Genomic DNA, 69,272 nt, shown 5'->3' with positions numbered 1-69,272 from the left:
GGATGGAAACAGATGAATGGATGAATGGATGGATAGACAGAGAGACAGATGGAGAGATGGATGGATAGAGAGATGGATGGTTGGATGCGTGTATGGGTAGATAAATGGATAGAGACAAATGAATGGATGAATGGATTAATGGACAGACGGATGGACAGATGGCTGGATGGATGGAGAAATGAATGTGTGGATGGATGGATGGATGAATGGATGGATGGGTAGACAGATGGATGGAGACAGATGAATGGATGGATGGACAGACAGAAAGATGGATGGACCAATGGACAAGTGGCTGGATGGATAGATGGATGAGTGGAAGGATGAAAGGATGATTGAATGCATGGATGGATGGATAGATGGATGAGTTGATGGAAGGATGGATGCATGGATGCATGGATGGATGGATGAACAGATAAGTGGATGGACAGATGGGTGGATGAGTGGATGGATGGGTGGCTGGATAGATGAATGGGTGGATGGATGGATGGGTGGATGGATGGATGGATGGACAGACGGACAGATGGATGAATTGATAGATGAACGAGTGGGTGGATAAACAGATGGATGAATGGATGGGTGCATGGACGAATGGTCGGATGAATTGATTAGTGGTTGCATAGATGAGCCAAATGAAACAGAAGGAGCACATGGACACCTACGTATCAATCTACTCTGCATCAGGAACCTTGGGACTAGAAGAAAATAATCAGTAAGTGTTTGGGGTTTGCATCTCCTTCTCTTTCCCAAGAAAAGGAAAATATTGTAAGTGGAATCAGCCAGTAGATACCTGCTGTGCACAGTCTGTATGCCACCTGCTCTTCAGTGGATGGGGAAGATGATAGGAGAAAGGGGAGAAGATAATGAAAGAGCAGAGCAGGGAAAGGGGACAGGAAAGAGAAGGCAAGGCCCAAGTCTGCACGGATAGGGTGGTGAGGTTGGGGATGCCTGCGAGTAAGCCTAGCAGTCCAGCAAAAAGGAGGGCAGGGCTGAGAAAGCTCACCCTTCCCACTGCCACCTGCAGATTCATCAGCTTTGTCCTTATTGGTGGTTTTGCTGAGAATTAAATCTTGAGATGCCCAACCTGGAATGAGCCATTTCTTCTTTCTCTGGAATAGCCTCTACCAGCCAAAGGCTTGGAGTAGACAGGGGTCCCCAGGGGGAGAGGATCACCAACCATATTGGAACTTCTCCCAGTTTGGCCTCAGCCCCTTGAACCTGGGAGCCATGAATATTCTCCCCAAAGGCGGGTCAAATGCCCCACTCACAGTGACCCTGGAGTTCATTCATTTAGTGAATATTTACTGGGCCCCTTTAGTGTGGGCTGTTGTGTCCAGTACTAGGATACGGCCAGTACTGAAATTTGCTCTGGTGGAGCTGACAGGTCATAGGCATGGGGCTTGGGAGAGAGATAATAAGTAAACACACAGGAGAACAACAGCTAAGCTAAATGCTAGGAAGAAAATAAAAGCAGTTCTATGGTAAGATGGCTGGAGGACAGCCCATCACGGGGGGCAGGAGGGCAGGTGGAGGAGGGGCATATAAGCCCAGAGCTGAACCTGTCCAAGCAGGAAGTTTGCAACTGTTTTGCCCAGGGCAGACAGGGCCCACCCAGGATCCTCGCTCCCTTGGGTCCTCCAATCTGTCAGTAGTCACTGCTAAGAGTCCAGACTAGCACTGGGGAGGTAGATGGGAAGAAGCACCTGAAGGGCAAGCAGGGGCCAGAGAGTGTGATCCTCAGAATCAGCCTAGTTCAGAGAGGTAAACAGATATGGGCACCAAGCAGAAGGTGAAGGGGAAGTTCTGGAGGCCTTCCTGGAGAAGGGGATGCCTGAGCTGTGTATTGAAAAGGAAGAGTCTGCCAGTCAGACAAGCTGGGAAAGGGCATCCCAGGCAGAAGCACAGGGCAACTCAAGGTGGTTTGAGGAACATGGAACATAAGTCCCAGAGGGAGGAAGAAACAGAGAGAGGCCGGGCTGGAGAACCAGATCACCAAGGATATGGACGTGCTTTGCTCAGAAGAATGGACTTCATCCAAGGGGCAATGAAGCACATTAAGGGTTTTAGTTAAGATGTGATTTGTATACGTTTTAGGAAAACCCCTCTTGGCTGTTACATGGAGAATGAACAATGGTGGGCCAGGGGAAGGAGAGGAACAGAGGACAAGTTCCTGATGAGAACAAGGAACAGGCATAAGAAATACTCTGGAGGGAGGTAAATAAGACCTACAGACCCCTGAATGGGGCACCGAGAGGGGGGAAGGAGTCAAGGAGAATCGTCTCCAGGGAGTTCCTGCTGTTTTGCTTGCCCACTGGCCAGGATTTCCCTTGGGAAGCAGCCCCCCCCCCACCAAAACTGGTCCATGGCAACATCCCTAATCGTAAGGTGGGAATATGATACAACCTGACCAATCAGAACAGGCTCCTCCTTGGGCAGCCACTGATGCAGGGGTGAGCATGTGACCCAAGCCATACCAATGGACCTCAAGTCTGGGGCTTCTGCCAGGATAGTTGAGCTGTCCACCTTTGCCGCCACCCAAGAAGAGCCTGCTGACAGCAGGGCCAAGAGATGGGCACAGCCGAAACAAATGGGACCCTGGACCCAGCTGTACCTGAAGCCCCTAGACTTTCAGTACATGCGCCAGTGGATCCTTTTCCTTAGGCCATTATGAGCTAAGATTCTGCTACTGGTAACCAAAATCATTCTGACCAAAGGAGAGCAGGACTCAGGCCCGGACCTTAAGGAGAACCCATGGTATCTGTTAGGACCAGAAGTAACACCTTTGCTCACCTAGAACTCAGAACTGTAGAATGCTAGGTCCGTGTCTAAAGGGCTGTACAGACATTCAGAGGGGGGCAGAGAAAGATGGCTCCAGAGAGGAGGTAACATCTGGCCAGGCCCGGAATCTGATGTTGACAGTTGAACAGACGTCCGAGGCAGGAAAGAGCACAGCAGGAGAATAGAAGAGGTTCGAATCCCAGAGGAATCCGGCACCCAAGAAGCACAGGGTTGGTGCAAGGTGGGCTGGGAGACTTGGACCTCAGGAGAGGCCATCCCGGCCTGGGCACACACCTGCCTGCCCTAGCCTCACCTGGTCATGGGGAGCCAACACCCAAGCTCCGCAGCTCCACAGAAGCAGCCGCCCTGGGAAGGCAGCTTAGCCACCCAGCGCCCGCTGGCTGACTTTATGTTTAATTGTTGGAGGAACTGCCAGACTGCTTCTCAAAGCTGCTGAAACATTTTCTATTCCCATCGGCAGCCTGTTAGGCTGACTTCTCCACAGCCTGACCAGTGCTTGTTACTCTCTGACTTTCTGATGCAGTTCTTTTCAGTGGTCCACAGTTGGAGGTTGCTCTCTAAGTCCGGCTGGCCCTCCACTCCCGCAGCCTCACCCCAGCAGACTCGGCCTCCCAGACCCGGAAAAACAAATATAGCAAAGTATTAACAACTGGTTATTTAGATGGAAGTTAACAGATATTCCTTATGCTACGTCTGTTCATCTTCAACTGTCAACATCAGATTCAAGGCCTGGCCAGATGTCATCTCCTCTCTGGAGCCATCTTTCTCCTTCAGTGTTTTAATGTTGGACATACAAAAAAAAAATTCTAAATGTCACTTTTGCCTTTGTGTTACTGCCCAAGACCTGAATGTCCCAGGTTCTCCACTCTAGTGAAAGGTCTCATTACAGCCCAGTTCTGCGGGCCAGAAACTCCAGGTCTCTGGACCCTGCCCGGACCCTTGTTCCCCATTGCAAATCCACTCAAACCACATTGATCTTACTCCAAACAGCACTGAATCCAGCCGCTTCCTGCCGGGCCTGCCGTACGCCTCTCCTGGATGACCCGGGCCGCCTCCAGCTCCTGGCTCCCCAGGAGCCCATTCCCCACAAGGCAGCTTGAGGAGTCTTTCCAAGATGCACCTCCGATGGCCTCCCGTGGCTCTCAGGATGAAGAAGGAAGGGCTCACTGTGGGCTGTGCCCCCAGCCTGTGCATCCCAGCACCCCTGCCACCTCCTCGTTCCTCAAGTGAGCCTTGGTCTCTGCAATCCCGGGCTTCTTCCAAGCCCTTCCTTCCACTTGCACGCCTTCCTTCTCTGTCCCTCCTCATCTCTTCCCCCTCAGCTCGAGCATCTACTCCTTAAGGGGAGCCATTCTTGACCTCTTCCCTTCTTCCCCTCCCCAGTCCAGATCAGCTTCCAAAGAACCGTTCCTGCCCTCAGAGCATACATGTGCACTCGACTGTGTCCTTGCTGGTGACCTTGAGAGCTGCCGTGGCCTCTCTATGGCTGTGTCACGATCTGAAGTGAGGCTACCCTAACCCAGCGTCAGGTGGTTGCGGATGGCGTGGGCTTCCTCCTCATCCCTGCTGAGACATGCATTAACGCACGGAACAGGACATGTTTGCTGTTCCCAGTATTCATGATGTGGGCCTCAGTGTGGTCGTTTGATTGGTGTCCCCTGAACCTATGGACTCCACAAGGCAGGACAACCAGGGATTCTCTGCTCATCCCAGCCTGAGCACTGGAGAGACACATCGTACATACCTAAAGAACATTAAAGAAGTGAATTGGATCAACACAGGGCTGTGTAATAGTGGCCTGTCTGGATGGAGGAGAAAGGGCATTTGTCTTTGCCCCTGTGGCTGATGGCCTATAAATGGAGCCCCTACTGAGTCTCAGAGCTGTCAGCTCATGGTCTTGGACCTTTGGCTATTCCTGCTTTAGGAAAAGGAAGATGTCACTTTAGCACCACCCCAACAGCTCGTTTGTAAATGGGTCATGGCAGAGTTCGTGGGATGGACTGTGGTGGACAAGGAGACACACCCCCCCCCCAGAGCCCCTGTAGGAGGTGCTAGTGCCCCGGCTGCTGGGGGTGCAGCCAGCACTCAGCCTCCAGCTGCCAGTCTTCTACGACTGCCTCAGCCACAGAGAGCCACCTTGCCAGGGCCACATGCTGCCACACGGTGTCTGATAGAGGCTGAGAGAGAAAGGCCTCCCACATATTCCACTGCCACGTGCAGTTTCCCTCTATTCGAGAAGCCAATGAGGCGCTCTCACAACGAAGACAGGAAGCCCTGCCGCTGCGGGCTATGCAGGAACGTGTGTCCGTGCTGGTTCGGGCAGCGCCACCCCTCCCCTGCCCGCTGGCATGCAGGACAGTCAGGTGGATGCAGGAAAGCGCTGGTTAACACGCCGAGGCTTCGTGCAGTCTATATGGAGAAGGGTCCTCCCGAGGTGCCCCCTTGTCATTGTGTGGTCCTAGGCAGCGACTCCGTCTCCCTAGACTTCCACCTGGCAGGAGAATGCCAGTGACGTGTCACTCTGCTTATGACCAGGGAGGTGAGGGGACAGGAAAGAAAAACTAGGCCTTCCATGGGGAGTGACACAGATGGGCTCCTCACCTGCAGAGAGCTGGGCAGCTGTGTTTTCCCATCTCTGCCCAGCTACACTGCCCTGGTCCTTGTCAGCCATCACCGGCCCAAGTCATGGGTCTGCATTCTCAGCAGGCAATGGGCGGCCCTCCCTCACTCTACTTGCAAACACATCTGACCCCTGTGACCACCTCCACCTCACCCCAACATTGGCCAAGCTGCCATCTTGCATGGCTTGGACTACTGGCTTCTAAGACCCCAGGATATGGCTGCTTCCCCATCCACACTCCCCTCAGAAGCAGAGTGATCCATAAACACGTAAATCAGATGAGTCACTCTCCTTCTTCAAACCCTTCAAGGACTTCTACTAGCACCAGAGTAAAACTCAAACTCCCTATGAGCCTGTAAGACCCTGCTGCCTCTGTCTCCCAGCTAGCTTGTCCCACTCTCCACCTCACTCACTGTACTCCAGCCTTCTTGCAGTTCCACTAAAATACTAATTCGTTCCTGCCTCAGGGCCTTTGCGCATACTGTTGCCGCTGCCTGGGGTACTTTCTTCACAGCAATTCTTGCTGGATTTTCCTCATGCTTCAGAGCTTAGCTCTATTGTCTCCTCCTGAGAAAGGCCTTCCTGAAGCCACCTTATCCTTAGTGATAGGCCTCTTCTCCACTTCTTATCACATCACCCTGTTACTTTTCAGGAGTTCTCACAACTGGAGGCAATCATTGTATCATTTTCACGTACTTTACTTACTTATGTCCTGACCCCCTCTCCTGCCCCAAGGACAGACCTCTGCCGGTCTTGGTTCCTCTATCCTGGTGAGGGAACAATTCTTGGCACATGACAGGAATTCAATGAATATTTGATGGGTGAATGAATGAATGAATGAATGGATGGAAGCGGCTGGCCTTGGCTAGGACAGGCAGGCTGGGAGGAGCCCGTGGCCCTGGCTTGCGGAGGCAGCTCTTCAGATGAAGGCAGAGATGATGCACTTCTGTTGCCTTCCATCCCATGTTTTCGCCATATGGCTTGCTGCACACTGGGCTGAATTGCAGATGCTCTAACTTGGAGCTTTCTTGCTTTTGTGTGTTAATAACATAAAGACGGAACATAGCTTACCACACATTTTGTGTTTGCTAACTATCTATATGTATATAAAACAGACTTCGGTGTTACTAGCCAACCCACTTGTGAAGTGGAAGGAAAACAGAGCAATTAGAGAGGGAGGGAGGAGGCGGGTGCTGTCTGAGACCGTGGCCAAGTCTCTAGGATTACGTGTGCCTCCCGCGGAGGGCGGGCTCTATCCAGGAGGTCATGGGCGGGGCGGGGTTGGGCACAGAGATCTTATGGCCCCATGGTCCCCAGGACAGAGTCCAACTCCTCATGAAGCATTGCACAGAGGGTGCTCCCTGCGCTCTGCTCCTGGCCCTGAGGCTTCCTCAGCCTCAGTGCTCCCCTTTCCCGCCGCTCACTCAGCCCCAAACACACCTGACAACCATCACTTCCAGGATGTACCGCTCTATCTCTAGCCTCTGAACCCTCTCCTCTGCACACCCCCACCTCTGACCACTGCCCCCTCACCCCTCCTGGCTTCATTCACAAATCTTTCACTCAGATGTTTGATACTGAGTGCCTCCCAGGTGCCTTTGTGAAGGAAGAAGGGGCCCAAACAAGTAAACAAATGTACAACTATAAAATGTCTCAAGTGCGATGAAGAATAAAAACATAGGGCTTAATTAAAAGACAGAATTAAGCATTTATGCCACCATAGGAGCTGCATTTCAGGGCAACCAAATAGCCCTATTTGATCTGAAAAATTTTGTTACAGAAGACTCCAGTGAGTAGACTCTGAACAGCAGTGCATCGCGGTGGGGGTAGGGCAGGGGCCCTGGGGCCCAGGGAGGAGCAGTATTCCATCAGGGACACTGTTTGGAATGGCAAGGTTATGGGAATGATATAAGCAGATGACTTTTAGTCCATTTCCCTTTTTTTAAGTTCTTTACAGACAGTGCATCCCCCCTATTGCCTGCATCAGCGTGGAGTGCTCCCACATACCATCCCCCTGGGTATGCATGCCTCTGATTGGGAAGAAATGAAGGAAATAGAAAATCACCATTTTGCAAACCCTAATCAAATAACTGATTCAGGAAACAATTATGAATGGATGAAACTATGAGGTGAGGGCTGATGGGGAAATGGTACTATGGAAGGAGAAGGCTGTCACCACCTGACCCCACTGATTAATCTCAGCCACACAAGAGCAGACGGCCAGGCACATGGGCCTCTGGAGGGTCGATGCATGGAACACACAGCATCGCACACAGAATCACCTGCGGACATGAACTTCATCAGCTACAAGAGCTGGGAAACAGGGGAGAGAGCAACGAGTCCAACAACCCCATGGAGAAGCAAAAGGGACACATGCAGAAAGCGAAGAGATTCTGCAGGAAACTGAGCTGCCTTCTGCAGCAAATGTGGAACAGAAGAGGCTACTCCAGAGTGAAGAGCAAAGGACACAGTAGGCAGGGGCGATGTGTTGGGTCTCTTTAGATCGTCAATTAATGCTAATGGTTAAAAGACACTTTCAAGACAACTGGAAAATGTGATTGCAGATTATTAAATGCTACCAAGAACTGTACACTCTTTTAGGTGTCTTACTGGCATTGTGGTTATGGAAGAATATGGTCATACTTTTAGAGATGCATACTCAGGCATGTAAAAGTGAAATGACAATGTTTGGAATCCACCTTAAAATCTTTTAGCAAAGAAAAAAAAAAAAGCCACAAGGTCCCTGAAGCAAATATGACAAAATCTTTATTATTAAATCTGTAGGTTAAGTATATGAGGTGTACCATCATTTCTCTACTGTATGTTTGATGTTTATAGCTAAAAAAACAAAAACAAATCAGGATGCCGAGAGAAAGCAGTGAGCCCTGAGAGACAGAGAACCTGACGCAGGCAGGTGGCTGGCAAGGCCTCCTCTTGCTGAATCCTGAGTTGGCCCCTGAGAAGCGGGAGGGAGCAGGGAGCCAGCGAACAGGTGCAAACCCACCACAGAAGCCGAGCCCACGGCGTGTCAGAGAAAGGCCAGAGCCCAGGGAGAGGGGGTACACGCGCAGGATCCCAGGCCCAGAGGGCTACAGCAGAAGCTGAGTTGGGCAGGGCCTGGCACGTGCACCATGTGACTATCTGCAATCAGTGCGAAGCTGTCAAATGGTTTCCAGAAGGGGCAAGTTCGATTGGATTCATGCAAGTCTTCTAGGGAAAAGAGAGGATTCTGGCTGTTTGGTGACAAAGGCATTCTGGTGGGAAAGAGTGACAGTGGGAACGCAGTTCAGGACGGGATACACCTGTGCAGACAGCAGACGGGGCTCCCTCCAGGATGGGACAGAGAAGGGACAAGAGACAGATGGGAAATATTTGGGGGGCAGAGAGTCACTGGGGCTTGCTGATGCATACAGTGCAGAGGATGAGAGAGAGAGAGGGAGAAAACAACAATGAATACCAGGTTTGCGCCCTGACCAACTGAGTGAATGGTGGCCCAGGTGGAGAAGCCGGTGGGACAGGGTGGGGAACCCAGAGTCCACCTTTGGGCGTCTTATGCCAACAGGCCCGAGAGACGGGGCAAGTGGAGATATCAAGTGGACAGAAAGTAGAAAGAAAAGACTGCTCAAGGGAGGGGGCATGTGGAAAAATCACTCCCTCGCTTAAATAGAGGGGAGGGGGGAGCAACAAGGAGAGTATAGTGGTGTCCTCAGGAACAGGAAGTGGGCCACCTTGCCCAACACTCCTGACAGGGCCGGGAAGTGAACCCTGAAAAATGCCCTTGGGAGTTGGTGAGATGGGGGGCATTGGTGCCTTTGGCAAAGGCAGTGTCAGTGACTCCACTTCCTGGCCCTCTCCTCTCCCTGAGCTGGACGAGGACCCCTGCTGCCAGGTGTTTCCTCCCCCTGCATTTCTCTCGCTGTTTGGTGATGAAGGACGGGCTTCTCTTCTCTTCCACTGGATCTGAGCATCTTGAGGACAAGATGCTTGGTTCAATCTTCATACCCCTAGAACAGAATTCATCCCTGTAACCATTTACCAGACAATGAGCACCAACTGTATGCACACACCTCGTGGGCCCAGCAGAATGGCACTATCACCAATTCCTCTCATCTGACATCTTGAAGGATGTGAAAACAGGGAACTGGGTCAAATGTCCCACTGGACACTGAGTTCACTGATCCCCCGCCACTGATCCAAGTTAACCTAGGAGGGGACTCTTTATGAGATCCAGGAAACAGGCCCTGAAATGACAGCCGTCCAGAACCCCTAGTCCATGTGCCCTGAGCCCACCCAAGTACTCCGCCTCAGCAAACCTCAGTTCAGCCTCACCTGCACCCTCTTTTTTTTTTTTAAAGATTTTTTTTATTTATTTGAGAGAGAGCATGAGCAGGGGGAGAGGAAGAGGGAGAAGCAGACTCTGCACTAAACAGGAGCCCAATGTGGGGCTCGATTCCAGGACCCCGAGAACGTGATCTGAGCTCAAGGCAGATGCTTAACTGACTGAGCCACCCAGGCGCACCACACACCCTCTTTATCACCCTCTGGGCCAGAGGTAAGGTGAGGTGCCTTCCCAAAGATCACACTGAGATGGAACCAGCAGCTGAGACCCATGCCTCCCAGTGCTCCAAGGCCTCCTTCTGCAGGACGTGGGCCACAGGCCCTCATGACAGAGGGGCTGTCCCTCCTCCAGCCTGCCTATACTTCTCCCCTTATTCGTCCCCTTTCTTACTCTGACCATAGTGTGACATATTAATTTTAAATAATAGCACATCCACATCATACAGTGAGTGAGTCATTCCCTTTTCAATTCTCTATCATGTGTTCTGCTTCATCAAGGAGAAAGGCTCATTTTGAAGCTCAGGGGCTGACACTCAGCTTCTGTCTACTGTTTTTTCATCTCCTTTCCTAAACATTGTGGTAAAATACATGCAACATAAAATGTACCATCTTAACTATTTTTAAGAGTTCATTTCAGTGGCATTATGCACAGTCACACTTTATATACCCTTTACTACTATCCATCCTCAGAACTTTTTCATCTTGCAAAACTGAAACTCTGTACCCACTAAAAACTCCCCGTTCCCCCCTCCCAGCCCTGGCAACCATCCTTCTACTTTCTGTCTCTATGAATCCGACTGCCCTAGTTCCTCACAGAAGTGGAATCACACCGTCATCTCTGGTTTTAAATAGAAAGAGATCAGGCCTGGAGGCCATGGCCTGCCTCTTGTCTGTAGTTATAAAACCCTTTATTGCTTCCTTTCACTTTGGGGCTGGTGATGTTGGTTTTCCACTTAGGGTAGGGATAGTTGGTTTTCTTTTCAAACAAACAGATTTAAGGAAATAAAACATGTAGTGAAAGGTTGAATGTGGAGAGGCAATGCACAGAGGAGAAGAGAGGCTGGGAGGTGGAGAAGCCCCAGCCTCAAGCCTGAGGCTCCTTGTGTGGAGCCCTCTGTGACCTCCATACCAGCCGCACCTGGGCCTCCGCACAAGAATGTGCCCCACGCCGCGTCCCCGGCCTCCTCAGCTTCCCGTCACCATCTGGGAAACACTTTCTGTGCCTCTCACCTTTGCCCCTATCTGTTCACCCACTTATTTATTCAGCAAAACTTGCTGTCCAGACTCTGTACTGGCTCTGGGGAATGCTCGGGCCTCGAGGCCTGGCTTAGTCCCAGTCCACCCCTCCTTAGTGCCTTCTTCTTTCCTTCTTGTTTATGTCATGCTGACCCCCCCCTCACCCGAGACCCTCCCTCATCTAAGACCCCACTAGTCAGCTCTGAATTCCTTGGGGGGGGCTCCCAAGGTCAGACAAATACAGTGGCCAGGTTGATACTAAAGGTGTAGACATAGGGCGAAGCTGTCTCCCCACCCCCCCAGAGGTCAGCTGCTTGCTATTGCCCTGAGCAGATGTAGGCCCAGTTTGCCAAGTCATCCTACTGCTTGGCGAGTTGGGAGCCCTCCTGTGTACAGGAATTCAATTTCTTTGCTAATATCCTATGGGCCACCACATCACTTTGTGATCTCTATTCACTCATGTTTGGAGTGAGTCCTGCTCAGGTAATGTCTACTTGCCCTCAGACGGTGTGAGGTGTTCTTGGGAGCTCCCGGAGGGCAGGGTCAAGGCAGCGCACCCCAGGCCCACCAGCGCTTGGTGGGGGGCAGACACCAGGGGCCCCCCCGAGGCTGCCAGGCTGATTAAGAAGTGGATTCTTATGTGGTTGATGTAAGCAAGTAACTGACAGACGTTGCCAGGGAAGTCAGGATTCCTGGGGAATTGAGACAAAGAGCCAGGCCTGGCACCCTCAGAGCCATGGGTCAGCCAGCCATGCCTGTGTGGATTTACGACCTTACAGAGAAGGGCTGGTGGGTCTAGGCGTGCACTGGGAGGCTCTCTGGTGGGCACAAATGGACAGAGTGGGACAGCCCATCACCCTTTCACGCACGCATAACAAGACTCTCCTAGTTGCCAATGACAGGGGACCCAACCTCAACAGGCTAAATACATGAAAATAGTTGGCTCCAGCATCTGGAAAGTTCTTAGTAGCCTGGTCTTAGGCTAGACTGGACCCAGGAGCTCGATGAGTCAGAAGACTGCCTCCCCTTACCTCTGGCTCTGTTCCCCTCAACTCCCAGGACGCCCTCTCTAAGGAAGGTCACCCGGAGTCACAAGAAGGCCTCCTGGTTCCAGACCACCGGAAGTGGTTCGGGTCAGCTTAGCAACTCCAGGAAATATTTATTGGTCCAGCTTAGGTCATGTGCCCACCCCTGAACCAATCACGTGGTCAGGAATGTGGTTCTCTGATTGGCCAAGCCTCCCCCCATCAAAGTGCAGAGCGTAGTGCCTGGAGGAAAATATCCCCCAAGGGAGACGCGGAGATGGGGAGGTTTAGTGAAAGCTGGGAGTACAGTGGTCAGACACAGAACAAAGAACACTTGTGTCTTAGCTCATGCTGAAGGAGAACAGGGGCTTGTTGCTGCATAACCGACCCCCGCACCCCCAACGTGATCAGACACTTCAAATGAGTGTCCTTAGGATCCCTGAGCTTAGCACAGAATCCATAAATGTCGGCTGCCACCATTGCTCTATCGTATACTGTTTAAAGGTCAATTCTAATTTTCACTGGGATTTCTAAACTGATCACAGCCTTCTGTCTGAAGAAGTATGACTGCACTTGCTACCCAGAGTAGGAGAGGATTATGGGACCACCCATTAGTTTGCCAGTCCCCCCTTGGAGTCCATAGCAGTGTGAGCTTGTCCTGAACCACAATTTGGGGGGCATGCACTGGGGCCCTGGACTTGGGCTGACCTGGCAAGCCTGTGCAGACAGATTTCCACGGCTGAGAGAGGACAGGAGCCAAGCCCCCAGGGCCTTCCCACACTCGGGTTCCCTGGCACTGGGTCCTGCCTTGCCCCTATCTCACAGCTCACACTGGTACAGCCAGTTTGACCCCTTTTCTTCTGGGATTCCTGCGTGTAGCCTCACGAGATGCCCCTCCACCAACTCCTTTGGCTCAGCCAAGCAGCCACAAGTGCTCAGCTCTGCCTGATAGCAAGGCCCCGGCCAGCTCGGCTTCCGGTCACAGCCCACACCTTCCCTGATCAACACCCGCCAGCACGCCTTACCTTTCTACAGGTGCCTTTAAGGAATTGCTAAACGTTCTGTACCAGGGGCCCAAGTACACACAATGGGCCAACACTGTCAGCAGGCAGTTTCCTGGGCCACTGAAGACCTCTTTGTACCTCAGTTTCCTCATCTGTAAAATGAGGGGGCCCCAGGTTAAGGAACCTTATCTGAGAAGGACTTCCTGGAAGGACTTACTTCTTCTTGGTCCTTCTATTCTGGCTGCTGTTCTTACCATGTATGAAACTACGCAAATGCCCCCAAATTTCTTTACAAATAATAATGACTGTTAATACAGGCTGAATACTTACTATGTGCTAGATACTGTTGCAAATGCATTATGGGGATTAATACATTTACTCCTCACAGCAACCCTGGAGGTTAGGATAATTAGAATCACTCCCATTTTACAGATGAGGAAACTGAGGTACAAAGAGGTTAAGGAACTTTCCCGAAGTTTCATTGCAGAGAGAAGGTGATACCCTCCCTACCCAGCAGCTGGTTTTCTAGTTCAATCTACAGTCTTCCTCAAGGCTGAGCCAATGCTTGGACACTCTGACCCTGATGCAGGCAGGCATATAATGAAATGAAACCAAACAGCCAAAGATGAGCTACCCCAGACAAGGGGCCATCAGTAACTTCCAGAGACTCCAAGCCTTGCTGCAGCCTTTTTCCACAGACATATCTTTTCTGTTGCCTCTGCCAAACCCATTCAATCCGTCTGGCCTAGATGATGCTTCCACCACACAGCCTTCTTGACATCCAAGAGTAGTTTGGATGCCCTCTCCTGCCACCACTCTTTGTGAAGTTCTAGCCCCCAAAGGTTTGCCATCCCAGCCCTTAGCACTCTGTACCACAATTGTCAATCTACCTCGCTGCCTCCCTTCCAAACTAGAAGTTCCCAAGTGGATTACTAAAGTCTTACTTTGCTTTAAATGGTTTTTTTTTTTTAAAAAAAACAATTCTTATATATTTTTTGAAATATAACATATACTCAGTAGAGTGCATAAATCATAAGTGTAGAGCTCAATGAATGTTTATGTACACAACCATGTACTCGGATCAAGATATAAAACAGGTAGTGCTCAGAAGTTCCCTTGGTCTCCTCCCAGGTATTAACCCCACCCTAGAAGTAACTGCTGTTCTGATCACGGTCACTATAGTTCTGCCTTTTCTGAAACTTCAGATAAATGGCATGACACAGTAATACTTTTCTGTGTCTGGCTTCTTGTGCTACCCATTATGTCTGTGAAATTTATTCATTTTTTGCATGTTTCAATGGTTTGTCCTTTGTATTGTTGTGCAGTATTCCATTGAATGAATATACCAAATTTCTGTATCCACTGTACTGTTGATGAACGTGCCAGCTAGGATACAGAACATATGGAACTCTCATTCTTTGTTGTTTGGAGTATAAGTTGCTATTACCACTAAGGAAAACTCTTCTTGTCTTATCATTGATAACAATGATATATATTGATATCTGTATATTGACATATATATTCTCTATCATTGTCATATATATCTCATTGATTGAGCGCTTAGTATGTGCCAAGCACTGTACTAAGTCTAAATTACCTCACTTAATCCTCACAATCACCCTAAAAATAGATAGTTGCCATCTTTGAAATAGGACCATCGTAGTATCAACATGATAGGATTATCGTGAAGCTCAACTAATACTCTGAAGGACTTAGCCCAGAGCTGCCATTTTGGAAACACTGTTTATGGTACCTCTTATTGTTATTACTAAAGGCCACAGGGCTGGGAGTTCAGGAACCTGGGTTCCACGCCTCCCTAAGACAACCTGAGCGAGTCATCTCAGCATGCTTGACCTCAGAGCCCCTGAAAGGCCGCATCTGCTAGCAGAGCCCTCTGGGGATGGCACAAGGCCCACTCTTCACTAAGGCCCAGGCTCTCACTTCAGGGAGACCGTTATGTTGGTGGGCAGGGGACAAGACTGAGACTGCGCGTCACGGAAAGTCCTGGGAGTGTTTGGGAGCCCTCTACTACATGCTGCTTCTGCAAGTTTGGTGGAGAAGGCACTTCCAAGTGACACTTGTTCCATATCTGTCTCACTAGCCTGTAAGGTCCACAGGGGCTTGGTCCGCGTATGTTTTTCAAGGATTCACTCACAAATACGAACAAGTGCCTCCTTTCCCCCAGGCACTATGCCAAGAACTGGGGGATAGAGCAGTGACCAAGACAGACAAGGTAGGGAGACGGACACCAAACAAGGAAATGAAGGAGCAAGAGTCTTCTTGTGGCAAGTTCTGTGGAGGAAACACAGCAGGGCAATGAGGTGGAGACAAAGTCCTGGGGAGTAGGGTGCTCCAGATTGAGTGGTCACTGAAGACCTTGAAGTTCTAGGGAAGGAAGAGCAGCCCAAGGGGGTCCTCGCAGGGCACAAGCTCCAAGGCCCTGAGGTGAGAAAGGACAGAGACAGTGGTGACGAGCTGAGAGTGGAGGGGGTGGAGGGTAGATCTGAGAGGATATAAAGGCCAGTTCCTGTGGAGCCCTGTACGCCGGGACAGGCAGTGCGAATTTGACCCTGAGTCTGACGTGAGTCACTCTGAAGGCTTTCAGCTAGAGGGGGGTGCCTGGAATCCCAAGGTCCAAACCGGCTCAGTCTTCTGATGCCCCGGAAGAGTTTGTGGGGGAGGGGCACACAGGAAAGGGGGTGGGCTGTTCCTTGATGAATGAATGCACGCTTGGATGGATGGACGGACGCACGTCCAGAAACAACCACCGTTCCACCAGCGCTCCAGACCCAGGCGGCTGCCAGTGGCACTGGCTGTAGGCCAGCGACCAGGCGCTGTGACCTTGGGCACATCCCCGCCCCGACTCACAGCCCGGAACCCTGCGTCTCAGGGGCGGGGAGGACGTGCAAGGAGGGACAGGGCGCGCGCGCGGCAGACCGACGGACGGCGGGTCCTCCCGCTCGCTCCTGCGCGACCCCTGCCAGACCCCGGCCCCGGCCCGAACCCTCGCCGCCTGCCGTGTTTACATTCCACCCGCGCGGGCCACGCGGCCTTTTACCGCTCCAGCGCCGCTCGGCTCCGCCCACAGAGCCCTCGGCCCGCCCCTCCGCTGAGCTCGCGCCAGACCTCCCCCGCGTCCTGCCCGCCCGGCGCGGCCCCGCCCTCCACCGCGCGCGCCAGCCGGCCTCCCGCGTCCCGCTCCGCGCGGCGCCGCAGCTCGCGCCGCGCAGGCCCCGCCACGGCCCCGGCCCCGCCCCTCCAGCGCGCAGGCCCTGTCACTTAGCCCCGCCCCGCGCAGGCCCCGCCCCGCGCAGGCCCCACCCCTCCGGCGGTCTCGAGCGGCTCGGCTGGCCGGCGCGGCGGCGGGGCGGTCCTGGAGGCTGTGGCTGGGCGGGCCCCGGCCCAAGGGCTGCCGCTGAGGGGTTCGGAGCCGGCCGGGGCGGGGCGGAGGGTGGCGGGAGGGTGCGAGGGCGGGCCGGGGGCCGGTTCCGCGCGCAGGGATTTTTAAATGTCCCGCTCTTAGCCGGGCGCAGGAGCAGCCGGCTCGGCCGCCAGCGCGGTGTAGGGGGCAGGCGCGGATCCCGCCACCGCCGCGCGCTCGGCCCGCCGCTGCCTCCCGCCTCCCGCCTCCCGGCTTCCCGCTCGCCTCTGCCTCCTGCCTCCTGCCTCCTGCCTCCGGCCTCGGCTCGTGCCGCCTGCCTGCCGCGGAGACGGCTTCGGGTAAGGGCCCTGTCGCGAGCTGCGGGACTGCGCGGCGGCGAGGACTCCCACAGCGCCCGGGTCGGGCCGGGCCGGGGTGGGGGTGGGGCGAGGCCGGGTCGCCGGGTCCCTGAGGCGTCAGCGCGGGGTGCCCCGGTAGGGTGGCTCAGAGACGGACGGGGGGGGGGAGGGAAGTGTTGAGGGGGAGACTGAGGCAGCCCGGGCCGCAAGGGAGGAGATGGGCCGGCAGGGATTTCGGGGGCCGTGCGGGCCCCCCCCAACCCCGGGTTCGGACCCGGCATCGCAGACTGTTGGCGGCGCCGCGGGTGACAGGCCACCCGGGCCCATCGGCCATTTTCCTGACCGGCCCGGGAGGCTCCCGCCGCCGCCGCCGCAGCCGCCGCCCGCGCGGGAGGGGGAGGGGTGTCCGGGGCAGGCTGGCCGCCCATGCCCCCCCCCCCCCGCTGCCGGTCGTCTTCACCCCACTGCCCGGTTTGTGTCCCTAAGGCCTGAAACTTGATCCCACGCCCCAAGCCATGCCGAGGGAGAGGAGGGAGAGGTGAGTGGCCCTGGCGCTGTGGGGACGGGAAGGGTATTCAGTGGTGGGGGAGGGGTGAACCCAGATTTAGGGAGAACTCACCCTGACCTCTGTGCCACCCTGCCTTTGCAGGGATGCAAAGGAACGGGACACCATGAAGGAGGAAAGTGGCACAGATGTCTCTGTTCGCTCCAGGAAAAGGAAGGCAAATGTGGCTGTTGTGAGTACAAAGGAGACAGGTGGGGGAGGAGACCCCCCCCCAAATCTTACCTGGGAACCAGACTGGGCTCTGCCACATGTTTATTGATAGGGGGTTAATGGGAGTGCATTTGGCAGAAATGGTGCCCACAACCTAACCAACTTTTTCTTTCTCTCTCTCTGTTTTTGTCTTTGGACTATTTGGTGTGTTTCCTTGGCGGGTGGGGGCTGCTTTATATTAGTTTTTGCAGGATCCAGATGAAGAAATTGCAACACTTGACAGGACTGTGAGAAGCCAGTGCAGCAGTCAGGTGGGTACACTTGCTGATTGGGCCTAGGTGGAGGGCCTCCTGCTCTTTGTGGGTTAGATTCTCTATCCCCTTTGCCTCCTGCTGAAGGCTTTTTCTCTACCTATGGCCACAGTACATATGGCTGAGCTCTATGCTCATCAGCGGCACTGACCTCTGCCAGCCTTGGGACTCCAGGAAGGTCCTGGGTTCCTCGCCAGCACCTTTGAGATTACAAATATGCGCCGATGTCAAAGAACCAGAATGGACATCAAATAACTCGGTCCTCTCCTTTTGCCCTTGAGGAAACCCAGACTCAGAGGAAGAAAGTAACCCAGAGTCCTGTGCAAGCCAGGGGTGGAGTCCATCCTAGAGCCCTGTCTCTAGGCTGGTGAACTGGGGGGAGGGCTCCTGACACTCTGGGTAGCTGTGATGATGGGAGTTTGTGTGTGTTCATAAGGAACCATGAATTCTCCCCGTCCACACTTCTATTTTTCCATCATGTCATGGTGCTTAGGGACTTCCCACCCCCTTTGGGTCAGGTTTCTAACTTTTCCCCCCTCTAGGGGTTCTCAGTCCATCCAGCAATTACCTACAGTGACTACTGCTGTCTGGGGCTTGACCTGGCCTCAGCCGGGTATTTGTAGAATATTCTGTGTGATGATATGTGTGTCTCAACACAGTTTTTTTAATTGACGAGTCCATTTCTCCTGTCTCTTTGGAATAGTTACCACCAAATTTCCTGCATGCTCATGATATCATTACAACATCAGAAGTTCCTAGCAGAAAAAACTTGTGTTATCTCTCTACCTCCAGAAATGACTGGAAACTGTAGTTATGGCTCCAGTAGGGGAAGCAGCCTATCTCCAAACTAGCGTGTCAGGTCTTCTGACCCTATCACAGAGAAAAGCTGAGTGGGAATAGTATTTGAGCTGAGGGCAGTGGTCCCAACTAGGTTAGCAATGGGCAGCACATCACTTTGTTGGGCGGTGAGCAACAGCCATAGCAGTTGGTTCTGGAAGAGTGAAGGGCTTTAAAGCAGTAGGTTTGTAGTAACAGTTGTCACTGTACATAAGACCCTAGTAATTAGCATTTCTGGGGAGGTCCATTGAATATTGAACAAGGGGGTTGATAATTTCCTTCTCGTTAGATGAGGAAATACTTCACTTTAGGGAAGGAAATAAGAATTCTTTCTTTTCTTTTCCTTTTCTTTAAAAAACAAGAAACAAACTTTAAGTAGGGTGATTTTTGTGGGGCACGATTAAATGGATCTCTACTTTGTGAAACTCAAGATTGTTTATTTTGCCAACTGTTTTTGAATTGAAATTTCCAAGTGAGAAAGAAATAAAGGCTTCCATATTGACTTGTTAGAGTTTTAGAGTAGTTTCTGTTCTCCAGGAGGATTGGAGCAGTGCTAGGGTGACTAAAATGGGGCTGTGGTCCTATCCCTAAACTGTGGACAGTTGATCACACTGGTATATGAATAAGCATATAATTTCCAACTAGAAGGAATTTTCATAGTGATTCAGAGATTAATGACAATAGGTTTCTGCACATTTTTTAGAGCAGATAGCTTGAAAATTGTCCATCTATTAATGGAGGATTCGTTGTCTTGTTATTTCTCTGTGTAGATTCCTGAACCTAGAATTTTGGGGTAACACAATCTTTTTGCCTATTAATTACACAGAATTTTTCTCAGGAGTTGTAGTTCAGCCCAGTACATTAGCCTTGAGCCACTTGTGGGCATTGTCCTAATTCCTTATAACTGCTTCATCAGGACCACAGAGAACCTTTGATTCTTACCTTAGGCCTTTCTTAAGGACAAGACTACGCTTTTATCTAAAATCCATTCAACATAATCTGTTTTGTTGTTTAACTTTTTGCATGAGACCCACCTTTTTTATTGAAATGAATCCTGGGCCTTCTATTAGTTACTTCTCAGCACCTGGTTTTGCATAGGTAGTTCTATTGTTAATTCATAAGGAGTCAGGGGTGGTTAGAAATAGTCAAAATTGGTCTCTTGCTCTTATCCCTTTCCTTCCTAAAGTCAGATGGATCTGGCCTCCTTTAAAACCCAGTATCTGCTCAAGAGAAAGGGCATAGACTTCATATTGTGCTTCACCCACTGGGTCCTAAAACTTTCCAAACCACATGTCTGCTTGTGGGTTGTCCGGTTTGTCTGTGAACTGCGGGTTGGAAACTGCTGCCATTTTCTCCCCAAAGGCTGCTCTCAGCTCTCTTCAGCCATCTGGCTGCGGAGGGTGGCACGCAGCTTCTGCCTTCACAGCTGAATTCATTCCTGAATGAAGAAACAACTTGAAGCAGTTATGTGACCCTTTTTGCGTCAAGGAAATGCTACCAGCACATGATACTAGAGCTGGAAGGGGAGGTTGCCCTTCTGGAACAGCTGTTGGCAGGAGTTGTCATGGTTAATTTGCATGCCCAATTCTTCGCACCCCGGGTAGAGAAGAGCTTTATCCTGCTTTGCTCTTCTCAGCACACTAACCGTGCTCTGCCTGCCTCTGAAAGTGGCCGGTGTGCCCTGAGAGCCATTCTCCAGGCAGCACCTGGAGCCCAGGTCCCCACGCTCATTTCTAGTCCCCTTGTCCCTTTTCTTCTCTCGTCAACCTTAATGAGCTGTCTGCCTTAAAAAAAAGTGCCAAGAATCTCAGACTTCGCAGGGCTTCCATGCTGATGGGATTGTTACCTGCCACATTGTCAACAAAATCACTCTTATAATTCAAAAAAATCCATCATAGGCTTCTTTTCAGAGTAGAACGATGAACAGAGCAGCTTGAAAAAGAAAATTTTCTAAATGGCAAAATGACCTTAGTAGTTTCCAAATATTGAAAATTGAATAAAATTAAGTATCTGAAATCTTTAAAAGAAAAGCATATTTGGGCTTGGGTTTTTAATGATATTTAATGACATTTAATGATATTTGGGCTTGGGTTTTTAAATCACTTATCAGTTATTTGAGTCAATCTGTGCAAGACTTTGGGGACGGGATTCAAAGGTCTTCAGGGGTATCTGGCTTCTATCTCCACAGACTTCTTAGTATATCCTGTGACCATTCCTGGATTTGGTTTTAACTAGGCAGATATTCTTTTTGTTTTGTTTTGAGTTAAGGAAAACAAAAGGTCCCAATTATGTAATGTATTAGGCTCGTCTTGCAACCAAAAGATGTCACATTTGATGGGTTTTTGTTTTAAGATGGGGAAACTTTAAATATAGATGGTAATCAATTTACCATCTATATGTAATGTAGAAAAATGTAATCAATTTACATTTTGATCTTTTACACTTGTGAATGTGGAGTGCCCATGTAAATACTTTTATTGGAAATCCTTTCACTCTTAAGAAATTTTAGATTAGTTGTACTTGTTAAAAAAACAAATCTTTCAGTTGTGACCAAGTAATCCCACAGCATACCTTAGACTAAGTTATGCCCAGTATCTTACTGAGCTGCAAATGGATTTGTATCGTTGGTGCTGTTGTCGTCTTTTGTAATATAAGAGTGCTTTGCCTTTTGTCTTAACCCCTCCTGGGTCCATCTTACTGCTCAGGTATGTGTTTGAGGGTGACAACGTGGAGGACAAAATGCTACTGACTTTGTAGTTGTCTTAGATATTTATCGCATAGACTCCTAAACCAGTGACATGTGAAATGGAAGCTTGGAGTCATTACTGTGGCTTTTACTTACACGTTCCATCTTCATCTGAATTTAGTCCGGAATATGTATTTGGGCCTAGAGATTGCTGTCTAGGGTGAAGACCTTTTCTGTTTTACTGGCTGTTCTACAAATTAATGAATGTAAAAATAGCTGGTTCATATCAAACATTTAAAAATGTGTTTTTTCTTTTACAGCCTTGGGACGGTAATTCTGTGTGTGAAAACCCCTGCTCCTTGATTCCCACACCGGACAAAGAAGAGGATGAGCCAGCATACCCAAGTTCCGCGTGTGGACCGCAGAGTTTCATGCCCTCCAGAGCCTCACCACTGCCTATACTGAAGTAAGTTGCTTGCCGTGTGCCTTCCAGATCTTTTACTCCTTGTGCCCAATCTCACCAAGTTAGTGTGGACGCATACTGACACCTACCTTTTGTCTTTCACTTGGTTTTGTTTCTTGTAGCTGGGCAAATAGAGATGAGGTCTGGAAAATTATGCTAAACAAGGAAAAGACATACTTAAGGGATAAGCACTTTATGCAGCGGCACCCTCTCCTGCAGCCTAAGATGCGAGCAATTCTTCTGGATTGGTTAATGGAGGTGAGCTTGAGTCTTCCAGCTGGCTGGAAGGAAGCATTTACCACTTCTAGAATCATCTCTGCTATTATGATTTCCTCCTGTGTTTGATCCCATTGACACATTCTGTGTCTCTGAAGCTGTGGTATATATATATTGCTGTTTTGCTTGCATTCTTCCTTAGAAGAATTTCTGAAGTCTCTTTACCTCTTAGCCATTTTTAAGTTGGCCTCTAATTTTTTTCTTCAAAGTTTAGATAATTACAAATTTTCCACATAACTGTAAATATTGATATTTGGTCTTTGTTAATTAAATTGCTTTTAAATCTATCCAGTAGAATGCAGATAACAGCTATTTGATAAGCCATTATCATAAGTTTTCAAAATATATGAACAGGCTTGTCTTCAACAGTCAGAAAGCTTACATTGTTCCTTTTTAACTCCTTGGAATCCATTTCTCCTTCCCCACAGAATATCGTTCTAACAAAATATATTGTTCAAATCTTTTATTGGTCACACCGTCAGACTTCTCTGCAACAATTGATCAAAAGAACAAGTATTACAAATGGTGATGGGTAATTGTTAAACATAAAAAGCGATATTGTATGGGCAGTGCACCTCCCTCTGAGAGGAAGGGTGGGTGACTTTGTGATGCCTCGATGAAGGGGCCCTTCCTGGACACATGGAAGCCTTGGGTGATGAGAAGTAGGCTTTCTTTGTGGTGTCGAAGGAATCTCAGGTAGATCCATTTTATGAAAAAAGGACCTGGGGAAGCCAAGTGTCTAAATATTCCCTAAAAACAAACTCTGCTGTGTACTCTTTGGAAAGCCTATATTCCAGGGGTATGCGCCCCCCTGTTATGCCCATCCTGGAATCAGATCCCCTGCTGCCACCTCACCATGTATGTGTCTTCGTCAGGCAAGTCATTGAACTTAGAATCTTGGTTTTTCTCATCTGCAGTATTTTCTAACAGTATTTTCCTTGCAGAGTTGGTATGGATTAGAAAGAGTAGGCAGGAAAAGATAGCTGTTTTTACCATTATTAATTTGCTTTTCTTTATTGGTCTCTGAACATGTTAACATTTTCTGTACTGAGTTCTTTGGCAGGCCTACCTGCTTAAAACTACAGGCCTTGCAGTTGCCCACTGCAGGCCCACTGTGGCCCATAGCCCTTCTGGGCCCTTTGAGACATTTTATAATTCCTCGAAACATTAGATGTGTAGTATACTTTACTCCCCCAGGCTTCAGCTCATAAGATGTGACAGAGAAGTTCTATTTTGTATAATGCAGGTGATGCCATATACTTTAAGGAAGGCTTCTCTCTGAAAGTAAATCAAAAAAGTCATGTAATACCATTAAAAGGATAGAAAAGAATGGTAACCTTTTTGTCTTCGGTGGAACAAAACTGCAGGCTTGTCTGCAGCAATGCTGTTTCTCAGCCCCGAGCCTAGCCAGGAAGTCTGCGTGCGTGTGGGAAAGGTGGTGCTCAGGCTGTGTGCCCAATTGTGGCTGGGTGACATAGGTCTGAGAGTTTGTTCCTGCGGGGACAGAAGCTCTAGTTTCACTTCTGATCAGATCATAATTATATTACTTTATAAAAACTGACTTCAAATATACCTCAACCTGAACTTTAGAAATACTCTTTATTTATTTATTTATTTTTTTAAAGATTTTATTTATTTATTCATGAGAGACGGAGAGAGAGAGAGAAGCAGAGGGAGAAGCAGGCTCCCCGCTGAGCAGGGAGCCTGATGCGGGACTCGATCCCAGGACCCTGGGATCATGACCTGAGCCGAAAGCAGACGCTTAACCATCTGAGCCACCCAGGCGCCCTGAACTTTAGAAATACTCTTTAGTGATTGATGGAATTTTCTCTCAATGTTCTGTTTGTTGTTTCTCCGGTGCCTTTTCTACTTTTTAGCCCCATGAATTGCACTGACACATGGGAAGGCCTGTGTAGGAATGGCAGTTTTATATGCATAATCGGACATTAGACGGTGGTGACGAGTTGAAGTCTACTATTTCCTTCGTCCTCTTTGGCTCCCCCATGCACATCATTTTACCCGCTCTCTCAGCATTCCTGTGAGGTGGGCAGGGGAGGCATGGTCCTAATTTTAGTTTGAGATTATCATTCACAGTTTTTCCATGAAAATGCTGCTTTAGCAGCCTATGCCCATTTGCCCTTACTATTATATAGATCACGGAACACTTAGTCCTTCTGAGTTCCAGCTTTGCTCTGTGTCTGTGCTTAGGGATAAGCCAGGTAACCATCCTTTCAGAAAAGCAAAGTTCTCTCTCTTGATTTGGTTATATTGTCCTTCACCAAGACTCATGGCAAGTTGTTTTTTTGTTGTTCTTTTTTCCTCAAGTAACTGTTCTAAAACTTACTAAATATTTTTTCAGGTGTGCGAAGTCTATAAACTTCACAGAGAGACATTTTACTTGGCACAGGATTTCTTTGATCGGTATATGGCAACACAACAAAATATTGTTAAAACACTTTTACAGCTTATTGGGATTTCATCTTTATTTATTGCTGCCAAACTTGAGGTAAATTATTTTTAAATATTTCTTATGTAGCACATGCTGTTTCTTGAGATCCCCTGAGATTACTGGAATAGGCCAACTGTTTGTCTACATTTTTCTAATTTGAGGTCATCTAAAGTAAAGATACATGCAGAAAGGGCTAGAAATCAAGAAGTGAGAGAAGTAGAGAGTATATAAAATGCTTAGGTTAATGTAGTTACTTTACGCCAAAAAATTGAACTTTGACCCAAGAGGATTAGAATTTTGATGTGATGAGAAGGGTGGATAGGCCCAACTTTCAAACATGTTGCTAAAGGTATTAAAAAGGTGAAAATTTCAAAAATGTCCCCACTGAGTAAAAGCTGTATTTATGTCTTTATTTATTGGTAACGATGGGTGTTTGGTTTCTTTCACAATGAATGCATTTTGACCAGTGGAGTAGCTCCTGTATTTATTCTATGATGTTCCCTCTCTTTCCATGCTAGCATACTAAAAGCAGTAATCTTGGATGTACATTGTAAGTTAAAACTATTAGAGAAATTTGCTAGTCATTTCTTCCTTTTATTTCCTTTTAGGAAATCTATCCTCCAAAGCTACACCAGTTTGCTTATGTTACAGATGGGGCTTGTTCAGGAGAGGAAATTCTTAGCATGGAATTAATCATTATGAAGGTAGGTTACAAGTTAATTTTTCAGTCCTTTTTTTTAAATGCATACATAATATCTTTTCCACATTCAGTGTGAGTGCATCTGACTAGGTGTTCTCCAGCTGGACACATTGTGGCATGGAATGTGGCTGCATTTTGAACTCCTTTAGAGGCCCAAAGGGAGCAGAAATGTGTTTTGTTTTGGTTTTTTTTCTCAGCCATTGGTTTGACCCTTCTCTCTGTTTTCCCTTAGGCCCTTAAGTGGCACTTAAGTCCCCTGACCATTGTGTCCTGGCTGAATGTATATATGCAGGTTGCATATCTAAATGACTTATATGAAGTGCTCCTGCCACAGTATCCCCAGCAAATCTTCATACAGATCGCAGAGGTGAGTGGCTCTGTTACCTCTGGGAGGGTCTACCTACCCCACCGGGAAACCGAGGAACTCTAGAAGGGATAGATGTTGGCCGCCTGCTTTAGTGTTCTTTTCTCCTCCACAGCTTTTAGATCTTTGTGTCCTGGATGTTGGCTGCTTAGAATTTCCCTATGGTGTACTTGCTGCTTCTGCCTTGTATCATTTCTCTTCATCTGAATTGATGCAAAAGGTTTCAGGTACGTTGGCTTTCCAGTCCATTCACAAGGTGTATTAAACTTACAAACCGATGGAGCCTAAAATTTATTTTCATTGCAGGGTATCAATGGTGTGATATAGAGAAGTGTGTCAAGTGGATGGTTCCATTTGCCATGGTTATAAGGGAGACAGGGAGCTCAAAACTTAAGCACTTCAGGGGAGTTCCTGCTGAAGATGCGCACAACATCCAGACCCACATAAACAGCTTGGATTTGCTGGTGAGTCGTGTTCCTCATTTCCCAGATAAATTCCTAAAACTGCCTGAGTAGCCTCTTCACTCCTCTTTAGGCAGTCTCCCAATATCCTAGAAAGACTCCAATTCTTTTAATTCCTTTGAAAAAGAAAAATTGTGCTCAATAGATGCGATGTCTAAATAGCACGTAGACCAGCGGCTTCAGATTGTTCTTTGCTGTTTCGTTGCCCTCACCTCCACAGAAAGGAGCACACAGGCCGCGAAGCCCAAAAGATGCATTCTTCCATTTTAACATTTCTCGCTTTTATTCTTACCAGGACAAAGCCCAAGCAAAGAAAGCCATATTGTCTGAACAAAATAGGATTTCTCCTCTCCCCACCGGGGTCCTCACTCCCCCACAGAGCAGTAAGAAGCAGAGCAGTGAGCAGGGGACCGCGTGACCACACCAGCATCCTCCACCAAAGACAGTTGTGCAGAAGTGCCCGCTCCAAGTTCCCTGCTGCATACTGGGGCGGAGGTGCGCATTAGCTTTTACAGATATTTCAATGGAAGAGCATGTCTCTTCTGCAACCGAAGTGTTTCTGTGGATGGCATTGGACAGGGACAAGTGTTTTTTATTGAATGCTTAGATTTTTTGAAATAAGTGGGTCAAGTACACCAGCCACCTCCAGAACACCAATGAGTGCTCCAGATGCTGCTAAGGAGGGTGATACTTGACTTGATTGACTGTTCACACACAGAACAAAGGCTTGAAGTTGCGGAGTGCCACGTTGCTGTGGGCTCCCCTCGGGTGTGCTGGGTTGTGTCGTATTGAGGGGAACAGGTGGTTGTGAGCATTGTGATGTGGAGCCCACAACCAGCTGTGCTGGGGGCCTGCCCTTTTACACTATCAGTTGACAATGTACAATGCCTTTTATGAACTGTTATTTTGTACGTGCTGCTATGTCTATCCGTTTTTTTAATAAAGGTAACACTGTCTTTGAGACAGCTCATTTTATGAGCTACGTGTGATCATTTAAGTTAGAAGTCATCTTTGAGTGTGGCTGTATCGAGTTCTCTTTCTTTAACTTCATACTTCTTAAAGCTCACACCTTTCAGGCAAATATATTTGAAAGAAGTGAGCTTTAGGTACAGCCACCAATGCCTCCCAAGGGCTACGTGAGGTGGGAATGAGGCTTCGATTTGGCATTTCTCCCCCTTTCTCCCAGGCCCGCACAGTGGCTGCGCAGGTGGGGCTTGCCGGCAGGCGGTGACAGTACTGGGGAGCGCGTGTCTGCATCCAAGAGGATTCTTAGGTATGATGTCCGCCCCACGACAGGCCAGAGGTCATAAAGCATCTGTAATAAGTGTTACTCAACACCCTTTTTGTCCTTACCCAAATCTTAACCTAAAGAACTTTTGTTGGGAGAACTTGTTAACATAATGTAGTAGCCTAAAACCAAACTTGTAAGAAGAAAATGTAAAATAAAATGATAGTTAGCTCAAGGCCAGATGTCAGTGCACGGTCTGAACCTTGACCACTGATGGAGTCACCAAATGCCTTGCCCATGGAGGGAGTACCTGTCCACTTGGAGGCCTAATGTGTACATTTCACTATGCATTTTGTTAAGCATTCTCATCATGGTGGTCTTGTGTGTTGCACTTCCTTACAACGCTTTGGTTTATGTTATGGGTTCAGAAAAAGGGAGGGTGAATGAGCAAACAAACCCACTTATTTTCAACTTGGTATTTTATCTCATTTTGCAAAACCCTGTCTGAATAGAAAAACAGCCATTTTAAAATCTGTATCATATTTATAAGAAATCGGAGAGAGACCCTACTCCACATTGTGATGCTATAGTTCTGGCAAGTTTTAATATGGTGTTCCAAATAAATGCATTATAAATCTACGTGTCCTGGTATTTAGTCAGATGGTACTCTGAGCTAATTATTTCCTCATCTCAGGCAGAGATGCTCCCACCTTAAAAAGCAATGAATTTTTAATGGTGACCATTCGTAAGTGGCTTGTTGGAAAAATCCTATAAGTGGTTAATTTACATTTGGCATTTTCTATGCAAAAACATGGCACTGAAAACATTTCTATATTCAAAGCTTTGGATAAGTTTTAAGGCTTGACAGGGGAGGTGACACTGGTCTGAACACATGTTCGAGGCAGGTACTAACTACTTCATGGACCGTCTGGCCCACACATTGTCACAGAGTGCTACTGGGGCTGCTGAAATGAGAATGCCTTATAAGCAAATTTGAGTGCTGCATTTCTGGACATCAGGTTTTTGGTTTCGTTTTTATTAAATGGCAGTGTTGCCATGGGTAGCTCTGAATCATCTGTGCTAATAAAGGTTGCGTCCTGAGTGGATAAGTGAAATCCACAGGAATCAATATTTTCTGTGGCTCTGCCAGAAACCCTAAGAGCCACTAGTAAGTAACATCAAGTTTCCCTGCTTTAAGGAGCTCCTCCTTTTGCTAGTAGTCAGCACAAACTTTGGTCCCTCACTGATTGGCTCTGCATACCCATTTGCCAAATCATTTTTGTTCTGCCATTCAGCTAAAACCGGCTGAGGCTGGGGGATGCCAAACAGACATGGGGGTGAAAATGGCAGCTCTGGTCAACCTGGATGAGCAAATGCTCTGAGGCAGAGGTGGTGAGCAGGGGGACCCAGAGAAGGAGGTGACGTGGCCTCTTAGTCTGACTTCCTTGTGTTAGAGGAGAAACTAAGAGTAACTTATTGACCAACCATGAGGGCTGATTGGATTGTGGTAGAGCAAACCACATCCTCATGTCACGCCCCAGCTCACAGTTCAGTCACCAGACCTCCCCAGAGTTGCTCTGGTTGTCCCTGTCCTCTGTGTCGTAGAAAGAAAACACTGGTCTTCAGGTAATGGGTGTGGAAGTCCTTCCAACGCCATCTTCCCTGTGTGGACCTCGGACAACTCATTGCTGCGTGGATTTCACACCGAGTGGATAAATGATGCTAAGGTTCACGTGGACTCTAAGTTCCTAAGGGCTGATAAGTAAAGCCGTTGAGCCCTTGAAGATTTGGAGCACAGACAGTGCAAGATAGACTCAGACACAAACGAGATTGGAGTTTATTTGGGCAAAATTAGGCTCTAGCTCAGAGCAGGGTTGGCAAGAGAAATCAAATCTGATAATGTCTAGTCATATTTACCCAACCGTGCATTTTCCTACCGCATGTTCAACATTTTGAAATTCAAATCACATTTATACCTTGGACATTGTTAGAAGACTATTTTTATCCCTGCTGTAATCATCTAATTTGCTGATTACAGGTCTCAAATTGCCACAGAGAACTCAATTTTTGAAAGAATTGTCCTGTTTGATCAAATATGTTATTCAAGCAATGCAACCATTTGTTCCACAAGGTTACCTGCCAGGCAGAGCTAACCAGGAGTAATAGCATTAGAAGCCTGTACTTAAAACCAAGCATTAGCTAATCTGCCTGCGACAATAGAGTCTTAAATATAATTTGCTGCAGATACTTCAGTTCCTGCACTGACAGACAATTGCATTTTGTATTCAATGAGCATAGATTTTTTTCCTACCTCATCCCAACTCCAGATTTAGCTCCCAAAGACTCTAATGTGCTCGGAGTCACAGGCTTACCAAGTACTATTTCCCAGGAGGTTCAGACGGGAGGGCAACGCTGTCCTGCATGGAATAAGGACTCCCTCTGCACCCCCCCACCCCACCTATCCTTTCAATCATTTTTCCCGACCAATGTCATTTCCAAAAATTGTGTGGCAGCTGACTGCAGTGATTTCTGGTCTGATGCTGGCTTCCCCGGTGTGGTGCGCGGGGTGCTCTCTGTCGTGAGCCCCTGAGCCCTGCTGTGCACCACCAGGACTTGAGACCAAAGCATGTGGGATGCGATCCTAGAGCTCAGGTGAGCGGGTCTGGAACCCCGGGAGTGTGGGGGCCTGGGAAGGGCCTGGAGCAGAGCTGCCACGCCTATTTGAGAGGGCCCGCCCCCCCCAGCTGATGAAGAGCGGTCAGGGTCACGAGTCAGCGGAGGAAGCAGGAGATAATGCAGCGGAGGTGACAGAGGCCACGTCACAATGGGCTTTTACGAGTCAGGCTCGTATGTCCCAATGTCCCTGGCAGCAGGGAGCTGGTGTTTGTGAAGGGGACAATGATGGGCTCAGAGCTACACCTGGAGGCAGAAGTTGAAGAAATAAGCCCTGAGTTCTGCCTCTCAGGGTCCCGGGAAAAGGACTGTGCGCTCCATGCATCAGTGATTTCTAAATGGCCCTGCCTCAGTGACTGCCCCCCATCTCCTTTCAGGCCACAGCGACTTCTACGCCTGCACCCCTGCCTGTCAGCCCATCCACAGTCAGCTAGACCCTCACCTCCTGCCGGAGAGCACCCCTGTCTGTCCCACACCGATGTCCCCAGTACCTCCTGTCTGAAGGGAGCCTCCACCAGCACATCTCCTCACCCCAACATGCGCACTTTGCCATCTTCTAGGGAAACTGCTTACTTCACTTCCCGTTGTTAATACTCTTAGGAAAAATGGGCACTGGCGATACACAATACTCATAGGAAAGCCACTCAATTCACAAGTCATCAGCGAGATCAGTTCACACGCATCCGACAGGCAAACATGTTCAAGTGCGGAAAGGAATATGATGACTTACCCAGAGACCCATCCCCAGTTTCACATTTTTTTAAAGGAATACAACATTAAAGATGCCACTGAAGGGCCCCCTGGTCTCCCTCCCCCCATCCCATCGTCTTTCTTTCCTGCTCAGAGTTAACAATCACCCTGAGGTCAGTGTGGATGATTCCCACACATATGTTTAGACTTTTATCATTTACATTTGGCTCCATAAGCAATAGACTTACAGAAACACTACTCTGGGTGTCCTAAAAATCCACACCAGTGGCATCGAACCTTACCTATAATAATACCACTTCCTATTCTCTTTCAACCTTATTTTCAAGATTTACCCACATGGACGCGTGGAGGGTTGGATTTATTTATTTTTAACTGTGATAGAGTCTTCTCTTGTGTGACTATCCCACAACGTATACAGTCCCTCCCAGGCTGGCCCATGAGCAGGTCAGCAATGCCATCACCATCACCGACGACGCTGCAATGAGCATCTTGCACACACGTGGCACATGTGTGGGGGTTCCTCCAGGACACATTCCCAGACCTGGAGCCGCCGTGTCAAAGGGCGTGTGCCCCTGCAACTTTACTAGATGTGGTCAGCTAATTCCCCAAATTATGCTGATCGATCCTCCCAGCCAGGGACTGTGAGCGAGCCTATCTTCCCACGGCTGCTCCAGCACTTGCTACAGCCATCTTTTCTTCCCGTGAAAATTGCTATTATTTAACTTCCTTGGTTTTTCTCTGATTATGGAAGCGGAACACGTGTGATATGATAAATTAGACTTCTGCGGACATGTACAACAGAGAAAGTGAAAATCCCGCAGAGGTGCCATCCTTACCAGTTTTGGTGTTAAAATAGTGTACGTGGCTCCAGAACCTTTTCTATGCATACATGAACATACGAATACACAAAACATTTGCTGGTTTTTGTACAGGGCTATTTCATCCAATTATCTCTCTTAAGTCATTTAAAACGGACATACCCATGCAAACTCACCCCCTCTCATTTTTCTTTTTCAGTGATTGCTTGCCAATTGATTTCGTTGCTTAGCACATCATTTCAGGGCCTGGCACATGATAGGCGCTTATTAAATATTCACTCCCTGAATGAAGAGGGAAATGGATTGATTCTTACATGTGTAGTCACTTTCATTAAATTTCGTACTCTTCCATGCCCAGAAGAATACACGCTATCTTCCACTTGCAAAAGACCACATTCCAACTGAAAAGCAAGACCTGAACAGAAATGAATCAGACTTCTGCTGTTCTAGCGTTTCTTCTGGGCAAAGGAGCCACACACCATTGAATTCCAGTTCCTGGAGGGATCATAAGGGTGGAATGACATACAAAAGCTCCAGTGCATCATCAGACAGAGAGCTAGACAGACAAATCCATTCCCCCAGTCTTCCAGAAAGTTCTCTGTGCCCCTCTTGCTAAGCACCTCCCCAAGTTATACCTTGTTGTAGACAAACAACGAGCAATCTGTCGTCGTGAGAGATGATGACTTGGTCTGAAGCGCCCCCCCCCCCAAACTTCTCTGTCCTCCATCACTCCCTGACTCTGCGCGGGGTCCCTGTGGCTCTCAGGGTAGAAACAGAGGCTGCCCATCTGGGCTGTGGGGCTGGTGCTGCCATGCGGGGCTCTGTTGTGTTTGAGCCGACATGTGAAACTTGGGAGAGCTCATATAGGCTTGTGGCTCCCAGCCCCTGGCAGCCTGGCCAGCAGGGCCCACAGCGTGCAGAACACCAGAGTCCCCACCGCCCCTGCCCCTGGCCCGGGAATCCCTGCCATTGATCCTCACCAACACACTGCCAACCTCCCGGGGAAGACAAATAGCTGGGGCCCCTAACTCTATCAAAAGCAAGAAAACAGTACAGATGAAGAACGCAGAAAGGTCCAAGGAAAGTGGCAGAGAGAGCAGGCTATTTGAGCATGTTTAACCCAGGACAAACATCTCGGTGTCCAAAGACATGTTCTTTACCTGTCTATCTCCCACGGGCGATGGGAATTCAGACTCCTGGATTTTCGGGAGAGTCTCGGCTCTCACCCCGAGGTCTGTGGGGCTTTCAGCTCATCACTGACCTACTTGGGGATTCAGACTCCTCATCTGCCCAGTGGGCAGGAGAGCACAGCGTGTTCTCTCGGTGTAAGCCCAGGCTCTCAGGGGTTAAGAGTGGCTTTCTGTTTCTCTTCAAATGCTGGTCTTCCAGGTGGTGATGAAAGCCTGGGTTGGGGTGTTTTTAGGTTTGCAGTACACTTCAGGGAACTTCCCTGCTTCCTGTCATGCAAAGGAGGTTTCGTTTCTCTCGACATCAAGGGTGGGTGGGGGGCCAGGGCGACAGTGCACAGGGCAGAGAGCAGGCCGGCAAGCAGGTGGGCTGGAAGCTGGCCAGGGGCTGAGGGCCGCCCCACCTCCCCCGGGGTCCGCCAGGCAGTCTGCTGACCCTCAGGGTGACCTTTGACACTCAGCCCATCTAGGACTGGTCAAGGCCGGAGGTGGGGCAAGTGTGATTCCAGGGCTGCTTCCAAAAAATGCCCCCACCCCCACCTGCGAGGGAACTGGCCCTGCAGGATGGCCCTCGACAGGGTCCCGGGTGGGAGGGAGCTCGGGCCTGGCTTTGTTCTTTCTTGAATGGAACTTGTGCTGTACTGCTAGAAAATGCTCTGTCTACTTCTGCCCTGGGAGGGAGAGAACGGAGGCATCAGAAGACAAATTGCAGCAGAAAAAGATGAGTTTCTAGATCCTGAGAGTGATTTTCTGCACCGTTCATTTTAGCGACGTCCAGGGCAGTGGAAGGAGAGGGCTCGTCTGTGGACGAGATAGATGCAGATGCCAATAAAGAATTCATGGGAGCACAAAAGGCGGGCTGGGCGGGTTTTATTAATTATATTTCTTTTATCCTCGTAACAATGGCATGTCAGTAATCTACACTGAATGTGCCCAATTGATGCTAATGATTTCATCCTTTTGTTTCTGTGTTAAAAAAAATAAAAGGGCTGTCTTCCCCAGCGAAGTCAGCCCCAGAGTGAGCCTGGAGCCCAGCAGGGCCTGGGGAGCCCTCCTCTGGGCCCCTCGCCCTGTCCTTTTGGTACCCGGGCAATGCCAAGGGCACCAGCAGTGGCTGTTTGCCATGTTCCCAGGCCCTGCCGCGCTCCTTCTGCTTTGCCATAATCCGGCGCACGGGTACTCTCTCTGACGTGGGTGGCAGGGCAGTGTGTGTGGGAGTGTGTGTCTGGAGCAGTGTTTCAGAGCCAAGGACCCCTCTTGGTGCACCTGAAATCACATTCCTCACCCAAGGGTTCTTTCTGAAGAAAGAAAAAATACAGGTTATGGATTGCTTTCTCCCCACAATCCCTGTCTATTGGTATTGGGTTTCATGATTTGGCATAAGTTGGGGAAAGGAGTGTGTGTTGGAGCACAGCGATGACTGAAAGGGCCACAGAGCATTTCCCTCCCCACCCCCCACCCCCGGTCTATCATCACCCTCCCTCACTGGAGCCCAGGAGGAGCGGTCAGGAATGGCACCGAAGTTTCCAAACGGAGATATGCTGAACCTCAGGGTCCTCTCCTTCTCCTTGGTGCCACCCCATCATGGGCTGCCGCACATCTGGCCCAGGGCGGGCCCAGGGAAAGCATCCAGGCCAGAAACAATGTTTCTTATTACAAATTAACCAGATGAATGTGCCCACCTGATGCTTAGGCTGCTGTTGGAGACTAACTTGACTAGCACAGGATGTGTGGGGCGGTGCACAATCTGTGAGCAGCCAGGAGCTAAAATAAGAGCCCCATGCTAGGACTCTCAGCGGCAACAGCCCACAAAAGGCTTCCAGAACAGGGTTTGGATGACCCTCCTGCCCCCCTTTGCACATTGATGCCCCTCTGACACCCCTTCCCACCATAGCCCTGGTTTGTGGGAAGGTCCTAGAGGGGAGCCCAATGTGGCCAGCTCCACCTGCTGCTTCAGCTTGGACAGGAAAGTTCTGGAATTTCCATGCAGGGGGATCATGGTGTCCTGTGGCTGACGATGGGGGCCGTGGGCATATCCAAGGATGCATGTGCCGCCACAGGCTCATGGAGGTCGTTTGGGAGGAACAGGCAACAGCTGAGGAGGTCAGAGCTCCTCCCGGTCGCACGCTGGCATTGCCTGCCTCCTCCTCCCCCTGGCTTCCTCCCCTCCGGACAGGCAGTGGGGGCCCGTGTGCTCAGTTGGCGCTCCAGGCCCCTCCGGGCAGCCCTGGTGGCACCAGTGCCGAGAAGAGTGACCATCGCTGTGGGGGTTGACGATGGCCTGGTGGCGGGCCCCACATGCTCGCTCACCTTGAACAGCTGCTGGACCCTGGCACGCGCTGTCGCTATGAGTCTCAGCACTGCCACCCCAGCTTGGGGAGAAAGTCTCAGCGTGACAGCCTGCAAAGTAATCCTACTTTAGAATTTCATCTACAAATCTGGGTTCCTCCAGACAAGCTCAAACCTGCACAGATGGCCCCTCACACCAAAAAGTAAAAATAACAAAGCTTGCGATTCCGGGCCTCCCTTTTTCTCTGGGCAGATGTGCCGCCGCACATTTCAGGAGGCGCACAGCCTGTGGCCCGGCAGCAAGCCCTCTCCTCCTGTGTATTCTCACTCACCCCTTCTGGTGTGCTGGGGGTGGGGAGCGGCCATGGCCCCTCAGGGGGTGTTCCTGGAAGCATTTCTGGGGTGCCTGAGCCTTTGGAGTGGCACAAAGGGGTACGGGGCAAGGGAGTTAGAGTGAAAGCCCATCCTTCACTCCACTGCCCAACGCTGGCCATACCGCCATCCACGAGATGGTCCAGGGAAGAACTGAAGGGTTGGAGCAAGGCCTCAGGTAAAGTCATCAGTAAAAGTGGGGACAAGGGGCTGTTGTGCATGCCAAGGGCAGGGGCAGGGTGGAAGAGAGGAAGCTCTGGGAGTTCCTGATTTTCTGAACCCCTCCATAACCCCAACTAGGCACAGGGGTTTTGATGACTCATTAATTCTCTCCCCCAGTGTTTGCCAAGAGCCTCTGTGGCTGACCCTGAGGTACAGTTATGGACAAGACAGACTCAGGGAGCGCTGGCCCAGAGAATATTCAGTCGAGGGCGTCTGTGGACTCGGAGGCTACGGATTCACTGGTCAGGAAGGACAGCACAGGAGACTGAGAGAAACCGGAGGAGGCAGGAGCCCCCTGCCAGAGACACTCTCCAGATTACTAGCTCAGATCCATGTCTGATAAGCCATGTGGCCCGGAGCCCCCAAGTCTCAGCCTTCTCATCCAGAAATGAGATGGCCAGATGACATAAGATGTTTAGCTGCAAGTGAAACACAATTCAAACAGGAGAAACAAGGAATTCATGGATACTTTTGTCTGGATAGCCCAGGGGCACACATAGCTTCAGGAATGGCTGGATCTGGGTATTTGTATGCTATCGCCAGGAATCTTTCTCTCTCCCTTGCTCAGCTCTGTTTTGTCCTCAGTTGACCTCCTCCTCCAGGTGGCACCTGCCAGTATCTCCAGGCTGATATTCCTACCAGCAAGCACCTCCTTCCCAGAACCTCTAGCCAGAGTGCTGAGGATGACACTCATTGGTCCAGTATGGGCCACATGACCATGCATTCTCTAATCACTGCGGCCAGAGGGATGCAGTGCCCTGACTGGCCTAGCAGGGCCAGGCCCTGGGACAGGGCTGGAGTCAGCCCTATCTGAACTAGCTGGCTCCATAGGAGAAGCAAAGGGATGCTGTTCTGAGAAAGCAGCAAATACAGAAACAAACAACAGAAACCCTCTGAAACAATGGTTGACAGCAAAGATCTGAAGCTGCTGCAAAAATCCCATTTCCAACAACAGGATCCTTCTTGCTGCAGGTGTGTGGCCACTGCCTGTGCCAGGCCCAGGATGCAGGGAAGGTTCTGGACACCCTTGTGAGGAAGCCTGCCCCAACACCTGGCCTCAGGGGTGGCAGCCACACACCATTGAAGTCTGCCCGCCCCCCAAACCCCCCAATTTTCCCTTCTGGCTTTTCCTAGGTCTCCCTGTGTTTTGGTTTCCTCTTCCTTAAACCAGCACCTGTGATTCCTCCAGGCTGACCAGGAGGAAAAAGACAGAGATCAGGAGGGTCCTCACTAGCCAAAGCCCCACGCTGGGCCTCTCCTGCACAAAGCCTGTTTGCTACCCAGAAAACCACTGGGTTAGACTTTCCCTCTTTAGTAGAATAAAGGTGCCCCATCCAGCATCACTGCAGTTCAGGGAGGCTCAGAACAGGTGTGGCCAAACATGCTAGGCTGCTGGTCTTCCCATGGGGGTGGAGCAGAGGAAGCGGCATTATCAGAGGGAGACAAGCTGAGGCTGGTCACTAGGTAGGTGAGCAGGAAGGAGGCAACTAGGAGGGTTCAGCTTCTGGGGCACCACACAGGCCTGTGTCACTGTCTTGACCTGTCAGTGAATGCATCAGGACAAGTCACTGTTGGAAGGTGCCTGTGAGGAACCTACCATAAAATAGATCTTGAGGAAAGAACTGGGGTCCGGGGTTGGGCTGGGATTCCGACAGCAGGAAAACACAGTTCCCAGCCAGAGTATGGGTGTGCACCAACATGCATAGCACTGTTACCAAGGATTTATTTAGTCACTTAAGTCTCCTACCACCCCATTTTAGAGAAGAGGAAATTGAGGCAGGATGGTTCAGCCTCTTGCCCAAGGTCAAATGGAAGGAGGTAGCGGGCGGTTTCAGGTGTCTACACTACATAGGAAGCCCGGAATTGGTTAATCCCATTAACCAGTTTATATGAACCCCAAAAGCCAACCCAGGGTCGGGCCCAAGTATCCTCTCAGGGACTGCGGGCCCTAAGGAGCCCGAGGCGCGCGTGCTCTTTCCAGAGCGCCAAGTACCGCCCATGGAGCCAGGTAGATCCGCCCTGGGGCTGGGACGCGCTCTTCGATGAATCCTGAACACTCTGTCTGCCCCTCCCGGGCCTCCGCCAGTCCCAGGCCTCCGCCCGTCCTGACCTCGTGCAGCGGCCCAGGGCTGGGGCGGCCGCCTCGGGGTCGCGCGGGGCGCACGCAGGAGGGAAGAAGGGGGAGGAAGGGCAGGAGGAGGAAGAGGAGGAGAGACGAGAGAGGGAGGCCAGGGTAGCAGGCGGCTCCGAGAAGGAGCCCACGAGTGTCTTGGACGCTGCCCGATGCAGGGGGCGCTGACGACCCCCAGCTCCCGGAACAAACAGGTGGGTCCCAGAAGAGAGGTGGTCCGATGAGCGGCTGAGCGGCGACGCGGGGCCAGAAACCCCCCTCAGGTCTATCCCGGCCACGCTCGGGCGGAAGCTATCGCCACCATTTGGCGAACGCGGCTTCTGAGCCTCCGGTGGAGGCGGGCCCCACTGCCACCCTGCCGCACAAACGGGGAACCTTAGGCCTCCCCCGAGTGTCCCTGCCAGCTCCAAACCCACGGGTGGGAACAGGGCGTCAGGAACAGGACCCGGGCCCACGCGCGGAGTCAGGAGGCCCGAGTTCAGGCCTAGGACCTGACCACCTGACCACCTAGGACCTAGGACCACCACTTTCTGGCCTCGTGGCTTTGGACAAGTTTCTTAGGCGCTCCGGTTCCGCCTTCCCCATCTGGGAGATGGGACCGTGCCCACCGCACCGGGCTATCGCAGGTTTATTACGTCCCTTAGGGCAGGGCCTGGCACGGCTAAGCCCGAATTCAGTGCCACTGTCTCCCAGCAGCAGAACGGGGCACCCGAACCTCAGCCTGGCGCGCGCGTCCCTCCCCCGGCCGCCGCCTCCAGCACCCGCACCAGCCGCGCGCGGTAGCCGGCCGGCCTCCCTCCGGCAGCCGCGAGCCTGCACCGCCCACCGCGCTGAGTCTCAGCTCCACGTGCAGCGTGTTTACCCACGTGATGCAGCCCCGCCCCCCGCCCCCGGGCCCCGCCCCGCCCCGCCCCGCCGCGGCCGCGGGAGCGCGGCTGGAACCTGGCGGCGGCCCGGCGACCAGACGCTGGGGGCCCTGAGCGCGGCCTCGTGCCGCCCCGACGCCCGCCGTGGAGACTGAGCGGGCGGCTCCCTGTGCAGGCCAGCCGGGGGCGGGCGAAGCGAGGGGGCGAGCCGGGGGTCAGGTCGGGCGCCGGGGCTCCGCGGGGTGGGCCCCGCGGCAGGGGCGGGGCCGGAGCGTCCATGGGCGGGGCCGTGGGCCGGGCAGTTCCCGCGCCGGCGCTCCGCCGGGCCGGGGGGCGGGGCGGGCCGGGGGCGTGGCCGGTGCCGTGAGCAGCCGGACTGCCGAGGCCCGGACCCCCGGGCGGGGAGCGGCAAGTGCTTGCGTCGCGGTGTGCTAGCCCCGGCTCTGGAGAGACAGGCCCGGGTAAAGCTTGGCCATTCGCGGAAAGGCACATTCACTCCCAGATAACTCTGCTGTCTCGGCAGAGCCACTCCCTCCTTCTTGGTACTCTTCCCCTAGACGTCCTCGGTCCGCCCTTCCTGCTGTCTCTCCTCGTCGTCCTCTGCCCCTCCGGTGTCGCTGTCGCCCAGGGCTCCGGCCTCAGCCCCCTTGGCTTCTGGGAGGGCCCTAGGACATCCGTCCATTGCTGGTTTTAACTCCCACCGCTGTGCGGATAATCCTGACAGTTCTACTAGCAGCCAACCCCGTATGCGCCGGGCACTTTAGTGAACTTTGTGAACATTCACTAACACCACTTGGAGCTGTTACGCCTAACACCTAAATCTTTATCTTCGCCCAGACCATTGCCCTCAGTTCTATACACTTCTATTCAGACGACTGGTAGACCCCTACTGGATATTCCACAGCCTCCTGTGGGCGAACGTATCTGTAGTGGACCCCGCCTTCCTTCCCCAAATCTGCTTCAACCCCAAGCTCGCCCTCAGTGAAGAGCATCACCATCTCCCCAACCAGGCAGCCAACCCCCAAATAGGGCTTCAGTCTTGGATCCTCACTCGGGAATGTAATCTGTTCCAGAATCCCCTCAGCTCTGCCCCCAGCTCTCTCTGCTGCACTCATCTGCACAGCTTCAGTTGGGACCACAGCATTCTCCTGGGCTACTGCAACAATTCCTAGGGGATCCATCGTTCTGCCTCCTGTCTGGCTCTCCTCAATCCAGCCTTCCTCCTCAAGAGCAGATTTCACCCCCTGTAAATACTAGGCTAAAACCCAAATCTCCTCAGCCTTTTAGAAGTCAGAAAGAGGAGTGCCTGGCTGACTTAGTGGGGTGGGGCAGGCGACTCTTGATCTCCCGGTGGTGAGTTCGAGCCCCTCCTTGGGTGCAGAGATTACTTAAATAAGTAAATAAAACAAAATAAAAGTCAGAAAGAAGACAAGGATGTTTTTCTGTCCCGGCCACTATTCAACATGGTTACCTGACGGTCCCGGCCAGTGCAGTAAAGTGGGAACACTGAGTGAGATAGAAGACTGGAAGCAAAAAAGCAGCTGCTTCTGCTGCTTGGCCTTCTCCTTCTTATTTTGGTCTTTTAGCAAGTTTAGTGTTTATAATACAGTTTTGTTGCCTAATTCCTGCAGTGTGTATTAGAACCCCAGGACTTCTTTGCCTACTAGTGGTGAGTATGTACTCTTTCTTAAGCTCTCATTCCCCCACCCCCACGGTTTTCCAAGGGTTTTTTGCTTGTTTGTTTTGATTTGATTTTTTAGTTCCACATGTAAGGGATATCATATAGCATTTATCTTTCTCTGTCTGACTTATCTCACTTAGCATAATGCTCTCAAGGTCCACCCATGTTATGGAACATTGTTTTTATTGTCAAATGATCATCAACATAGAAAACAAGAGAATCAACAGACAAATCAATTAACACTGAATAAGAGTAGCTCATATAAGATCAGAATATCAAGTCAGTAATGGATTCCTCTGCAATAAGAATACATTTCTTGAGGATGTAATAAAAATATGATACCTTGCACAATACTGAAGTATTTAGAAATTTGTTAGGAAACTAACAAAAAATGTACAAGACCTTTAAGGAGCTAAATCTAAAACTCAAATATATGGATGTTTTTTAAAGACCTAAATGCACAGATAAATAGTGGGATAATACCTTAACTTTAAAAGAACATAAATGATCTGTGTATTCAATGAATTCCAGGAAGAATTCTAGCCTGATTGTGTTGAAACTGGGAAAACTATGATATATATGGAAGAATAAAGGCCCATGATCTGCTAAGACAATTTTGAAAAAGAAAAATGAAGGGAAGGTCTTGCTCTATAGACATTAAAACAGATTACAAAACCGTAGTATTGAAATAATGTGATATTGGTACAGAAACAAATAGATAAGTGGAATAGTTTGGAGAGTCCAGAATAAATTCATTTAAATACGATAACTTGGCATGTAATAGAGAAAATCACAAATTATTAGAGAAAGGCTAGATTATTTTGTAAATGGCACTGGAAAGATTGACTTTCCATAATGGAGAAAAAAATAAAATTGGATTCTTACCTCATACCATATACATAGACTCCAAATAGATTATCTAGTTATTACAGGTAAAAATGTAAAGCTAATAAATTAGAATGTAGGAAATATCTCTGTAATAGGAAAGGATTTATCATTACCTCTAAAGCTCAATACACAAGGAGAAATATGATGGCTGTGACTGTAGCAAAATAGAAAATGTTGCTTTACTATAAACAAAAATCAACATGTGGGTGATAAGCTAGGAGAAGATATTCTCCATGCCTTATCCCAACAGAAGGCTGTAACTAGAATAATCAAGGAACTTCTGAAAATCAGTGCAAAATAGAAAAGAAACCTAAAAAAAGGATATGTATAGGCCATTCCCAGAGGGAGAATCAGAATGGCTAAGGTGTACAAACAAGGCTCACCCTCACTGGTGACCAGAGGAAGGCGGAGTAAAGGATTGAGAGCCACCGTAACCCTGCAAGCAACACAGTTCAGCAGGTCAGGTGATATATTTTTTTAATTTATTATTTATTTGTTTATTTTTTTTAAAGATTTTATTTATTTATTTGGCAGAGAGAGACACAGCGAGAGAGGGAACACAAGCAGGGGGAGTGGGAGAGGGAGAAGCAGGCTTCCGGCTGAGCAGGGAGCCTGATGAGGGGCTCGATCCCAGAACCCTGGGATCATGAGCAGGTCAGGTGATATTAAGTGCAGGCATGGATGGATAGCAGAGCATGTGACAGGTGCAGAGAAATGAAATATGTACATACCTTTGCAAGGCTCCGACAAGGGTGAAGCAAAAGAAGCTCTAGGGCCCAGATGTGGGAGGCCCTTGCACTCAGGGCTGACTCTCCACTTGAATGACCCTAAGCTGCCTTAGTTTGCACTCTGGGCACCCATTGCCTCCCCTTAGTCCTGGCCCTGTACCTGTGGACCCAGCTGTAGTGCCCTTGGGTGTGTTCCTAGGGAAACATCCTCAGAGGCCTATAGGAAATGCATTCTGGTGTTGCTTATGATGGCAAAGTTGTAGGTATCTCCCACGAGGGAACTAGACAAATAGTATTTGGAAAATGAAGGTAACGATAGGGACTTTCATGACAGATGAGGATTGCCCAGCATTGGACCTCTGGAAAGGAGGGTAGAAACCTGGTGAAGAGAGCTCCGGGCAAGCCAGGACTTCTGTCCCCCTTCCAGGGAGTGTGTGGAGACCCGGCGTGACATCTGTGTCTGGGAGGGCTTTGGAGGTTTCTGAACCTTTGTGATGGATCCCCCCACCCCTCCCACCGGGAAGTGCATTTGGATTTGGCAGGGGAGAAAGTTGGAAGATGGCCTAAGATCTCTCGTGAAGGGTTGGGCGTATTTTCACTTTCATATTAAGGAAGCAGTGATCAGAGGGTTCAAGGTCTTGTTCCAGCCATCAAGGCAGAAAGGATTTGGCAAATCTTGGACTTCGGAGTTTACACACATAGGTTCCAATCCCCTTCCTACCTTCTAGAGATGTGAACTTGGACCGGAAACCCAGCCACAGTTAACCCTGGTATTCTTCCCAGTGAGATGGAAATAAAAATAAGGCCTAACTCAGACTTGGCATCAGGAGTCAAAGGAGAGATGATATCTGAAACCATCATCCCCACTCCCCCACGAACCTCCAGGGAATGTACCTCCTGAGTTAAAAATGAAGTCATCCATCAGATCCAGATAATTCAGGTCCGGACCCCTCTTAGCTTCAGACACGAGGGGGTGCTTTGAACCAGTACTGTTGGATGTTGCCCAGCTCTGGAAGCGGTGGAGTAGCGCTTTGTGGAGGTGAGCAGGGATGGTGACCCGGGACTCCAGCCCACAGTTCTGACAGCTCTCACTTCAGTTCCAAGGGAGAGAACTACATTGCCTTTATTTAGGGTTATTTTGTATTTAAATGAGAAATAGAACCACATTGCAAAATAATAATGATGAAGGATAGTTGGAAGGCAGGCAGGCATGGATAAGGGGCCCCCGCCCTAAGGAAACCACCCTTAAAAGGATTTTACACCACCCTGAAAGGAGCCCTTCACCCTTTCCCATATAGGTTTCAAAAATCTGATCGGACGACAGGCGCAGGGAGGGTTAATCAGATTAAAACAGTTTGCCAATAAGCCCATAAAAACCCCTAGACTTCAGAAACTCAGGTGGCAACCCCTTCGGGTCCCCTCCCTCCTTGGGAGCATTGTACGATCACTTTGTTATTACTCAGTGAACCTTGCTTTGCTGCCCACCGCTCTGTCTGGTCTACCTCTTCATTCTTCGAAGTGCCGTGACCAAGAACCATGGGCACCGGCAGAGAAAATACCCTGTAACAATAATAGTGTTGGTAATAACAGTAGTCCTCGCAGTAAATGCAACGGCACCCTCACCCCACTGCCATTAGCTTCTGGGGTGGGTGTCTGCCACTCCTCCATCCCTCCTGTCTGGTAAAAATTTCCTATTTTTCACTGGGGACCAACCTTCCTATTCTCGGACTGTGGGTTTGAACTGGGATGAGCCCAGGACCAGCTATGTAATTTGCGGGGCCCCGTGCAAAATGGAAATGCAAGGACCCAAGTTCAAAAATTACTGGGAATTGCAAGGTGGGGGGACAGCAGAGCATTAAACCTAACTCAGGGTGCGTGACCCAGACCTCACCAATGAGAGTCAAAACTTTTGCCAAGTAGAGGCTCTCCCTTTTTGCTGAGATTGCTAGATTGTGAAAATATAAACCTGGAGCTGCTGACCGCCGCCTTGTCTCCCCGGGAGGAGACCCCTTGTTGGGAAAACCTAGTCCAGAAGGAGGTGGGCCTCTGGTAAGATAATGTGAGACCCTTGAGCTACCACTCTCAGAAGGAGCAAGCCATTTTATTCCTTCCTAAGCTTCAAAAGTTCTGGGTACAGCCAAGAATCAGGACACCTGGAGCAATTTTTCTGTCTTTCTATGCATATTCACTAAGTTGTAATCAAAAGGCACATAATATTAAATCCTGCTTTTTTTCTTTTTGCTGTTAAAGAAATGTTCTCTTTTCTCCCCGTTTTTATTTAAATTCCAGTTAGTTAACATACAGTGCAATATTAGTTCAGGTGTAGAGATTAGTGACTCAACACTTCCATACAATACCCAGTGCTCATCACAAGGGCCCTCCTTCATCCCCATCACCTGTTTCACCCATCCCCCACCCACCTCCCTTCTGCTAATCATCAGTTTGTTCTTTAGAGTTAAGAGTCTGTTTCTTGTCTTATCTCTTTCCCCTCCCACCACCGTGTTCATCTGTTTTGTTTCTTAAATTCCGCATATGAGCGAAATCATATGGTATTTGTCTCTCTCACTGACTTACTTCACTTAGCATGATACCCTCTAGTTCCATCCACATCATTGCAGATGGCAAGATGTCATTCTTTTTGATGACTGAGTAATATTCCATGGTGTATATACCACATCTTCTTATCCCTTCATCGGTCGATGGACACTTGGGCTCTTTCCATAATTTGGCTATTGTTGTCCTGCTTTTATAAAGTAACATTATACCATGAGTTTCCTGATGTTATTATAGTCTTCATAGGCTGTATGTTCCATCCCCAATTGATGGTCATTAGATTATTTACAAGTTGGTGCTTTTAAAAATACTTCTGTGATAAACAGTACAAAGTGTATGGTTTGGGAGAAGGTTTTTGATTTGAAATGATGTGCCCTTTTCATTTGGAGCCTACCTAATTATGAGGTTTCATTAGGACACGGGGCTTTCCCCACAGTCTGGGGTGGAGGACAGGGACAAACCCGCCATTTACCTAGGTTGGCCACAAACTCCTGGTGGGGCTCCAGCAGGGGGGTGATGATGTGTGAGTACAGCCCTGGAGCTGCGAGTCCCCTTTGGGCAGACATCCCCAGGAATATTCAGTGTCACTGCCGTAGGACACCTCCATCTAGTACAAACCCCTCATGTCACAAATGGGGAAACCTAGAGGCCCGGAGAAGGGAAGTCAGCAAGTTAGTGCGGAGTGGGGGCCTGGAACCCTGTCTTCAGTATTTGGATGCTCATTTACGGCAGCCTTGGGCAAACACTTGTGAGCCTTCATGCCACCAGATAAATTACAATCCTGATTTCGGATGGGATTACAAGTTCCCAGTATCTCTCTGCACAGTATCTGAGCCCTGAAGCATTTAAATGTTCCTGGAGCTTAAGCTTGCAAGCCAACCCCACATCCCCCTCAAGCTTCAGTGGCCCCATTCTGCCCCCTTCGCAGCCAGCCCTGAAGAAGAACCCTTTGTACAAGGATCTTCCTTACTGGCCAGCCACACTTTCAGTTAGCCTTTAAGCATCTCTGCAAAGAGCTCTCTGGTACATATGTGCAGAAAATGTATCAATTTACCCAAAAATGGGCTCTTGCGTTGTTTAATTTTTCTCTTTAATTTTCAGGTCTATTTATTTTAAAGATTAAAGTAACACAGGTATATTTAAAAATAAAATCAAGGTATAATTTACAATAAGATGTACCCATTTCAAGTACGTTTTTTATTTTTTTATTTTTATTTTTATTTTATTTTATTTTTTTTTTAAGATTTTATTTATTTATTTGAGAGAGAGAGAATGAGAGAGAGCACGAGAGGGAAGAGGGTCAAAGGGAGAAGCAGACTCCCCGCTGAGCAGGGAGCCCGATGCGGGACTCGATCCCAGGACCCCAGGATCATGACCTGAGCCGAAGGCAGTCGCTTAACCAACTGAGCCACCCAGGCGCCCTCAAGTACGTTTTTTAAAAGGTCGTATCTGTGTAACCACTACCACGATCAGGGTACAGAACCTCTCCATTGTCCCAACAATTCTTCTCAGGCCGCTTTGCATTCAGGGTCCCCACCCCCCACCGTCAGCCCCAGGCAACCACTGATTCTTTTTGCCTTGTCATAAATTAGCTTTGTCTTTCCTGAACCACCTACACTACCACTTTGCATCTGACTTCTTCCACTCAGCATGAAGTCTGTGAGATTCATCCACACTGTTGCAGGTAGCAGTGGTTCTCTGCCTTTTCTTGCTTTACGCCATTGTATGGTTATGTTACAATTTGTTTATCTCGTCACCTGTTGATGGACATTTGGGTTGTTTCCAGTTTGGGGCTATTGTGACTAAAGCTGCTATGTACATTCATGTAGAAGGCTTTGTGTGGACGTGGGTTTTCATTTCTCTTAGAAATTTCTTGAATGCGACTGCTGGGTTGTATGCGACTGCTGGGTTGTATGCTGAGCGTATATGTAATCTTATGTTTAATTGACACCCTGTTTACCAGAGCAGGTGTATCACCAGCAATGAGTAAGAGTGTTAGTTACTACATATCCCCATCAACCTTTGGCATCGGTAGTCTTTTTCATTCTAGCCATTCTTGTGAGTGTGCAGTAGTATCACCTTAGAGATTTCATTTGCATTTCCTGGATGAGTAGCGCACCTTTCCAAGGGCTTTGCAGCCATTTCTATGTCTTCTTTTGTGAACTGGCTCTTCAGATCTTTCTCTAGTTTTAAACTGGGTGATTTGCCTTCTTAGTATTGAGTTGTAAAAGTTTTTTTATAAAGTCCTTCATCAGGTATATGTACTGACAATATTTTCTCTCAATCTGTGGCTTGCCCCTTCATTTCCTTAGCAAGAGATTTTGAAAAGTAGGTTTTAATTTTGATGAAGTCTGAGTTTATCATTTTTTTCTTTAATGGTTCATGCTTTTTTTTTTTTGGTATCCTATTTTAAAAAATCTTTGCCTACCCCAAGGTCACAGATATTTTCTCCTACATATTCTTCTATGGTTCTATGATTTTATTTTTTATGTTTCAGTCTATGAACTACTTTGAGTTAAGTTTTTGTATGGTATGAAGTAGGAATCAAAGCTCAGGTTTTTTTCCATATGGATCTCCTGTGTTTCCCAACATCTTTTGTTGTAGAGATTGTCCTTTCCCCATTGAATTACCTTGGCATCTTTATCAAAAATCAGTTCACCATATATTTGTGGGTTTATTTCTGGACTCTATTCTGTTCCATTAATTTTATATGTTTATCCATACACCAACACCATACTGTCTTGACTACTGTAGAATACATCTTTTTCATAAGTCTTGGAATCAGGTAGTGAAACTCCTTCAAATTTGCTTGTCTTTTCTTAAGTGCTTTAGCTATTTTAAATCTCTTGAGTTTCAATATAAAATTTGAAATCAGGTTGTCATTTGCTACAGAAAAGCCTGCTGGGATATAAGCTGGGATTGCACTGAATCTATAGATCAATCTGGGAAGGACTGATATCTTGACAGGATCGAATCTTCCAATCCATGAACATGGTGTATATCTTAATTTACTTAGGTCTTCTTTAATTTCTTTCAATATGGTTTTAATATTTAATAAGCATACAAACCTTAAACATATTTTGATAGATTCATCCCTAAATATTTAGCTTTTTTAATGCCATTTTAAGTGGCATTGGTTATAAAATACAGTTTCTAATCTAATTTTGGGGGGTATTTTTTAAGGGACTTTTTACATAAATGATCGTGTCTGCCATGGATAAAGTTAATTTAGGTCTTCCTTTTCAATTTGCATGCCTTTTATTTCTTTCCCTGTTTTATTTCATTGGCCAGGACTTCCAGTATAATGATGAATATAGGAACTTCTTTTTCCTGATCTTAGGAGAAAAGCATTCACTCTTTTCCCATTAAGGATGATGTTAATGTCTTTTCAAAGTGTCTTTTCCCAAAGTCTTTGATGCTTTTATCAGATTGAGGAAATTCCCTTCTATTTCTTGTTTGTTGAGATTGTCGGTTTTCTTTTAAAATTATGCATAGGAATTGAATTTTGCAAATATGTTTTCTGTATCTATTGACATGATCATGTGGTATTTCTCTTTTATTTGGTTATAATGATGAATCCATTGATTTTTAAAATTTTAATTCCAGTGTAGTTAACATACAGTGTTATATGAGTTTCAGGTGTGTAATATAGTAAATTCAACAATTCCAATGATTACTGAGTGCTCATCCAGGTAAGTGTACTCTTAATTCCCTTCACCTATTTCACTCGTCCCCCCACCTACCTCCCCTCTGGTAACCATCGGTTTATTCTCTATAGTTAAGAGTCTGCTTTTTAGGGGCACCTGGGTGGCTCAGTTGGTTAAGTGTCTGCCTTCTGCTCAGGCGATGATCCCAGGGTCCTGGGATCGAGTCCCACGTTGGGCTCCCTGCTCAGCAGGCCGCCTGCTTCTCCCTCTCCCTCTGCCTGCCACTCCCCCTGCTTGTGCTCTCTCTCTGTCAAATAAATAAATAAAATCTTAAAAGAAAAAAAGAGTCTGCGCTTTTTGGTTTGTCTCTTTTTTTCCCCTTTGTGTGTTTTGTTTCTTAAATTCTACATGTGAATGAAATCGTATGGTATTTGTTTTTCTCTGACTGGCTTATTTCGCTTAGCTTTATACTTTCTAGATCCATTCATGTTGTTGTAAATGGCAAGATTTCATTCTTTTTTATGACAGAATAATATTCCATTGTGTGTGTATACCACATCTTCTTGATCTATTATATTATTATTAATATTATATCATTACCAATTAATTGATATTATGTTATTACTAATTATTAGTATTCCATTCTTTGTGTGTGTGCATATCACACATCTTCTTTATCTATTCATCTATTGATAGACACTTGGGCTGCTTCCATATATTGGCTGTTGCAAATAATCCTGCAATAAACAGGGGTGCATATCTCACTTCAAATTAGTGGTTTTGTATTCTTCGCATAAATTCCCAGTAGTGTGATTGCTGGATCATATGGTAGCTCTATTTTTTATTTTTATTTATTTATTTTTTTAAAGATTTTATTTATTTATTTGAGAGAGAGAGAATGAGAGATAGAGAGCACGAGAGGGAAGAGGGTCAGAGGGAGAAGCAGACTCCCTGCTGAGCAGGGAGCCTGATGTGGGACTGGATACCGGGACTCCAGGATCATGACCTGAGCCGAAGGCAGTCGCTTAACCAACTGAGCCACCCAGGTGCCCCTGGTAGCTCTATTTTTAATTTTTTGAGGAACCTCCATACTGTCTTCCACAGTGGCTGCACCAGTCTGCATTCCCACCAAACATGCATGAAGGTTCCTTTTTCTCCACTTCTTCACCAATGCTTGTTGTTCCTTGAATTTTTGATTTTAGCCATTTTGACAGGTGTAAGGTAATAGCTCATTGTAGTTTTGATTTACATTTCCCTGATGATGAGTAATGCTGAACATCTTTTCATGTGTCTGTTGGACCATCTGAATGTCTTCTTTGGAGAGATGTCTGTTCATGTCTTCTGCCTATTTTTTAATTGGATTTTTTTTTTGGTGTTGAGTTGTGTAAGTTCTTTATATTTTTTGGATACTAACCCTTTATTGGATATGTCATATGCAAATATCTTCTCCTATTCCATAAGTTGTCTTTTTAGTTTTGTTGGTTGTTTCCTTTGCTGTGCAGAAGATTTTTATTTTGATGTAGTCCCAATAGTTTATTTTTGCTTTTGTTTCCCTTGCCTCAGAAGACATAGTATCTACAAAAACGTTGCTACAGCTGATGTCAGAGAAATTGCTGCCTGTGTTCTCTTCTAGGATTTTTATGGTTTCAAGTCTCATATTTAGGTCTTTAACCCATTTTGAGCCTATTTTTGTGTATAGTGTAAGAAAGTGGTCCAGTTTCATTCTTTTGCATGTTGCTGTCCCGTTTCCCAACACCATTTGTTGAAGACTGTCTTTTTCCCATTGCATAGTCTTGCCTCCTTTGTCAAAGATTAATTAACCATATAATCATGGGTTTATTGCTGGGCTTTCTATTCTGTTTCATTCAGCTGTGTGTCTGTTTTTGTGCCAGTACCATACTGTTTTGATGACTACAGCTTTGTAGTAATCTACATAACTTGAAGCCTGGAGTTGTGATACCTCCAGTTGTTTTTCTTTCTCAAGATTGCTTTGGCTCTTTGGCATCTTTTGTGGTTCCATACAAATTTTAGGATTGTTTGTTCTAGTTCTATGAAAAATGTGATTGGTATTTTGATAGGGATTGCATTGAATGTGTAGATTATTTTGGGTAGTATGGACATTTTGACAATATTTTTTTCTTTCAATCCATGAGCATGGCATGTCTTTTCATTTGCTTATGTTGTCTTCAATTTCTTTCATCAGTATTTTATTGTTTTCAGAGTAGAGGTCTTTTACCTCCTTGGTTAAGTTTATTCCAATGTATTTTATTATTTTTGGTGCATTTGTAAATGGGATTATTTTCTTAATTTCTCTTTCTGCTGCTTCTTTATTAGTGTATAGAGACTCCATTGATTTTTGGCTTTTTAAAAAAATATTTATTTATTTGACAGAGAGAGCACAAACAGGGGGAGAGGCAGAGGGAGAGGGAGAAGCAGACTCCCTGCTGAGCAGGGAGCCCAATGCAGGGCTCCATTCCAGGACACTGGGATCATGACCCAAGCCGAAGGCAGATGCTTAACAAATGAGCCACCCAGGTGCCCCGATTTTTGACTTTTAAACAAGATAAAGCCTACTTTTGTGTATTTCTTGATTTGATTTGCTAAAATGCTATTACAGGTTTTAGATCTGTGTTCATGAGGGATATTGGTTTGTTGTGTGTGTGTGTCCTTTGGCCCCAGATTTTGTGCGCTTCGGTCACATGTTCCTGTACCCAAATGAGGTGGGAGATGTTTCTCAAAAAGAGGACTTGGAGACTTAGTTGGGCCTCTAATTCTGGAAGAGGAGGATGAAGAGGGGATAGTATTATCTGATAACTGTGGATCAGATGGAGAAATGGCCTTCTTAGCTGATGCCAGCGAGCATAGATGTCTTGACTCTAACCAGTAGGTTTTCCTCCACACATAGGAAGGTGTGACATCAGTTTTTTGGTTTTTTATAGTTTCTATTTCTTTCCTGAGAATATTTATTTTTTTTGTTATTATCATATTTTCCTTTATGTTCATATGCATACTTATAATAACTGCCTTAAAATGATTGCTGATTTCAACATCTAAGGTCACTTTATGATCGGTATCTGTTGATCCCTTTCTCCAGAGTGTGGGTCATGTTTTCCTGTGTCTTCATATGTCATATAATTTTGGATCTTATCCTGGACATTGTGATGATATGTTAACAGAGACTGTGGCTTCATTACAGTCCTCTGAAGACTGTTCATTTTTATTTAAACAGGAAATTAACTTTGTGGAACAGAAACTAGAAACTCTTTCCCTGCAGGTGATAGAAGCTGAAATGTCAGTTAAGTTATTTCAGCTTCCACTGGGCTGCTTGTGACTGCCTTGCTCATCTGTGCTTCTGACACTGGCCAGAGATTTGGGCACTTTATACACAAATTTTGGGACTCCCCTTCTATGGCTCTCTTTTTTTTGTACTTTCCCAGTTACTTTTTAGTTGTTGTAATTGCCCTGACCCCTGGTTCTTCAAGCCAGTAGTACTTTTCTATCCAAGTTCCAGGTGCCCTGCATGGGGCAGACTGGAGCTTGCCATCAGGCTAAACCCCTAATGGGAAATTTGCCCAGTGCTGTTCACTTCCTTAAGTGTTGACTCTCTCTCAGTGTCTGCCATTTTGTCCCTCTCCAGTGCCTTCAGTTAGTGTAGAACTTGTGGTTGTCACCTATAGAAGACTTGGTCAGATAGGAGTTCTTTTGCCCTGAGCAGAGCAGAACCTCTGAGGAATGACACCAGCTAACAAAGAAGAACTCTCTCCCTGCCAGTGTCACCAATGCCATGGCTCTGTTCGTCACTGAGACTCAGATGGAGAAGAGGATGGAGAGGAAAATCTAAATTGACTGAGTGTAAATCTGAAGTGGCTGAACAGAACACCAGGTGTCTGAGAAACCCTGGAGCTGACTAAACTAACTTTTCTGCCATCATGTAAAATGGATGTTCAACTTTAAGTTATAGAATATTCGAGAAAATTGCATTTTCCCGTTTTACATCTTATAGCTGGAAAATATCTTCTAGGGAGATATGAAGGGAAAGGTTTGAAGATGTTCAGTATGGGGTGAGGGAGAAACTGGGTTTAAAGTGGTTATTATCTTCCCGGTATTCAGGTTTTTCATCAGTAGAATGGTGGGGGAGGGGAGGCCTAGTGTGCTTTTTGTGAATTTCTGAGTCCACAAACTGTTTTCTTGACAGTCGCTTCTTGTGAAAAAGGGATGTGTCCGGGAGTGGAGGGGCCCAAGCTGTCATTCTTTTGCATGTAGCTGTCCTCACTGCTCTTGAAGTTCCCCCCTCAGGTCCCAGGTTCCATTGACTCACTGCTGCCCCCATCAGGGGAGATTTGGGGCTACAAGTAGAGCAGGCGGTGTCCAAGCGTGGAGCAGCCTGTCATACTGGAGAGCTCTTTCCTTTTCAGATGGGATCAAACCTGTGGCTTTGTCAAGAGACAATCTTGGGCAGATCTTTGGGCAACTGAACCTGACCAGCTTGCCTACTCTACCTTATTTTTCCCTTTAAACTTTTAATTTATTTTTAGAATTTCAATTTCTGCCTCTTCCCAGGAAAGATGGATTGTCCTTAGGTAGGTCAACAGTGAGCTCCAAGCCCTGAGCCTAGCAAGTCTGTCTGGAAAAGAGAGCCATTTTCCTAGTAATTCCCCAGATGTCTCAGGGCTGCGCCCCATTGGTCCGTCTGGGGTCATGTGACCATCCCTGGACCAGTCACTGAAGCCAGGGAGATGCAGGGCTCTGATTGCCCAGCCTTGAGCACTGGTCACCCCTATAGTCACAGGGGTGGAGGGGGATTAACTCCGACCCAAACGGCTGGACTGAGAGATAAAAAGAGGGTTTCCTCAAGGAAAAAGGTGGGGGGCTGTTCCCAAGAGAAGGGAGGTGGGATGCTAGGTGGGAAATAGTCCAAAGACTTCTACAATAAGTTTTTCTCAAAATTCCAGATTGAGGGCTCCTCAAGGGAGGGCCGTCAGCCCTGCTTGCCCTGTGTAGCTATTTCTCATTTGATTGTCACACCCGCCCTGGGAGATCAGTGTTGCCCGAGATAAGAAATGTGAGGTTCAGAGAGGCTGAGTACCTCCCCGCCAGTGGGGTGGCCCTGGGTTTGAACTTCCTGTTTACTGAAGGCAGAACCTGGGGCTGCCCAGGTGACCCGGCCCCCTGGATTGTCTCAGACCTGCTGCCCCGACTCCTGCCCCACCAAGGAGACCATTCTTGCTTCCAAACGGAGAGGAGAACTTGGCAATAGCCATGAGTTGAGACGATTTGATAAAATATTTCTTGTTTTCTCAAGTTTACATAGACCAAGTTTTCACTGTTGCTATGGGGTGGGTTGGCAGAGAGATGAAAATAAATCTGTGTAATTTATTTTTTCTGTGCAGCGAGTATATTTCCGCTTGCTTCACACACACACACACACACACACACACACACACACACACACACGTGCACACACGTGCCCGCACATATAGGCTTTAATAAAATACTTAAACCCCTTTAATGCTCTCTGTGGAAGGAATAAATATGTACTGTACTTTCAACTTCTGTTCTTTGAAATACCATATGGTCTGCACTGTGAGCTTAAAATACTCTGGTGAGCGGATGCTTTCATGCAGTAGATAGCCAGGTGGAGCTTTCCCCGCCAGTCTCACAAGGTTAATTAATCCTTTAAAATACAGTGTGGAGGGGTCCATGCGTCAGGAACAGGCGCTGTGAGAGGGAGGCGGCCCGTTGGCCTGCACCGGGGCTGAGAAGGGAGTACAAAGGCGGCTGCAAGGTGGGCTGGGCCACTGCCCGATGGCGCCTTTGATGAGCGCTCAGTCACTCAGATACTCACAGTTTGCGTCCTGCATAATCAGGGATAACAGGCTGATGGTTTGCATGAATAACTAAGTTTGTCGTTGTGGTTAATTTTCCCTCAAAAAGAGGACCCCCATCTCTCTGGCCCAATGCATATTTATAAAGGGCAGGGAAATAAGGCAGAAGAGTCTGGATGGCACAGCATCCCTGGGAGCTGGGAGGGCTGGCTGGACCCGGAAGCCTGGGAGGCCCGGCTTATGCCAGGGCCGGCAGCTTGGAACAGGGTGCTGAGCTTTGTGGGGCTGGGAGAGAAAGAACTGCTGGGGGTGTGCGTGGGGCAGGGGGAGCCCAGTTTGCCAGGCTGATTTGGGCCAGCCTCGTCCCTGCTCTGGGCCTCAGTTTGCCATCCATACAAGGTGCCTGGGGGCCGCTTGCCCAGGCCTCAGGGTCCCAAAAGGACTGCCATCTCCAAATGAGGTTGCACTTAGAGAGGAGGGAGAACACCTGTAGTGATCCACGAGCAAATATTTTTTAGATAAATGCCTCAGTTATCTTGTGAAAAGCATAATTGCATTGCATTGTGTGTGTCTTGGTGTTAAAAATTGTTAGATTGTTGATTGTGGACATTGTATATAGGCTATGGATCTTGTAACTTCTTTGTGGCTTTTCTTTCTCATTCTTTTCAAAGAATGTCCCAGCAGCCACTGAGTGGGCCGGACTCCCCCTTCCCGTGCCTTTCAGGGGAACCCCAGCAGGAGTGAGGGGAGGGTTCAGGGACCCTGCAAGTCCACGGTTTCCTGGCAACACCCCCAGGCCTTCTCTCGTCAGGGCCAGCAGGTGGCACTTGGGAGCCTTCCTCCTGGCTACCTCCTTCCAGCCCGGCTCCAGGCCTTTCAGTGCACCTATCACAGGCTTCTTGGTGCCCTGAGGGAGGTCCTGGCATCCAGGCCCAGCCTGGGATGTACTGGGAAGCTAGACGGGGCAGCTGAGTGGCTGTCCAGTAACCCCTGCCTGGATCTGCCTACCTACCTCTCCCATCCTGAGCCCACATTCAAGGCAAGTGGGCTTCCTTGAATGTGGAGTTTTCACCTTAGATGAGACCTGAAGAACAATACAGGATTTCAGGCAGAGAGAATGGAATATGCCAAGATCCAGAGAACACAGAGCCTGGAGCCTTCAAAACCCAAGAGGAGGCTGGTGAGGCTGGGATGTGGACTATTTGGGATGGGGGCTGGAGGGTAAAGATGATGCTTGCCCCTGGTGGGAGCTGCAGGGCTGGGGCAGCCTGAGTGAATAGTCCGGACTTTATCTTGAGAACCGCAGGGAATCCCCAGCCCACCCAGACCATCAGATTTGTCCCATGGAAAGATCACTGTGGCTGCAGCTACCTGACCTGTCCTTAGAGCCGCCCCACCGCCCCCCCATTGCCCCAGGGCACTCCCACCTCTGTGCCTGCCCCTCTGCCTGGGCGGGGAAGAGCTGCACACCCCCAACCCCAAGGACAACTGGGAGCTGACCGGCCTTGCAGTCCCCATGGGCTGGGCCAGAAGAAGCTGTCTCCAGGAACCCCTCCCCTCTAGCTGGTGGGAGCGGGGAGTGTCAGGGGGGCCCTGAACAAAGGGAAGCAAGCAGAAGGTCACTACACTTCATGCTGGGCCATTTGGAAGGAGCACTTTCCCCCTTTGAAGCTGTCCAAAAGTTCCCAATGCCTGGGGGTAATGGCAGGCCAAGGGAAGGGTCCTGAAAGGAGGGCACCAGTCTCTAATGGTGGATTTGGGGCATCAGGATTATTTCTGGAGAGAGGAGGTGGCAGGCATGTGTAGGTGTGCATGCAGATTGGGGGTAGATTTTGCCACCTAGGTACGGGCTCCGGCCTCTTCCACCTCCCTGGCACCCAACAGGAGAGACCCCCGTCTGGGTGACACCTGACATTCTGAAACAACGAAGCCCAGTGCAGCCTCAGTCACTAATTAATTAATGATGCTCCCTGAGTGTCTCCTGGAGTCCTTCCTCGCATGGGGGAGGGGAGGCTAAGGCTGCAGAGGCTTCGTTCAGAGGTTTGCTGAATGGCTAACGGCTGTTGAGATATAGTGTCCACCAAGGCATATCTGACTTTGTATTTAACATTTAAATATTTAATTAATTAAATGTGGCAAATATTTAATTAAACACCATCAAAGCCACCATGACACTCCACTCTGCATAATTCAAAGGCAAGCCGGCCTTCTCTCCGGGCTCCTAACACTGCTGGCAGGTGGGAAATGAACCCACTCGGGACCCCAATTCTGAGACCCAGGGCACCCCATGCCCTGGACACTTGTTTGAGCGGACATCAGGCTGGCTGTGCTATTGAGGGAGTCTCCCCAGCACCTGCTATGTGCCAGACCCTCAGAGAGCTCTGGGGCATGTCTTGGGGCCACACGGCTGGGGACTGTTCATCTGATTGTGCCGAAAAGAGAAAGTCCTGGGTGGGGAAGCTTCTGAGTGTGGGGCTGTTTAAGCCCAAGAGAAAGGATGGAGGGTATTCATGGATATAAAGCCAAAGCCACTGAAAACTGACAATAAATAATAGGATTAATAATAAATAATGCTTCTTCATTGTACTTACTGTTTATTATTATCTGTCTCCCCTCAGTTATCTATCGGGATGGCCACCCCATAAATTAGTGGCTTAAAGCAACAACGGTTTATTATTTCTATTGACTAAGTGGGTGGCTGGGCTCAGTGGGCAGATCTTCTGTCCTGTGTGATGTTGGCTGGGGTCACGCAGATGGCTGCATTTAGCTTGGAGCTCGGCTGGAGCTGGAAGAGCAAGATGGCATGGCTTATGGGTCTAGTGGCTGGAGTGGCTCAGGGCAGGCTGAGCTCCTTTCTGGGCAGAGTAGAAGAAGTCATCTGCATGACTTCTTAGACTGGACTCTGGGCTTCCAAGAGACCAAAATGGCTAGGCCCAGAGCTGGCACAAGCTCACTTCTACATTCTATTGGTCAAAGCAAGTCAAAAGGCAGGCCCAGTTTCAAGGGGAGGGGAATTAGGCCCCTCCTGATAGAAGGAGGAACATGTGCATGCAGGTTTGGTGGAATCATTGGCTGCCATCTTTGGAGACCATCTACCACACCCCGCTACAATGTAACCCCACGAGGGCAGAGATTTTTCTCTTTTGTTCACTGATGTATCCCAAAAGTGGCCACTCAAAGTTCCTGGCACATAGGAGATGCTCAACAGATATTTGTTGAATGAATTGAACTCAATGTGCCAACACAGAGTTTCTGCCCAGATCCATTCTTGGAACACAGGCCCAGCAGAAAGCAGAGTTTGCTTATTAGGAGAGGCCTATGGTGTGATGACCCTGCTTCCCAACCTTTGGCCTGTGTGCCTCTCCTCACGTATGCACAGGTGTACGAAGAACATGCAAGAAGCCAAAAATAAGGCTAGTGGAGGGAGATTGGGAGGAGAGCAGGGAGATTGGCAGCCGTGGCAGCCTTCTGGCCTGGGCTCTAAGCCGCTGAAGTGTCGGGGAGCCCCTGCTCCTCCCCTTGGTTTCTCTGTCAAGTGTGTGCATGGGGCCCTTGGCTAAATGGGACTGAGGGGTCTTTTCGTTCTGTAGTTCTATGATCACGTTCAAATATGGATTTACTCATTCATTCACTATTGATGCAGAGCACCAGGCACTGTGCTAGCTGCTGGGGACACAAGAAAGATAAGACACAGTCAGGGACTTGACAGACATGTCCATAGACAGGGATATGTGACCAGTATATTAGGAGGGGTGGACACACCACCCTCAAGATCTAGTTCAGATTGTTTCAGATAACATTCTGAGGCCAGTTCTTCCGTTCCTGGCTGCTCAGCAGAATCCACCTGCGCGGTTTTTTAAAAAACTGATGCTGAAGCACCTCCCACCCCCCCACCCCCCCGCCGCTCCTAGAGATTTGATTTAATTGGCCTGAAGGGCAGCCTGGGGTTTCATCTATGTTAGAAGCACCCCCAGGCTATTCTAATATGCCCCAAGCCCTCTGGTTCAGAGCTCCAGCCTGGGTTCCCAGTCTCCTCCTGGCTTCCCAGCTCACACCTGAAGGCAGGTCCAGCCCTTTCACCTTGATTTCCCTTCCAAAATACCCCTCCCCTCCCTAGAAGCACTTGAGAGAAGCCAGTCTGCAGCGGAGCACCGGGGAATGAGGAGCCTGGCATCCCAAAGCTTCCTGCCACTGTGGGGGCCTCTCTGCCCTCTCCTGCCCTGAGTCCCTTCCACCCCCGTAATTGGGAACTTGGCCTCCTGGAAGCCTGGTAGGCTGTGTTCCTTCATGGCCTGGGAGGACACTGCCAGCACTCAGTGGAACGGTGACAACATACCAGTCTCTCACTGCCTCCCTCAAGGGCTGAAGCTGCAGGGCTGGGTTGCCACTGCCCAGAGGATGCCTGCAGCCTGGCCCCGTGTGCGTGTTGTTGAAGAAGAAATTATTCATGACACTTGTTAAAAATGGCAAGGCCGATTTTATTCAAGGGGGGGGGCATGGAAATAGATGTAGGGACCACTGCAACGGGGTCTTGACCTGGAGGAGAGAGATTAGACTCAACTCCAAAGACAACAACAAAACAGATAATTTATAGCCAAGGAGCAGGTAGAGGGGTCAGTGGATGGAAAATTACCGACCATCGGGGATTAGCAAGGATTCTGGCTAAACCGACCTAACAGGATTCTTGCTGAAGGCAGGCCAGGCTGATCAGACATCACCTGGAGGATGGTAGAGGACGAGAAATGAGATTTCAAGGGGGATCAGATATTGAGGGGGGTGGTTCTGGTTAAACTGACTCAGCAGGATTCTTGCTAAAATCGGACAATGCAGAGACAAACACAGAAGTCCAAAAGTTGAAGCCTTGTTATAAAAACGCTCAGGGGAGCCCGAGTCAAGTTTGGTCGAGGAGAAGATCCTTCTTAGCGTCCAGAGAACACCCAGCGAAGAAGAACCAGGACGGCTGACTCTCTGTCCAAGGGAATTCAGGACCCTGAGGGAGGCAGTCCAAACTGAAAAGAACTGTGGGCTCCGCTGAGGAAGGAAAAGAGCCTAACAAAATAGTAATAATTCTTAAGGAGATGAACTGGGGGTGGCCTGGGGTGTGGGAGGACTATCAGGAACTAAAGAAAAAAAAAATTTCTCAATTTAAAAATCCAACCAACAGGCTCAGAAAAAGAATGATCACTGCTGAGAAATAAGTCAGTGTCCTGGGAGTTCAAGTGGAAGCAAATCTCATTGCAGTGCAAAACCAGAGAGAGATTTGGAGGACAAATCTGGGCAATCTAATCTAATCTTCAAAGGAGAGGGGTTTCAGAAAAAGAAAAGAAAAAACATAAAAAGAGAAAAACAATAATTGAACAATTAGTTAAAGAACATTTTCTGAGCTGAAGAAAGCCTTGATTAAAGGGGCTCATAGAATTCTAGGAAGGATTAATTAAAAAGACATATGCTTAGACAGACCGTACTATAATTCCTGAATTATAAACTTCCAGACAAAAAGGAGGGTTCCTGGCAAAGGAAGGAAAACTCAGGTTGGTATTGGCCTTCTCGTCTGCCTCCTTGCCGTACAATCACAACTGTGATTTCAGAGTCTTGAGGGACAAGGATAATGACCCAAGAATCCTGTATCTACACAAGGTTGTCATTCACATATCAGGGTGATAGCAAGAGATTTTGGAGCAGCCCAAATCTTGCACCCCATCTGAGGAGAATGCCGGAGAGATGCCTCAGCCCAAACCAGATGGATCAGGGAAGCAAATAATGGCCTGGAAATTGAATTCAGAATGATCAGCAAAATGCAGATGTTGGAGGTAGGGAAGAAGGAGAATAGCAAGAAGAAAGCACATAAGAAAGTGACTGGAGGGCTTTTATCCAAGTAGGAGAGGAAACATCCAGATAGAAGGGCAGTTACTTGAAACTGATATGGCTATGTGGTGGTTTAAAAAATATATCCACAAATGCTTCAGTGATCTTCCCTTTAAGAGATGGAGCTTAACCCCCTTCCAAGAAGTGTGGAATGGATTAGTGACCCACTTCTAACCAACAGACAACACAATGATGGGTTGTGAAACTGAGACTAAGCCATCAAAGGCACTGGATTTCCTGCCCTGACTCTCTGTATTGGGAGCAGCCCTATGGACATCAGCCTATGTGATGAAGAAATGAAGCTTCCTGCCAACAACTACACAAGTGAGCTTGGAAGAAGTTCCTCTAGAAACAGTCAAGCTTCAGATGACCATAGCCTTGGCTGACACCTGGTGACAGCTTTGTGAGAAACCCTGAGCCAGACCACCACCTCAGTCACTCCTGACCTACAGAAACTGAAATAATGAACCTCTTTCCCTGTAAACTGCTGAGTTTGGGGATAATTTGTTAGACATCAATAGTTAACTAGTGCAATCTGTTAAGAAAGACAGCTTTCTAGGATTGTTAGGGATGGAAGGGAAAAGCATCACAGAATTTCCAAATTAATAGGAGGAAAGAGTGATTAGAAACCTGAGCAAATCCACAGAGGCAACAGAATGGGAAAGGGAAAATAACAATAATAATAAGGTAAACATAAACTAGAAAAACATTTAATAAAATTAGATGACATACAATAAGATCGAAGAAGCTAAACCCAATATATATCATCTATCATAATAAATTATGAATTTTCCTAACAAATTTGGGGAAAAGAAATAAAAATCCAAGTAGATACTGTTTACATGAGACAGCTCTGGTGCAAAGATACAAAAGAAGTTTGAAAATTAATTGTTGAGCAAATGCACAGATGCAGACCAAAAAGAAAGCATGGTGGTGATATGAACATTAATCAGCATGAAATCCAAGGGGAAAAATACTGAAGGACAAAGAGGTAAATTATGAAATGTGAAGGTACAACTCACAGAGAAAAAAATAACTTTCATAAACACATATGTACCAAACACTGTAGTAGTCAAACACATAAGGCAAAATTTTTAGGAATACACAGAGAACATGATAAATACACTACTACAATGGAAGATTATAATACAAAAGATTAATTATCTGAATATCCATTTTTCAAATCCCTGTAGTTAAGTGGTTGCTTTGGGAAACAAAAGTAGTCCTAATGCAACAACAACAACAACAGTAATGATTACCAAAAAAGCAGCAGACATTAAGCACCTACAGTGTGCCAGCTAAGGTTCTGAGCACTTTGTATATATTAATCCTTGAGGTCCTTACCACAAACGATGTGTCATGATTATTACTATCTGTTCGCCAAGATGGCCATAATAATTCCTCCCATTCTGGTACATATAACACTTGCAATATGATTTTACCATTCCCCCTTTTAAGACAAAGAGTTTATTATTATTTTTTTTAATCCATTGAATCTCATCTGGCTTTGTGACATGCTTTGACAATAGAATGTGGCTGAAGTACTTTTTGTGACATTCAAGCTAGGCCTCAAGAGGCCTTGAAGCTTCACTCTTGCTCTTTCGGAACACTCTCACCATCATGTGAAGAAACCTGAACTAGCCAAGCACCAATCACCGGGCACTTGAGTGAGCCCATTTTCAAATATCCAGCCTCAGATGAATTACCAGATGACTGTAGCTGCATGAGTAACCTCAGGCAAGAGCAGCAGAAGAACCACCCAGCTGCGCCTAACACAAATTACTGAGTCACAGAATCATGAGAAAATAAAATAGTTGGTTAAAATTTTTTGGAGTGGCTTATGTTATAGAAAGAGGTAACTGATAAACTATTTTGCAAATAAGGAAACAACAGGCACAGAAAAGTTGAGTAATTTGTCCGTATTTTCACAGTTATTATGAGGTTAAGCCATGATTTGAATCTAGGCACCAATGAACTGAAGTTTTATAAAATTAATCCCCACTCAAACATTCCTCTCAGTATGCAGTTAGCATCTAACCTAAACAAATCATCAACATTTTTGACGGTTTTAGAAATGTTCCACAATAGAATACAATGCAAGTCAATTGCAAACTGAAACCACAAATCTTAAAAAATATAGGATATTATGCAGTAGGATAAATAAATATATAGGATTTTAATTGTTTTTTTAAATAAAACATGTTTGAATTGTGTTTTAAAAAGTGATACTGGAGAATTACTAGAATCACATGCAGAACCAGTAAGAGTAGTAAACAATGGACAAGAGAAATTTTATCAAAAATAAAAAAAAGAGAAAGCATATGTTCTGATTATTGTGACAGAAGCTGTTAATGGCCAACTAATATCCATACATTCCCTTCTTATTAGCAGCAACCCAATTTTGTTCAGTGTGGTGATGTTATCAGTTAAAAATTTTATGTCCCAGATTTCTTTGAAACTAGGAGTATCCGTGCGACATTTTGGCCAATGAGATATGAAAGTCTACTTGTGGGATTTCTGTGCAACTTACTGTCTTCCTGAAAAATAAGGGATAGCCTAAGCTAGTGAGAACATTTTTGCATGGAGTCCTGCCCCCCTTCTTCGAGTTGCAACATGGATATAATGCCTGGAGGTGCAGCAGCCCCCTTGAGAATGCAAGGAAGAAAGCAGTACCCCAAGGATGGGAGAGGAGGAAGCCAGAGGAGCCACATTTGCAATGCTTTCTTTGAGTAATGGCACCCTAGCACATCTATTTGCCCTTGGAGTTTTTGTCATATGAGAAAAATAAGCTCTTAGCTCGTTTAAGTTGCTAAATTGGGTTTCTGTCAAATGCAATCCTGACTGATACAAATAGCAAAGGATTAAGAGAGACCCTTAGGACGATAGCTGAAGCCATCAATTACCTTTTGCAAAACATAATAGCATTGCAGACGTCAAATGTGAAGTGAAGGGTGTCTTGTCATGCTATCACACAATTTTATTGGAAACATTATACTTCCAAAAAGTCAACATTAGATTTATTGTTTTTAAGCAAACTTTTCATTCAAGTACAACATACATATGGGAAAGTACACTTGGTTTATATTTGTTTGTTCTAAAATTATTATATTACTATTGCAATTATAACCTACATTTTGGTAAATACCACATAAAATAAATGCCTTTTTCATAATATTTGGTGTTATTTCTCACCATGTAATGCCAATAAAACCTTCTTTTTATTTTTTGTATGAAATTCTGCCCATATCCCAAGTGGATTCACTTTGTTTTTTTTTTTTCTTTTTCCTCTAGTACAGTTGTTATTGGATACTGTTGATGTCCTGTATATCTTCCAGAAAATGGTAGACAAAGATGTAGAAGATTTTATAATATGGTCCATTGTTATAGGTTTTACTCTGTACATGGAGAACTTAAGTCTTCTCTCATTTCTCCTAGACAGTTGTGAACATAAAGCACATGCTTGCCCATCAGCAAAACCTTAGACAATCTCAGTGAAATCAAGATTTTTACATATCACATTCTCTGATTATATCCCATTGAAAACAAAAAGCAGGGATGCCTGGGTGGTTCAATCAGCTGAGCATCTGACTCTTGTTCTTAGCTCAGGGTCTTGATCTCAGGGTTGTGAGTGCAAGCCCCATGCTGGCTTTCTTAAAAAAGAAAAAAAAAGCAACAATTTTTTAAAAATAATCCCTTCAAAAAATCACCAAGGAAAACAAACCTGTAATACTTGGAAACTAAACAACCTCTTCCACGTTATCTGGACCAAAAAGGAATTAAGAAGAACATTTCACACCAATACCTAAGGGATGAGTTAAAGTCAGATGAAAATTTGTAGTAAAGAAACTGTTTTAATATTAAAAAATAAAGTGGAAAAAAAACCCCACTTAAGTATTTAAGAAATTAGAAAAAGAACAATACAAAAGGCCATACCACACACATTCACATAGTAGAAGGAAATATTTAAGGTAAATTTGCAAATAATGAGATAGAAAACTGAAAATAATATAAAGATAAATGAACCCAAATATGGCCCTTAAAAAAAATAGATCCCTTTCAAGCTAAATTTTGGGGAAAAAAAGAAAAGAAAAGAAATAGTAAAAGCAAAAAATATCATTAAAAATGAGCAAGTAGTTCCAAGTACAGACCTCATGCTATGCATCTTTATGGCATAGATAATTTCTAGAAAAAGACTGATCATCAAAGTTTACTCAATTATGGGTAGAAAAAAAAATCTAAGTTGACCAAAAATCATAAAAAAGTTAAGTAGCATAAACAAAATTCTGCCATAGGAAGGTGGCCTATTATTCCACATTGTTTCAGATACTAGCTAATGCAATAAGAGAAGAAAATGAAACAAGTGGTATACATAAAACACAGAAGAGACAAAACAGAAGAGTTAATTCCAATAACTTTGGAATATAATTTTATTATAGTAAATCTTCCTATCCAGAAATATGATATATCATGCAAATAATGCCTTTAATCTTTTAATAAGATCTAAAAACTGTCTACCTATAAATGCTGAATTTTCCTTGTTAAATTTATTCCTTATTATTTTCTGGATTTTGTGAACATTGTATTTGGATTTTCCCTCCCCTCCAGTTCTACTCATAATCACTTATTGTGGGCATTGAGAAAACCATTGTTTTTGATCTATTTATCCAAAATCTAAGAACCTATGAAAATCTCTTTTAAATTAAAAAAAATTAGCATTAGCATGCAAAAATAATTCTTTATAATACCATAATTTATTTCCCCATATTGATGGACATTTGAGTTATTTCCAATTTTGTTGCCTTACTCATAATGATGCAGGAAATATCTTTGCCCAGGTATCTTTATATGCTGATATTTTCAGCAGAGGTTGGAGAGTATGATTACTGGGTTAAGAAAACATCTGCACTGGAGCTGAGACCCTTGGATGCACAAGAAAGAAGATCTTTCTACTAAAACTTTATTTCAATTTCATATAGACAAGTAATCTTAGTTAATCTAGGGTTCCCCTTCTTCTGGGTGTGAATCTAAGTTTGGGTCCCCCAAAATGCCCGGTTAGTTCTCTCTTCTGGCTCTGTATTAGGGAGGGTGAGGGGGTGGAAAGGGATGGGGGGGTTGGGATTAGCTGTGCAGCCCAGGCAGTTCTCTGGCTGGGCTGTTCTGGGGGCCTGTTGCCACCTTACTGACAGAGCCCAGCATCTCAGGAGAGGGCCTGCCTACCACAGAAAGGCACAGACACCTGGCAGTACTTCACTGCTCTCTCAGGGCCAGTGGCTTGGCTTTTGTCACATCCTCTGCCATTTTCTTTGTCCCCTGCAGGCCATCCATCTGGACCCCAGTCCAGGGAAATCTTTTCTGAAGGAGAGGGTGGAGGGCTGGAGGGAAGCTTCCTTCTCCTTAAATCTCTTCTTGCCCTCCTAATGTTTCTCCAATATTCTCTCTGGGCCTGGCGCCTTCCCTGTTTATGTAAGGGCTTGGTTTTAAAAAAACAAAGCTGTAAAAATACCTGTCTCCCCTCCCAACCCCCAGCTTCTCTCCTGAGATAATGAGGGGAAAATGGTGGAGTGCCTGCATTGGATGGGGTGGAGGCTGAAGGACAAAGGGAGTTGGGGGAGGGAGGGAAAAACAGGTGGAAAGAAATAAAACATGGGGTAACGTAAAAAAATCTCCTGCCACAGACATTTAAAAATTGTAGTAAATAATGCACCGTTCAAAAATATATAGAATTCACCTTGCCACCAGCAACGACCTCTGTAGTTGTCTATTTCGCTCCAACCTCACCAGTTCCAAATGCTACTGTTCTTTTGAATTTTTGTCCCCCTAGTGGGGGCTGTTCTCATCCGAATGTACTGACACTTAGAAATGTTGAGAGTCTTTCAACATCTGCAGCTCCTTTTCTGTGCACTGTCTGGTCCTACCTTTGCCCACTTTTCTATTAAATCGTTTGCTTTTTTCTCCTATTTGCAGGAGACTTTTGTTTACTATAGGTCATGGAGGCTTGGGCAGTGGAGTTGATCAGGGTTCTCCCAGGGGGTAGACCAGGTTGTCTGAAAGATCCAGGGGGTCAGGAGCCTGCATCCTACATGTGCACAGAATGTACAGGACTGTGGGTGGGACAGCAGGAGTGAGTGGGGTGTGGCCTGGGCCAGCATCATGAGCTAAGGTCCTTAGAAAGAGTAAAAATAATGAAATAGGGGGCGCCTGCGTGGCTCAGTCAGTTCAGCGCCGGGCTCTTGATTTCAGCTCAGGTCCTGATCTCAGGGTTGTGAGATGGAGCCCAGTGCAGGAGCCTGCTTAAGATTCTCTCTCTTCCTTTCCCTCTGCCCCTCCCCCACCTCAAAAAACAAAACCAAAACACAACGAAATAGGTCAAATAAAATACAAGTAAGGAGAGAAGAGAAGAGAAAGGCAGTGATGCTCTGGGACAGTCCACAAACCCTTCCCAATCCCACACCCTCTCCCACTCTTCCTTTTAATGCCCACAGCAATCCTGTGGGTGAGAAATAATATTCCCATTTAGTGGATCATCCAGAGAGGCCGGGAGAGGTGGAGTGCCTTGCAGAGAAGCAGGTGGGAGAGCCAGGGATGGGGCTTGAGGCTGATTCCCTTCCAGATCACTCAAAATACTTTTTTTTCTTGTTTCCCTTCATTGTTTTTTGTTTTACTTCATTGTTTTTAGTCGTTCTGTTTCTAAGGACTCCCAAATAAATGTGTGGATCAGTAATGTGCACACAGTAGGCGCCTAATCACTGTCCCAGAGACTGACCAGGAGCGTCTGGTCAGCTGGTCCTTGAAGCTGTTAATTCGGCCCCTGCCCCGACCTGCGGCCGCGCTGACGGGGCCTGAGCTGGGACAGCCCGAGGCCCGGCTGACCAGGACGACCTTCCCTCCGCAATGCATCCTGGCTGCAGGCCCCAGGCAGCGGCGGAGGGCGGTGAGGGCTGGGCAAAAGTGCCATGGCCCGGTGGGCTTTTTATGGCGTGGCCCAGGGAGCTCATTCTTAATAGTGGCTTTTACACCGATCATGCACTTTATTTCTAGCTCCTTAAAGGCTTCAGCCGGAGCCAGCCTCCTGGCTTTCTGTAGGCTCCCCTCCCCCGCCCCTCTCTCAAGTCCCCGGAAGAGTGCGCGGGAAGTGATAGCCCCGGGGGCCCCCCCGATTCGGCCCCCCTCCCCTGGTGCAGAGGATTCTGGCTCCCTGGTCATCGTGGCCTTGGCCTACCGGAGCCTACAGCCCATTAGGCGCCAAATGTTCCTTGCTCCCGATGGCAAACTTGAGGCTCTCTCCAAGGGCTCGGAGTGGGGAGCCCAGCCCTCCCTCCCTTTGTCGACAGCCTCCTCGCCACAGCACCCCACTTTGCCCCAGCTCAGAAAGTGCCTGGGAGGCCTTGCACCCACTCTTGGCCAAAGGCATCACGTCACGTCTAGCACTCCAGCCAGGCTCTGGGCGCCGTCGGGTGTGATGGATGCCCTCGGGAGTGGGGCCTGGCTTGGGTCTTAGAGTCGGGAGACCGGCGCAGGAGACCGCTCTGCCATCTACCACCGGTGGCTTCTCGGCAGGACCCCAGAGCTGTCCGTTTCCTCGGGGTTTGGAGAGGTGACAGCCCCCTCCCATCTCCGGGCGGGGCGGAGCCGCCAGCTTGTGAACCGGCTGGCCAGAGGGCCCGCTCTCTTTCTTCAGACCCGGGGCGGCCCGGAGCCCGCCGGAGGCTTGATTGCTGGAGTTGTCGAGCGTCTCCGGCCTCCTCCAAGCGGATCTGGATGCCCGCGCCTGGAACCGCCCGTGCCAGGAACAGCCACCCGAGGGGGCGGCCCGAGGACTGGGCGCGGGGGTCGGGGCCGACTCTTCGGCGGCCTGAGTTACCCGCCCTGGACGTCAGAGGCCCGGCGGGCGGCCAGAGGAGGGGACCCTGCTCCGGGGTCGCGTCGCGGGTGGGCACCCCAGGCCTGCGCCCCGGCCCCGCCGTGCGCTCCCTCCGGCGGCGCGATCACAAAGCGTCTGCTGCCATCTGGTGGCCGCGCCCCCGCAGCTGCGCGCAGCGCGGGGCGGCGGGGCCCGGGGCGCGGGGCCGGGGTTCGCAGATCCTCTAGCGCCCCCAGAGCCTCTCACCTCCGCGCCCCGCTGCCGGGAAGCCTCCGCCCTCGGTGCTGCTCCGGATTCTCCAAGCGGAGCGGCGTCCCGACAGCGGCAGTGTGGCCAAGTGGTTGGCGCCGGAGTTTCGGTGCCAGCGCGGGGCTGTTGAGCCAGACCCGTACATCCCAGCGGGCTGTCGTGCAGCAGGGCCCTTCAGTCTCTGAATCGTTCTGTCATCGGTAAAAGAGGGCTGGCACAAGTGTGTGCCTTGCAAGAAGCCTTTGCAAGTCCTGCCTGGGCAGACGCCTGTAAAGCCCCTGGCCCGTGGCAAAGAGCACGGTAAATCCTAGCTGTTACTCCGATAAAATCCCAACCTGCTTCTCACCTTCTCAGACTCCCTCTTCTCTCTCTCCTCTCTCTCTCTCCACCTCTCACCAGGGTGCAACGTTGGCCACGTCATGGATTTTCGGTTTCTCCATCTGTAAACTGGGCATGCCAATGCCGACCTCCCACTCCCAAATAAGGTCGGGAGGGTAAAGATGACTCCGCCTCTCTGCGGACAGGTGCGCCTGGCGTCTGAGGTCTCCTGGGCCTTCCACCTCTAAGCTCCCAGAGGTTCATTCTCTGCCACGAAGAAAAGACTCTCCCAGATGCTGCTCAAACCTGCAGGCTTTGTTCGGAGCCTTGAGGACAGGGCCTATTTTCTGAGCTAAGGGGATCTGGGGGGCTTTCCTTCACCCCCTTCCAGATCACAGACCAGGGGGTCCAAAGCAGGGGTCATGATCTCTGACCCCCTTCCAAAAAGGCCTCACCCCTTTAGCAATAGGGTGGCGTAATTGAGGAAAATAACCTTTCCTTTAAAAAAAGAGAAGGCTGTTTGGAGGCTTCCTCGTGCACGGGGAACTGTCCCCGAGACCTCGGTTTGGTGTGTATGTTCACGCCCTGTCTTACACACAGTCCACTGGGCACCAAGCTGGTGTTACTCCTCAGCATGCAGCAAGAAGGGGCCTACAGAAGCAGGGTGACAGCCAGGGACGCGGGCAGGGAGGGGCACGGCTCGGCGGCCACTGTCACTTTGCCTCTGAAAGCACCCGCTCCAATTCAAAGGTATCAAATATTTGCCTAGCTGTTAAACATTTCTTCAAATAATATACTCACGGCTAATTCATATCGAGACTCGATGTCTTCATCTCTCCCAGGCCTCCCTCCTGGATTAGCGCGTCTTGTCTATTCTGGGAGGAAGTTGTCCTATATTCTAAAAATAGGCCCCGGAGTGTGGACACTGGCTCGCACAGTCCGCAGAGGCTGTTTTGTTCCTCTTGAGGGCCATCCTCTGGGGACAGCTGCAACAGAGCCCAGAGGCACACGCATGCGACAGCCAGTGTGTGTGCCTGCCCAGGGGCGTGGAGGACGTGGGGCCCTCCCGGGATGTCTGTTCTGGCCCCTGCCTTCCGAAGGAGCCTGTGATCCGCATCGAAGGATGCCCCACCCAGCCTGGCTCTTTGACCTTTGAGGG

General features: G+C 48.2%; 1 protein-coding gene and 1 long non-coding RNA gene across 4 annotated transcripts; one reads left to right on the top strand and one right to left on the bottom strand.

Annotated features, from left to right (window-relative positions):
- The first annotated feature begins 16,492 nt into the window (after positions 1-16,492).
- On the top strand, positions 16,493-27,666 carry CCNE1 (cyclin E1). Of its 3 annotated transcripts, XR_003204865.2 has the most exons (13): positions 16,494-16,739; positions 17,226-17,277; positions 17,389-17,476; positions 17,697-17,765; positions 21,609-21,754; positions 21,874-22,009; positions 24,387-24,533; positions 25,085-25,180; positions 25,409-25,543; positions 25,656-25,767; positions 25,847-26,004; positions 26,297-26,496; positions 27,188-27,666. XR_003204865.2 is itself a non-coding variant. In XM_073890114.1 (12 exons), exons 2-12 carry the CDS (start codon positions 17,255-17,257, stop codon positions 26,417-26,419), a joined length of 1,224 nt encoding a protein of 407 aa, XP_073746215.1. In that variant the 5' UTR covers positions 16,493-16,739; positions 17,226-17,254; the 3' UTR covers positions 26,420-26,976. The 3 variants fall into 3 exon arrangements, 2 of the variants coding, with proteins under 2 accessions (XP_073746215.1, XP_025710149.1); XM_073890114.1 differs by lacking the exon at positions 27,188-27,666 and having other exon boundaries at positions 16,493-16,739; positions 17,706-17,765; positions 26,297-26,976; XM_025854364.2 differs by lacking the exon at positions 27,188-27,666 and having other exon boundaries at positions 26,297-26,976.
- A 183-nt stretch (positions 27,667-27,849) lies between these two features.
- On the bottom strand, positions 27,850-32,806 carry LOC112810648 (uncharacterized). The gene is made up of 3 exons (XR_003204866.2): positions 32,592-32,806; positions 31,608-31,713; positions 27,850-28,984 (listed from the first exon to the last, which is right to left on the bottom strand). It is a non-coding gene; the product is annotated as an uncharacterized lncRNA (long non-coding RNA).
- Positions 32,807-69,272: the final 36,466 nt, after the last annotated feature.

Source organism: Callorhinus ursinus, unplaced genomic scaffold (genome assembly GCF_003265705.2).
Source record: "Callorhinus ursinus isolate GAN/ISIS: 27379988/994484 unplaced genomic scaffold, GSC_fseal_2.0 scaffold127, whole genome shotgun sequence".
NCBI lineage: Eukaryota > Metazoa > Chordata > Mammalia > Carnivora > Otariidae > Callorhinus > Callorhinus ursinus.
This window is presented reverse-complemented; position numbering and strand designations above follow the sequence as displayed.

Excerpts from the sequence above, each read along its gene's own strand:
- CCNE1 (XM_025854364.2), top strand. The coding sequence starts at position 17,255 with ATGCCGAGGGAGAGGAGGGAGAG. Across the intron at positions 17,278-17,388 it reads CCGAGGGAGAGGAGGGAGAG|GGATGCAAAGGAACGGGACA; the intron begins GTGAGTGGCCCT and ends CTGCCTTTGCAG. Across the intron at positions 25,544-25,655 it reads TCTTCATACAGATCGCAGAG|CTTTTAGATCTTTGTGTCCT; the intron begins GTGAGTGGCTCT and ends TCTCCTCCACAG.